The sequence below is a fragment of the Phytophthora cinnamomi genome, assembly GCF_018691715.1.
Source record: "Phytophthora cinnamomi strain GKB4 chromosome Unknown Contig17, whole genome shotgun sequence".
NCBI classification, from domain to species: Eukaryota; Oomycota; class Peronosporomycetes; order Peronosporales; family Peronosporaceae; genus Phytophthora; species Phytophthora cinnamomi.
In genome coordinates this window covers 882,923-951,058 of record NW_027150950.1, presented here as the reverse complement: position 1 = coordinate 951,058, position 68,136 = coordinate 882,923, and the positions used below count along the sequence as shown (strand labels likewise).

The 68,136-nt window shown below is 54.8% G+C and overlaps 14 protein-coding genes across 14 annotated transcripts in view; 6 read left to right on the top strand and 8 right to left on the bottom strand.

Annotated features, from left to right (window-relative positions):
• IUM83_04732 (Integrase catalytic core protein) overlaps positions 1 to 2,381 on the bottom strand; it is a gene marked incomplete at both ends in the record, with an annotated part of 4,011 nt that extends 1,630 nt beyond the window's left edge. The window contains 2 exons of the mRNA XM_067928829.1: positions 1 to 1,862; positions 1,941 to 2,381. The exon at positions 1 to 1,862 is cut by the window's left edge and continues 351 nt beyond it. Of these exons, the coding sequence (XP_067796183.1) occupies positions 1 to 1,862; positions 1,941 to 2,381 (2,303 nt within the window). The remainder of the gene's footprint in view (positions 1,863 to 1,940) is intronic.
• Positions 2,382 to 2,710: 329 nt separating this feature from the next.
• On the bottom strand, positions 2,711 to 4,354 carry IUM83_04731 (helitron helicase-like protein; the record flags this gene model as incomplete). The annotated part of the gene is made up of 1 exon (XM_067928828.1): positions 2,711 to 4,354. The coding sequence occupies one exon, from the start codon at positions 4,352 to 4,354 to the stop codon at positions 2,711 to 2,713; it is 1,644 nt and encodes a 547-aa protein (XP_067796182.1).
• Positions 4,355 to 6,902: 2,548 nt separating this feature from the next.
• On the bottom strand, positions 6,903 to 9,635 carry IUM83_04730 (helitron helicase-like protein; the record flags this gene model as incomplete). The annotated part of the gene is made up of 3 exons (XM_067928827.1): positions 6,903 to 7,943; positions 8,032 to 8,886; positions 8,988 to 9,635. The coding sequence occupies 3 exons, from the start codon at positions 9,633 to 9,635 to the stop codon at positions 6,903 to 6,905; spliced, it is 2,544 nt and encodes an 847-aa protein (XP_067796181.1).
• A 161-nt stretch (positions 9,636 to 9,796) lies between these two features.
• IUM83_04729 (helitron helicase-like protein) lies at positions 9,797 to 10,933 on the bottom strand (the record flags this gene model as incomplete). Its single annotated transcript, XM_067928826.1, has 1 exon — positions 9,797 to 10,933. One exon carries the CDS (start codon positions 10,931 to 10,933, stop codon positions 9,797 to 9,799), a length of 1,137 nt encoding a protein of 378 aa, XP_067795980.1.
• Positions 10,934 to 18,615: 7,682 nt separating this feature from the next.
• Positions 18,616 to 19,196, top strand: IUM83_04728 (Catalase/peroxidase HPI; the record flags this gene model as incomplete). The annotated part of the gene is made up of 2 exons (XM_067928825.1): positions 18,616 to 19,014; positions 19,080 to 19,196. 2 exons carry the CDS (start codon positions 18,616 to 18,618, stop codon positions 19,194 to 19,196), a joined length of 516 nt encoding a protein of 171 aa, XP_067795981.1.
• A 569-nt stretch (positions 19,197 to 19,765) lies between these two features.
• IUM83_04727 (Dimodular nonribosomal peptide synthase) lies at positions 19,766 to 20,647 on the bottom strand (the record flags this gene model as incomplete). Its single annotated transcript, XM_067928824.1, has 2 exons — positions 19,766 to 20,008; positions 20,135 to 20,647. 2 exons carry the CDS (start codon positions 20,645 to 20,647, stop codon positions 19,766 to 19,768), a joined length of 756 nt encoding a protein of 251 aa, XP_067795982.1.
• Positions 20,648 to 26,262: 5,615 nt separating this feature from the next.
• On the top strand, positions 26,263 to 28,324 carry IUM83_04726 (DNA repair protein RadA; the record flags this gene model as incomplete). The annotated part of the gene is made up of 4 exons (XM_067928823.1): positions 26,263 to 26,649; positions 26,718 to 26,795; positions 26,868 to 27,794; positions 28,313 to 28,324. The coding sequence occupies 4 exons, from the start codon at positions 26,263 to 26,265 to the stop codon at positions 28,322 to 28,324; spliced, it is 1,404 nt and encodes a 467-aa protein (XP_067795983.1).
• A 2,163-nt stretch (positions 28,325 to 30,487) lies between these two features.
• Positions 30,488 to 31,104, bottom strand: IUM83_04725 (uncharacterized protein; the record flags this gene model as incomplete). Its single annotated transcript, XM_067928822.1, has 2 exons — positions 30,488 to 30,816; positions 30,903 to 31,104. The coding sequence occupies 2 exons, from the start codon at positions 31,102 to 31,104 to the stop codon at positions 30,488 to 30,490; spliced, it is 531 nt and encodes a 176-aa protein (XP_067795984.1).
• Positions 31,105 to 31,293: 189 nt separating this feature from the next.
• Positions 31,294 to 33,431, top strand: IUM83_04724 (A/G-specific adenine glycosylase; the record flags this gene model as incomplete). Its single annotated transcript, XM_067928821.1, has 6 exons — positions 31,294 to 31,869; positions 31,941 to 32,094; positions 32,163 to 32,383; positions 32,454 to 32,609; positions 32,684 to 32,923; positions 32,997 to 33,431. 6 exons carry the CDS (start codon positions 31,294 to 31,296, stop codon positions 33,429 to 33,431), a joined length of 1,782 nt encoding a protein of 593 aa, XP_067795985.1.
• A 197-nt stretch (positions 33,432 to 33,628) lies between these two features.
• Positions 33,629 to 34,635, top strand: IUM83_04723 (n-alpha-acetyltransferase 60-like; the record flags this gene model as incomplete). The annotated part of the gene is made up of 3 exons (XM_067928820.1): positions 33,629 to 34,235; positions 34,306 to 34,405; positions 34,479 to 34,635. The coding sequence occupies 3 exons, from the start codon at positions 33,629 to 33,631 to the stop codon at positions 34,633 to 34,635; spliced, it is 864 nt and encodes a 287-aa protein (XP_067795986.1).
• A 215-nt stretch (positions 34,636 to 34,850) lies between these two features.
• Positions 34,851 to 35,830, top strand: IUM83_04722 (n-alpha-acetyltransferase 60-like; the record flags this gene model as incomplete). The annotated part of the gene is made up of 6 exons (XM_067928819.1): positions 34,851 to 34,997; positions 35,071 to 35,231; positions 35,309 to 35,374; positions 35,452 to 35,511; positions 35,578 to 35,666; positions 35,733 to 35,830. 6 exons carry the CDS (start codon positions 34,851 to 34,853, stop codon positions 35,828 to 35,830), a joined length of 621 nt encoding a protein of 206 aa, XP_067796006.1.
• A 104-nt stretch (positions 35,831 to 35,934) lies between these two features.
• IUM83_04721 (uncharacterized protein) lies at positions 35,935 to 38,672 on the bottom strand (the record flags this gene model as incomplete). The annotated part of the gene is made up of 6 exons (XM_067928818.1): positions 35,935 to 36,153; positions 36,227 to 36,476; positions 36,549 to 36,736; positions 36,809 to 36,883; positions 37,397 to 38,413; positions 38,493 to 38,672. 6 exons carry the CDS (start codon positions 38,670 to 38,672, stop codon positions 35,935 to 35,937), a joined length of 1,929 nt encoding a protein of 642 aa, XP_067795987.1.
• Positions 38,673 to 38,830: 158 nt separating this feature from the next.
• Positions 38,831 to 39,835, top strand: IUM83_04720 (GNAT domain; the record flags this gene model as incomplete). The annotated part of the gene is made up of 5 exons (XM_067928817.1): positions 38,831 to 38,893; positions 38,993 to 39,052; positions 39,134 to 39,335; positions 39,421 to 39,566; positions 39,644 to 39,835. 5 exons carry the CDS (start codon positions 38,831 to 38,833, stop codon positions 39,833 to 39,835), a joined length of 663 nt encoding a protein of 220 aa, XP_067795988.1.
• A 1,285-nt stretch (positions 39,836 to 41,120) lies between these two features.
• On the bottom strand, positions 41,121 to 42,509 carry IUM83_04719 (putative crinkler (CRN) family protein; the record flags this gene model as incomplete). Its single annotated transcript, XM_067928816.1, has 5 exons — positions 41,121 to 41,527; positions 41,611 to 41,860; positions 41,939 to 42,035; positions 42,109 to 42,267; positions 42,382 to 42,509. 5 exons carry the CDS (start codon positions 42,507 to 42,509, stop codon positions 41,121 to 41,123), a joined length of 1,041 nt encoding a protein of 346 aa, XP_067796198.1.
• Between the last annotated feature and the right edge of the window lie 25,627 nt (positions 42,510 to 68,136).

Here is a 68,136-nt window from a genome sequence, read left to right as displayed (position 1 = left end):
TCCGATTTTTCTTCTTGCGCCGCCGTAGATTCACGTTGGTCTTCGTCTTCCGAACGTCCAGGCGCACTTGCTTCTTCGAGTCCAGCACTGCGACGAGGACGCCGAACATTGTCGCGATCTTGGTTGTCTGGACGCGATTTGCGCTTCCCCGCCTGCGTGAACACCCTTGTGCCGGAGTCGTCGGAGACTTGCATGTCGTCGAAAACGTCGGTAAGTCGGTTGACTTCTTCACCATCGGCAGCCTTGGAGTCATCGAAGCTGGACTCATCGAATGTGACATCGCGAGAGATGACCACCTGCCCCGCCTCGATGTCATAAACTCGATACGCCTTGGAACGCTCCTCGTAACCCATGAAAATTCCTTCACGAGCTTTGGGGTCCCACTTGAGTCGCTTCTCCTTCGGCGTCAAAACGTAGGCCTTGCACCCGAAGATCCGCATGTGCTTCACGTTGGGCTTGGACTTGTAGACGATCTCGAACGGGGTTTTGTCGGGCGACTTGGGTGACGGCAGACGATTCTTGATGTAGATCGCCGTCATCGCTGCTTCCGCCCAGAACGTCTTGTCCAACCCAGCGTAGTGAAGCATGCTGCGGCCGATGGTCACGATGGTTCGGTTGGCTCGTTCAGCCGTCGCGTTCGTTTGATGCGCATACCGAACCGTGGGCTGCACTTCGATGCCGTGGTCTTCGTAGTACGCCAAGAGCGAATTGGTCGCGAACTCCTTGGCTCCGTCATGGCGCACGAACTTCACCCTGGCATCGAATTGCTTCTCCACCTTGGTGATGAATCGGCGCAAGCAGCCTTCGCTCTCCGACCTGGCTCGCAGACAGAATCCCGACATGCAGCCGCTGGCTTCGTCCGTGATGAGCAGCAGGTAGCGGCTGCCACCCAGCGACTCTTCTTCCATGGGCCCGCAGATGTCGAAGTGGAGGAACTCGAACGGCTTGTACTTGCGCTTGTTCGAGTTGCTTGGGAAGGGCTTTTGCACCATTTTCCCTTGTTGGCACCCACGACACTGGCTTGACTTCTTGGATGATGTCGGCATATTCGCACCCGTCACCATGCCACTTGAGACCATCTTCCGAAGAACGTCATTCGGCGCGTGACCCAAACGCGCATGAAGATCCACCGCGTTGACCGACGCCTTGGACACCGAATTCGCAGCGCAGCTTGGGACTCGGAGCCAGTAGAGGCCGTCGATCAGGTCCGCGGAAGCCACGATTTTCTTCGACTTCTTCTGTGCGATGTGCATTTCAGCACCATCAAACACCACCTTGAACTGTCCGCTTCGGTTGATCTGCGGCACCGAAAGTAGGTTCTTGTTCATGCTTGGCACGTAAAGTGCATCTTGAATGCGGATGTCGCGCTCCTTGCCGTTGGGCAAAGTGACCCGCTGCATGACCGTCCCGACTCCCATGATCTTGGCCGTGTTGCCGTTGGCGACCGTGAGTTCACCTTCGTCGCACACCTTGATGTCGACGAACTTGGCCTTGTCGTTGCAGATGTGGTGCGTGGCACCACTGTCGATCGCCCATGAGTCTTGAAATTTGTTGGTCCTGGAGACTCCACACTCCATAGAGACCGCGAACGCGACGCAGTCGTCATCGCTGTCGTCACGCCACTGGACGTTGTTCGCACCGCGACCAGACCGGCCACGTCGTGCACCTCGATTCTCTTCCTTCTGCTTGGTCCAGCACTTTTCCATGACGTGCCCCGATTTTCCGCAGTACGTGCAGTGGCGACTTTCACGCTCGGCATTGAAGGCCCTCGCAGCATCTTCAATCTTCACCTGAGCCGTCTTCTCGCCCTGCCGCTTGATGTGCTCATTCGTGAGCACCTTGATCACATCTTGAGTGCGCAGCTATGCGTTGCTCATCTCCAAGTTGAGAACGACGTTCTCGAAACTCTTGGGCAGACTCCTGAGCAAGCAGATCGCCACGTCTTCATCCTCCATCTTGGCGCCGATGTTGCTGAGCTTGGCGCTGATGTTGAGGACTTCATTGCAATGATGAAGCACATTGCCGCCTTCTGCCATCTCCATGCTGAAGAGCTGGCGCTTCAGGTAGATGCGTCCAGCCTTCTGCGACCCCCCGTAGAGCGAACGCAGTCGCGTCCAGGCCACCCACGCTTCCTCGTAGTCGTCGACCACATGATGGTAGTCAGCATCCATGTGGAGCAACATCAGGCCGAACGCGATGTTGCTCGACTTGACGTAGTCGTCCTTGGCCCTCGTGTCCGCGAAGCTTGGTTTCGTCTCGCGGTTCACGACGCTCCACACCGACTTGGTCAGGAACACGCCACGCATGTAGCGGTTCCACGTGGCGTAGTTGTCGCCGTTGAACTTGTCGATGGAGATCTTGGTGTCTTGGACAGAGGACATGGTGCTTGGGCTCATAACCTGAAGAAGGTCGTAGTTGGGTCTTGCACTTGCAGACTTGGTCGTTGACACCGCCGAGGCTTGGGGCGAGGCGAGGAAGGTCACTTGGGGGGGTTGAATCGAAATTCAGAAGTGATTGGATTGTTGGAGCTTACACCCTAGGCTAGTGCTAAAGACACGCGGCCGTGCGTCCTATCAACTAGTGCGTCTAATCAACCATCATTCTACACTGCTCGTCCAATCAACCTACTCGTCTAATCAACGTGTGGTCGTATTGGACCGGTTCGGTTAACCGGTTCGGGTACCTCGGAACTGGTACAGTGTACCAAGGTTCAGTACCCTGCAACAGACCCCTTGTAGACGTACTTGTACAGATATTTGACCGCCGTGAGGGCCGTACAAACCTCCACGTTGATATGGCAGTTGTACTTCTGCGAAAGGTAGGGATTGTACGGGACCACCCATTGGTTAATGGTGGCGTTGTCGTACTCCCTTCCCTTGAACTTGAGTACTCCCGGTGGCCGGCGGCGACGTCTGCAGACAGGAAACCCGTTCACGTTTCCTTGGGTAACCTCTACCAACGGCTTCGGGTATCCCTTCGTGCACTTTCCGTCCTTCATGCAGGGGCTGGAGAGGTTCGCCGCGCCACATGGACCATGCATCATGCAAGTGAGGATGGTCTCGTACAGCTGGGGGTTGATCTCGGCGTCCGGGAGCTCCGAAGAGCACAACTTGTCGATGATTTGTCTTGTACGCGGCTTGTCTTCGTCTGCAAGAATAATCAGAATGTGTGCGTGTGGGAGGCCCCGCTTCTGGAACTCCACTACGTAGATCCTCGCCAGAACACGTCCCAGTACGCCTTCATCCAAGTCTTTCAGCATCGCCGCGAGTTTCTGCTGCCAAACGCGGGCTACAATGTCCGGGCGGTCTTGTGCGCTTTGGTTTGGCTCCGGTATCTTTTCCTGGATCTCGTCCCACGTAGGGTTGCACGTCATAGTAACGAAGACGTCCGGTTTCCCGTACTCCCGCACGATAGCCATGGAATCTTGGTAAGACTTGTACATGGCCCGCGGACTCCCCGAATGCGTAGCTGGTAGAACGATGCGCTTGCCGATTTGGTCCAGGAAGTGTCCCGAGCGACGCTGCGGTTCATCGGGGTGCTGGAGCGCCCCAGTTTCGCGGTTGTACTCCGTCAATAGGGCTTCGCCCTCGCGCAGAACCGCCGTGTTTTCACTTAGAAGCGCGTCTCGAACCCCGCTGTACTGATCGGCGCGAAGTTCAGCTTGATGGGATGCCACCCAACGCAGTTGCTCTTGCTCGCACTTGGCTCGTTGATCTACGCAGTACTGCTGGAATAATCGCCCACCTTGGTGCAGTACCGACTCGTCACCGACTTTCTGGAATAACCGGTAGGCTACATGCTCGCGGAGGGACATTTCACGCTTCTTTCTGCGCACCACGTTGTTCGCATACACGTCTGTGTAGGTCCAGCCCAGTTCTCCATGCGGAAGAAGTAGTGGGTACTGCAACGGGTCATACACAGAGTGTGTTTCGAAGAGGCGCAGCAGTGAGTGATCTTTAGTACGCAGAAGGATGTCCCGCGGACTGTCCAAGTTGCCGTCCTCGATAAGAGTCGCTCCAACTTCCGAAACCGTGGGGAGGTTGTGAGTTCGCGGGTTCGACCTCTTTTCGTGTAGCCGGAACACCATATCAACCACCTCCTTTCCTGCTGCCTGGTCGGCGCGCAGCTTCTCCGCGAAGTTGAGAAATTGTTGCGCGAACGGATTGGACTCTTCCATCATTTGCTCGATCTCCAGCAGCGTTCCAGGGTGGAGGTCAGCGAAGATACCTCGGCGTCGCTCCGCACGTTGTTGCATGTCTGGATCGACGATGTAGATCTGGGCAAACTTGGGGGACATGGGCTCGTTCGTGAACGTATCGATACGCGGAAGTAGAGATCCCAAGTAGTGCCCCATGGCTCCTTGAATACGATACGTGTATACACCACGTTGTCCAGCAACGCTCTCGTCTTGGTTCACGTCCCTGAAGTTGGACCGGTTGCTACAGGAAGCCCCAATCGACGTGAAGGCAAACACTTGGTTGTAGGCTCGGATGCGGCGCCGAAACTCGGCGTCCGTGTACAACTGGTGCAATCGCGGAGGCGCAGCTCGTAGTGGGGGTAGTTGCACCGCTCCCTCTAAACAGCAGCCTTTCTTGGACTCTGCAGGCCATTTCCATGCGTTGCAATGAGGGCAGACCGTAGTCGGAGGCAGTCTGTGGCGCCCATCGACGATATTGGCGCCACTGAGCATGGAGACTCTGAAATCCTCCTGGTTCGCGAGTGCATGGCCTCTGCGAAGGGTGCTGCGCCGTATACGCTCCTGTTGTCGCCGCTCCTCTCTCTCCTCCTCCTCTTGAGCATCGCGAACCGTTGCTTGATGCTCCCGGCGGGCGGCCCTCTCCGCTTCGACCACTTCCTGGCTGAGCGCAGACCGACGATCTTCGTGGCGAACACGGTCACGTTCCTGGCGTTCTTGACGTTCATCAGACGTTTCCTGCTGTCGCTGTTGTGCATGTAGCAGGCGGTCGGTCTCCTGCATGATCTCCCGTTGTTGCTCGGTTTGGTTAGCTCTTCTACTGGCCTGTAGTAAACGGCTTTGTTCGCGCGCTGTGCTTCGTTCGGCCTCGGTTAGTAGAGCCCTACGTGTCCGTTGGCGTTCTGCATCTCTACGTCTTTGACGCTCGCGTTGGGATCCCGTCATGTTCGCCCTTCTGGCCCGGGCCCTCTCTCTATCTCGCGCGCGGCGTCGTTCTGTTTGAGACGCCGTCATTGCTGCGCGCCTCCTACGCGCTGCCTCCGCCGGGGTCGGGCCGGGAACTTGCTCCGTTGCGCAGACATCGGCCGCTACAACTGTAGGAACAACAGGCGCTGCTGCTGGGGCCGCAGGCTGTTCTCTGCGGACTGGTGGAGGCTCAGCAGACGTGATCGCGACCGTGGTGTGACTCTGGACTGCCGTGACCGTTGCAGCTGTGTCTGCCACGTTAAGCGCTTGAAATTCCTTGTTCAAGTTGTATCGTTTAGCCCTCCGACGCGCTTGGCGGCGCTTTTTCGCGGCAGGCTCCTCTGGGGCAGCCGGGGTTGCGTTGATACGCTCGTTGTCCCGCAAGGCCTGCTCGATCTCCTCGCGCGTCCATTTCCTTTTCGTTCGAGCCATTCTGGCCTGTGTACACGCAACAGAGTCACATGACGCGTTAGACATAAAGTCTAAGAACACCGTCGCCATTTCCAGGGTCCTATACACGCGCCCCGCCGCGGACACAGAAGCGCAAATAGGTGCGTCCACCTAAAGCGCCGGTCCCATACACGACCACTGGCCCGGAGATGAGGCAGGTCACCCAGCTTCGCCGAGATCTGCCCCATTTACCCCGGATTGGTATGAGATTTCCCACGCCGCTGGCCGGCGGACGTGGGCACCTCAGGGTCGCGGCTCCCAAGAGCGGTCGCTGCGGCAAGGGCACGCGCAATCCTACGTCGGCGGCGGGTGCCAGCTGCAGTCTTTCTTATCATCTTAAAATGGGTATTGCTACCCACTTTAGAGAAAGTAACGGTCAGTATAGTGGAGAGCTGCAGTACCCAAATGCCATTCCCCAAGGTAATTAAACCCGGGGTGCAGGTAAGTGAGCAATGTTGCAGGTTCGGGACGACCTGCCTGGCATCTGTGCGCCAACGGGGGAGTCTCGACTACATGGCCGTGTCGTGGAACCCACTGCAACTCCCCCGTGGCCCCACCGGAGTAGGCACCAGGCCGCCCTTAATCCCACACTATAATACCTCGACTGCCCTGAAGGTACCAGTTATCCCAACAGGCGGAACTCCCGAAACCGACACTTCTATTACAGTTAGGAAACTATGTAGCTAAGCGTACCTTAGTCCCTGTGCGGCGCTCGCGTCCTGTGGGGCTCGCTGCAGCGCCCGACGTCCGAGCGCTTCCTCGCTCCGCGGCCCGCGAAATCCAAAAAAGGAAATGTGAGCGCTGAGGCAAAATCGGCCAATCACAGCGCGTTATAATTATCACGCATGGCTATGTTGTAATATCGGGCAAACATAAGCCAGTCCGGAAGATGGTGAGATGCCATAGGGCAGGTTACTAATGCGCTAATGCAGGGCGGTAGGACGATGCGCTACGGCAGGCTGATGCCCCAAGGGCGGAATACGACGGACTTACAGACAGACACACCGGATACTCTGTTAGTTGTAGTAGACTAGCCGAGCGCCGCCGCTTCGCGGCGGTGGGTGTGGGTTTGGCCACAGTAGTGTGGGCCGCCCGCCTCCGCTTCGCTCCGGCGGGCTGGTTGGTTTGCTTATACAACGCTTGACGTTGGGGTATGGGTATGCCCGCCTCCGCTTCGCTCCGGCGGGCGATGGTTTCGTCAAAGGGATGCATTGCTAATGTGAAACGCACTTCCAAAAAAGACATGTATTTATGTAATTATGAAGTGTGTACTGCTGAATGCCTACTCCGCCTAAGCATCTTCGAATATCTGCCTGTACACAATGTTGTCAGTGTATGCACCGTCGTCTTCCTCCAGCTCCGGATACTCGATCAAAGCCTTGAACTTGGACCTGGATGTAACTCTCGACAGCGCCACGTAGAGCTGTCCGTGGGAGAAGCAGGGTGTCGCCAGATACAAACCTAGGTTCTGGACGGTTTGGCCTTGGGCTTTGTTGATGGTCATGGCGAAAGCTGGTACAACTGGAAACTGCTTGCGTCGCAAGCGGAAGGGGAACTCGCGCGCGTCCCCATCGCTGACGAAGACGATCCTTGGAATTAGAACGTTTTGGCCTATGCGCTCGCCAGTCATGATGGTAGCATGAATAACGTGGGGCTTGAGCTGGACAACCCGTAGTCGCGTTCCGTTGCAGAGGCCCAAGTCGGGGTTCAGGTTTCTCATCATCATAATTGGGGCGCCTTCCTTCAATGTAAGTTTGTGTGGAGGAATACCGTTGATAGTCACCGAATGCAACACCTCCGGCTCGAAGAAGTTTCCTTCGTTGTCGTCATCCACTGAATCCACCGATAGATACTCGCGGGCCTCCCCGGAGAGTCGTTCAGAGACAGCTTGGTTGATGCGGTGCACCACGGCGTTGGTAGTCGTCAAGATGGTCCTGTTGGCGAAGTACTCGTCCGTAGCAACCTCGGGATCGTTGATGTCGGCGTACATCTTATCAATAATGTTCTTCAAACCCCGTGGAACAGCTCCAGGTGTGATTTCTTCGTCTTCAATGTCGTCTCCTTCTTCGTAGATGTTGTCGATCAGCATATCGCGCGGAATCTTCACAAAGTCCCTGCCCAGGGACCTGTTGACCTCGTGTCTACCCTCTCCCACTTGTAGGAGAAACTCCGAGAAAGCTGCGAGCTCTGCGGCGGTGCTTTCGTTACTTGCCGATTGTACACGCATGTTTTCCGTGAGATGCAGCTGCTTGAAGTGTCGCCATAGCGTAGATGACTTCAGACACGCGCCGATGGTCTCCGCTGGTGTGCCGCGCACTACCACCGGCAAAATCTGGCGGAAGTCACCCGGAAAGTACAAATACTTTCCCTCCAAAAGGCTCCTGGTCGTTACCCATGATGTCACGCAAAGACCTGTCCACCGCTTCGAAGGCGTGCCTGTGAGTCATTGGAGCTTCGTCCCAGATAACCAAACTGGCTCGCTCGATCAACATCTTGAGGCGCGATTGTTTGTAAATCGCACACGTCGACTTGTCGTTCAGCTTGAGAGGTATCTTGAACGTCGAATGCGCTGTGCGCCCACCCATGAGCAACAGCGAAGCAATTCCACTCGAAGCCACAGCAATCGCGATCTTCCCGGACAGTCGCACCTTCGCCAGGATATGCCGCAGCAGAGTTGACTTTCCTGTACCTCCCGGGCCGTCAATAAAGAACAGCTTGTTGCCTTGAACTGGTGCTTCGGCCGCCTGGATGATTTCGTCGTAAATAGCTCGTTGGCCGTCGTTCAGCTGGCTTTCTTGGTCCACAATGGCTTGAAGGGTAGAGTGCTGGTACCCCTCCAGTTCGCGTCGAATGAGGTTGTTCCGCAGCAGCGAATCCAGCACCAGCCGCGGGTAGTCATCCAGCTGAGGGAGGTCAAAGTCCGCCACTACGTAGCCATTGATTTGGAGCAGGTCGTTAAGGTCCTTGAGTGTGTGGAACCTGATCATGTCTTCCTTCTCCTGTCCTTCCAAGCCCCGGTATGTGTGCGCGAAGTCTTCAGAAAGAACGTCGTAGAATCGATTCCACAGTACGCGAACCTCCGAAACTTGAGAATAAACAATGATCGTCGCGAAGAGCTGGCGGAGTTGGTACGGCATCTTGAAGGCAGCGGCTTCTTCCATACACGCAATCCATTCTGCGTCGTCTTCAAGGTAGCCCAGTTTGAGTGCGGCCTGGCGGTACGACGCATACGTAACACCATCCACTGTCCGAAGCTTGGCAAAGGACTGAGGTCCCTGCGGTGACACAGCAGTACACGCATGTAGAACCTCTCCATGTCCCGAGGGGTCACATGAACCATCCGCCCAAGCGCCGCTTGGTATTGTTTGCGACGAACCCATCTCTTTGCCTTGTCATCCCATCGGAATAGCTTCGGAATGTCTTGGTACACCATGGTCTTTGCAACTTGGTTCTCCGGGGCCTCACTCGCGCACAGTTCGAAGAAGCGGGTCAACATCGAGTGGCGACCACGCGTGAGAACTCGATCCGGGTTGTCGCTCGAACGGAAGGTCACAAATTGCTCGTTCTCCAGGTGGATCGTCAGCTGTACGATGGAGTGCGTCTTGCCTTGAACGGAGAAGTCGAGAAGCCGCATACATGCCTCTATCGGAGATATATACCTTGCGTTCAGGTACCGAAGAATCTCGTTGGGATCCATCCTTGCACCGTTCGACTCCCCGCCAACCGTTTCCACAGTTATTACAGCCTTGTCGGACCCCTTGTAGACGTACTTGTACAGATATTTGACCGCCGTGAGGGCCGTACAAACCTCCACGTTGATATGGCAGTTGTACTTCTGCGAAAGGTAGGGATTGTACGGGACCACCCATTGGTTAATGGTGGCGTTGTCGTACTCCCTTCCCTTGAACTTGAGTACTCCCGGTGGCCGGCGGCGACGTCTGCAGACAGGAAACCCGTTCACGTTTCCTTGGGTAACCTCTACCAACGGCTTCGGGTATCCCTTCGTGCACTTTCCGTCCTTCATGCAGGGGCTGGAGGGGTTCGCCGCGCCACATGGACCATGCATCATGCAAGTGAGGATGGTCTCGTACAGCTGGGGGTTGATCTCGGCGTCCGGGAGCTCCGAAGAGCACAACTTGTCGATGATTTGTCTTGTACGCGGCTTGTCTTCGTCTGCGAGAATAATCAGAATGTGTGCGTGTGGGAGGCCCTCTTCTGGAACTCCACCACGTAGATCCTCGCCAGAACACGTCCCAGTACGCCTTCATCCAAGTCTTTCAGCATCGCCGCCAATTTCTGCTGCCAAACGCGGGCTACAATGTCCGGGCGGTCTTGTGCGCTTTGGTTTGGCTCCGGTATCTTTTCCTGGATCTCGTCCCACGTAGGGTTGCACGTCATAGTAACGAAGACGTCCGGTTTCCCGTACTCCCGCACGATAGCCATGGAATCTTGGTAAGACTTGTACATGGCCCGCGGACTCCCCGAATGCGTAGCTGGTAGAACGATGCGCTTGCCGATTTGGTCCAGGAAGTGTCCCGAGCGACGCTGCGGTTCATCGGGGTGCTGGAGCGCCCCAGTTTCGCGGTTGTACTCCGTCAATAGGGCTTCGCCCTCGCGCAGAACCGCCGTGTTTTCACTTAGAAGCGCGTCTCGAACCCCGCTGTACTGATCGGCGCGAAGTTCAGCTTGATGGGATGCCACCCAACGCAGTTGCTCTTGCTCGCACTTGGCTCGTTGATCTACGCAGTACTGCTGGAATAATCGCCCACCTTGGTGCAGTACCGACTCGTCACCGACTTTCTGGAATAACCGGTAGGCTACATGCTCTCGGAGGGACATTTCACGCTTCTTTCTGCGCACCACGTTGTTCGCATACACGTCTGTGTAGGTCCAACCCAGTTCTCCATGCGGAAGAAGTAGTGGGTACTGCAACGGGTCATACACAGAGTGCGTCTCGAAGAGCCGAAGCAGCGAGTGATCTTTAGTACGCAGAAGGATGTCGCGCGGGCTGTCCAAGTTGCCATCCTCGATAAGAGTCGCCCCAACTTCCGAGACCGTTGGTAGGTTGTGGGTTCGTGGGTTTGACCTCTTCTCGTGCAGCCGGAACACCATATCAACCACCTCCTTTCCCGCCGCCTGGTCGGCGCGCAGCTTCTCCGCGAAGTTGAGATATTGTTGCGCGAACGGATTGCACTCCTCCATCATCTGCTCCATCTCCAGCAGCGTCCCGGCGTGGAGGTCAGCGAAAATACCTCGGCGACGCTCCGCTCGCTGTTGCATGTCTGGATCGACGATGTAGATCTGGGCAAACTTGGGGGGCATGGGCTCGTTTGTGAACGTATCGATACGCGGAAGTAGAGAGCCCAAGTAGTGCCCCATGGCTCCTTGAATACGATACGTGTATACACCACGTTGTCCAGCAACGCTCTCGTCTTGGTTCACGTCCCTGAAGTTGGACCGGTTGCTACAGGAAGCCCCAATCGACGTGAAGGCAAAAACTTGGTTGTAGGCACGAATGCGGCGCCGAAACTCGGCATCCGTGTACAACTGGTGCAGTCGCGGAGGCGCAGCTCGTAGTGAAGGTAGCTGCACCGCTCCCTCCAAACAACAGCCTTTTTTGGACTCTGCAGGCCATTTCCACGCGTTGCAATGAGGGCAGATCGTAGTTGGAGGCAGTCTGTGGCGCCCATTAACGATGTTGTCGCCGCTGAGCATGGAGACTCTGAAATCCTCCTGGTTTGCGAGTGCATGACCTCTGCGAAGAGTGCTGCGCCGTATACGCTCCTGTTGTCGTCGTTCCTCTCTCACCTCCTCCTCTTGAGCGTCTCGAACCGTGGCTTGATACTCCCGAAGAGCCACTCGCTCTGCTTCCGCTTCTTCTTGCGTCAGATTAGCCCGACGTTCTTCCTGGCGAACGCGTTCGCGTTCCTGGCGTTCTTCACGTTCATCTGGCGTTTCTTGCTGGCGTTGTTGGGCGTGTTGTAGACGATCGGTCTCCTGCATGATCTCCCGTTGTTGCTCGGTTTGGTTAGCTCTTCTAGCGGCCTGTAGTAAACGGCTTTGCTCGCGCGCTGTGCTTCGTTCGGCCTCTGTTAATAGAGCCCTACGTGTCCTTTGGCGTTCTGCATCTCTACGTCTTTGACGCTCGCGTTGGGATCCCGTCATGTTCGCCCTTCTAATTCGGGCTCTCTCTCTGTCTCGCGCGCGGCGTCGTTCTGTTTGAGACGCCGTCATTGCAGCGCGCCTCCTACGCGCTGCCTCCGCCGGGGTCGAGCCAGGAACTTGCTCCGTTGTGCTGACATCAGTTGCTACAACTGTAGAATCAACAGGCGCCGCTGCCTGGACCGGAGGTTCTTCTCTGCGGATTGGTGGAGGCCCAACAGACGTGTTTCCGGCCGCAACATGACTCTCGACAGCCGTGACAGTAGCGGCCGTGTCTGTCACGATAAGCGATTGAAATTCCTTGTTTAAGTTGTATCGTTTAGCCCTCCGACGCGCTTGGCGGCGCCTTTTAGCGGCAGGCTCCTCTGGAGCAGCCGGGGTTGCGTTGATACGCTCGTTGTCCCGCAAGGCCTGCTCGATCTCCTCGCGCGTCCATTTCCTTTTCGTTCGAGCCATTCTGGGCTGCGTACACGCAACAGAGTCACATGACGCGTTAGACATAAAGTCTAAGAACACCGTCGCCATTTCCAGGGTCCTATACACGCGCCCCGCCGCGGACACAGAAGCGCAAATAGGTGCGTCCACCTAAAGCGCCGGTCCCATACACGACCACTGGCCCGGAGATGAGGCAGGTCACCCGGCTTCGCCGAGATCTGCCCCATTTACCCCGGATTGGTATGAGATTTCCCACGCCGCTGGCGGGCGGACGTGGGCACCTCAGGGTCGCGGCTCCCAAGAGCGGTCGCTGCGGCAAGGGCACGCGCAATCCTACGTCGGCGGCGGGTGCCAGCTGCAGTCTTTCTTATCATCTTAAAATGGGTATTGCTACCCACTTTAGAGAAAGTAACGGTCAGTATAGTGGAGAGCTGCAGTACCCAAATGCCATTCTCCAAGGTAATTAAACCCGGGATGCAAGCAAGAGAGCAATGTTGCAGATTCGGGACGGCCTGCCTGGCATCTGTGCGCCAACGGGGAGTCTCGACTACATGGCCGTGTCGTGGAACCCACTGCAACTCCCCGTGGCCCCACCGGAGTAGGCACCAGGCCGCCCTTAATCCCACACTATAATACCTCGACTGCCCTGAAGGTACCAGTTATCCCAACAGGCGGAACTCCCGAAACCGACACTTCTATTACAGTTAGGAAACTATGTAGCTAAGCGTACCTTAGTCCCTGTGCGGCGCTCGCGTCCTGTGGGGCTCGCTGCAGCGCCCGACGTCCGAGCGCTTCCTCGCTCCGCCGCGCGCGGAATTCAAAAAAGGAAATGTGAGCGCTGAGGCAAAATCGGCCAATCACAGCGCGTTATAATTATCACGCATGGCTATGTTGTAATATCGGGCAAACATAAGCCAGTCCGGAAGATGGTGAGATGCCATAGGGCAGGTTACTAATGCGCTAATGCAGGGCGGTAGGACAATGCGCTACGGCAGGCTGATGCCCCAAGGGCGGAACACGACGAACTTACAGACAAACTTACAGGATACTCGGTTAGTTGTGGTAGATGAGGTCGGGGTTCGATTCCCCGACGGCGCATCTCTTGCCATCTCTTGCCGCGCATACGCCGTCTTTTACGCCAACAGAAGCCTCTGTATGTCTTGCAGCACGAGGGCAAGCTTCATTGGCATCGGACCGCCATCAGCCTTGGCGATTACCGAACAGCAGCGCGCTAACGCACGGAGAAACAGCGAGTGGTTCACGCCACAAGGCACTTCCACAGCTAGGGTTGAGGACCGGGGGCAATCTGCAAGAGCTGCTGGATGCTTCGAGGGTGCTGCTCGTAGCGTGCGGCGTGGCATGGTGGCATTCGAGAGTATTGTATTTTGGTTAGGGTTGTGGTTCTGGTGGGTTCGTTTGGCGTGAACATGGCATTTGTCTGGCGCGCCGTTGGTCTAATGGTTAGGATTCATCCCTCCCACGGATGAGGTCGGGGTTCGATTCCCCGGCGGCGCACGCCTTACTTATAAATGCCTTGTGCATGCATACCACCCGCAGGACTCTGTGACTGGTTGTTCGGTGCACCTTTTGTCATTTTTCCTTGCTGGTCTTTTCGTTCGTTCCAGGGCCCTCCGGACGCATGCTAGCGCTACACAGACTCACCCGGTCTTCCTTGGTCTCTATAGCGCTGCGCCAGTCGCCCAACAGGGGCCGTTGCGACCAAGAGGGAGTCTACATCCGAGTGCAATATCGGGCGGTCGACCGTCTTACCGCGCACGACGTAGGCGTCCCAAAGAAGGTCAGCGCGGGTCTTGTCTTGTCTTGTCTTGTCTTGTCTTGTCATGGACGCTGGTGACGCCACGGGCGAATAGCTCCGAGACCCGGAGCCGCGGATCGTCCGTCCGTCCGAGGCGGTCGTTTCCCGGAGTGATGTGCTTGTGGTTTGGTGGTGGATGTGTGCGTTCGGGCTACTGGTGTATCGGGGTAGGCAGACACTCGTGTGTCCTTGTTTGTATTCTTGTGGGCAAGCCTTGCTTGATTTTTGTCGTAGGCGATTTCGGTGTTGGTGTGATGATAGCGACGGGGAGTACGATGTAATGTGCGCACGTTGTCAGTGTGAGAGGGTGTCGGCAATGGTGGAGAGCGGTTGGAGTGGTTTGTTTTGTGGTGACAGTGTGGTTGTATGTGCGTGTTGTTTTGTTTTGTGTTTTTTGTTTTCTAAGTGTGCACCGTTGGTCTAATGGTTAGGATTCATCCCTTCCAAGGATGAGGTCGGGGTTCGATTCCCCGACGGCGCATCTCTTGCCATCTCTTGCCGCGCATACGCCGTCTTTTACGCCAACAGAAGCCTCTGTATGTCTTGCAGCACGAGGGCAAGCTTCATCGGCATCGGACCGCCATCAGCCTTGGCGATTACCGAACAGCAGCGCGCTAACGCACGGAGAAACAGCGAGTGGTTCACGCCACAAGGCACTTCCACAGCTAGGGTTGAGGACCGGGGGCAATCTGCAAGAGCTGCTGGATGCTTCGAGGGTGCTGCTCGTAGCATGCGGCGTGGCATGGTGGCATTCGAGAGTATTGTATTTTGGTTAGGGTTGTGGTTCTGGTGGGTTCGTTTGGCGTGAACATGGCATTTGTCTGGCGCGCCGTTGGTCTAATGGTTAGGATTCATCCCTCCCACGGATGAGGTCGGGGTTCGATTCCCCGGCGGCGCACGCCTTACTTATAAATGCCTTGTGCATGCATACCACCCGCAGGACTCTGTGACTGGTTGTTCGGTGCACCTTTTGTCATTTTTCCTTGCTGGTCTTTTCGTTCGTTCCAGGGCCCTCCGGACGCATGCTAGCGCTACACAGACCCACCCAGTCTTCCTTGGTCTCTATAGCGCTGCACCAGTCGCCCAACAGGGGCCGTTGCGACCAAGAGGGAGTCTACATCCGAGTGCAATATCGGGCGGTCGACCGTCTTACCGCGCACGACGTAGGCGTCCCAAAGAAGGTCAGCGCGGGTCTTGTCTTGTCTTGTCATGGACGCTGGTGACGCCACAGGTGGACGGACGATCCGCGGCTCCGGGTCTCGGAGCTATTCGCCCGTGGCGTCACCAGCGTCCATGACAAGACAAGACAAGACAAGACAAGACAAGACAAGACCCGCGCTGACCTTCTTTGGGACGCCTACGTCGTGCGCGGTAAGACGGTCGACCGCCCGATATTGCACTCGGATGTAGACTCCCTCTTGGTCGCAACGGCCCCTGTTAGGCGACTGGCGCAGCGCTATAGAGACCAAGGAAGACTGGGTGGGTCTGTGTAGCGCTAGCATGCGTCCGGAGGGCCCTGGAACGAACGAAAAGACCAGCAAGGAAAAATGACAAAAGGTGCACCGAACAACCAGTCACAGAGTCCTGCGGGTGGTATGCATGCACAAGGCATTTATAAGTAAGGCGTGCGCCGCCGGGGAATCGAACCCCGACCTCATCCTTGGAAGGGATGAATCCTAACCATTAGACCAACGGTGCACACTTAGAAAACAAAAAACACAAAACAAAACAACACACACATACAACCACACTGTCACCACAAAACAAACCGCTCCAACCGCTTTCCACCATTGCTGACACCCTCTCACACTGACAACGTGCGCACATTACATCGTACTCCCCGTCGCTATCATCACACCAACACCGAAATCGCCTACGACAAAAATCAAGCAAGGCTTGCCCACAAGAATATAGCGTCGGACAGAATGTAACTGCCACCTATAGTCGCAAAGTCATTGGTAAAAAAAATCTCATTAATCTTATGGCTACCTAAATATTAGAGCAATTTTAGTTGCAAATAAAGAGGCAGCTGTATTTTGCTAGAAATTAGTTAAAAGCGCTTTGTTGAACACTTTTGTGACTGTTTGTGGCTTGAAGGATTCCCTGGCCTTGATGGTTCGGGAATTGTCTCCAGCCGCTTTTGCTTTGCTGTCACTTTCGGTCGTTTCTGGCCATGTGGAAGAGGCGGCGGCCTTTCTTTCATCCACAACTCCTTCAGTTTAGCCTTGAGGGGGGCCCATTATTCCTACATCTAAAGGTTGACAGACAGAATTAGCGTTTTTAGGTAGCGCTTGCAGCGTGCAGTCGAGATCACTGCGCACAATAGCCTCAGCAGCCACCGAAACATGACAGTCGAGATTGTCTACAAGCAGGACAGAGCTTTGCGTTATGTGATGGGCAAGCAGGGAGCGTAGGTAGAACTCCCACACACGTGAATCCATCCAAGCTTTAGTCTGTACAGTATAAACATGACCTACATACAATTTTTTCGTTAGTTCTCTGGATTTTATCCAGAGTAGTTGGGGCGATACAAGTGCGTGTACTAGTCCCTATATAATCGCAGATCCCTGAATCACTTATAAGATGGCAAAACAATAATGTATCGGGACGAATCTGCTAGATTTTATACATGGGCGGACAGCATATTATCCAGTGCGTGTTGCTTGAGTCTTTTACGGGCGACATTCGCGTGACAAGATAATCTGGATGTTACTTGTAGCGCATAACATTAGGAAAGGGGGGGGGAGATCCGCACGGCTAAATGTATTGTGGTTTGCAGATATTTTGTCGCTCGGATTTAGGGCTTAGATCGATCTCTGAGATAAAATAATTCGTAGACATAAACATGCGACATGGTAGTAAATCGACCTCCAGGTGTAGGTAAGTCGCACCACCTCTTCCTACTTAACATAACGGGCGCATCGTTGGTTCTCAGGACACCGAGGTAACGTCGCCGGTCACTGCTACTCCGATACGGCTCTGTTGGACGTGTTTAACGGCTCGTTAGCTTCGTCTGTGAGTGCTCTAGCGGCTCCTGTATCGCTGGGCTTTTCGCTTGTCTGTCGCGCGAGCTGCACTCCGCCATGTAAGACCGCATGTCGATACTACGCTACCATACAGAAACTTAGTGTGTCTCCGGCCCTTGCGACTCTAATACTAATCTGTTGAACGTGTTTGATGGCTCGTTAGCTTCGTCTGTGAGTGCACTAGCGGCTCCTGTATCGCTGGGCTTTCCGCTTGTCTGTCGCGCGAGCAGCTCCCCGCCATGTAAGACCACATGTTGATACTACGCTACCATTTTACTTTAGGAAAAGCGTTTCGTATGAACTGCTGTAGCTCCTCTAAATAAAATGTAGGGTGGGCTTTCACGTACTTTCGAACACGGGTTACCACGTCATTCGGCCAACGCGACGAGCGATTAGTTCGACCTCCTTCATCAACCACACCATCGGTCAAAAACAACTTGTACCAACGTTGCAGTGTTCGCACGTTAGGCTCAAATATATCACTAACATACTGCATACATATTCCATACACATGCATAAGAAAAACGGCTCGCCAACGGTAGTCGAGAGAGTACATGCTGCACTTGTGCAAGGTGAAGGTTTTCGGAAACTGCGGTGCTTCGACAGATCAGCAGCGCGATCTGCCGACCACTCGTCAAGTGTCCAGATGTAAGTGTCCAATTGCATATTTTATATATATAAAGCGCGGCATTATCATCCGTACACAGACATCGCGATTTAAATTAAATCGGCCCGAATTTCGTTTTTGGATCGGCAATTCGACCACAGATAGCGTAAATCGATATCGATATCGAGGCTGGCGATTGTAACTTGGAGGATTTAATGGCCATCTGTTTTATATCGAGCGCCAGATATTATAACTCGGGCAAAACACTAGGTGGAAACGACAAACGCATTGCAAAGCATAATAATACATGTAAAACAAACGTACTACAAAAAGATCAATGTCATTCTCGGTTGGTACAATCCTTCGATTCCATACTCCATACTCCCTCCCTAACCGAGGCTGCGTTGTTCGATCATATTATGATCTCCCGGAATATTGCGATGTCGTGCAGTTTAGCGACATCGACTTGGCGCTGATGCAGCTGGTCTATCTTCCCCGCTTTAAACTCCTGCGGATAACGTACACAGTGGCCGCTAACCACCCACCTTCCTTCTGCAGCTGTGGTGGAGGTAGCCACGTACAACGAGACGCTGTCCGTGGTCCCAAACTTGGGGGGAGGGAGGGAGGCAGAGAGGGGGGGGGGGGGGGGGGGGGTTTGTGTTGCGTCTGTAATACTGGGTGGTATTGAGTTTCGTGTATTACGGTAGCTATCTGACACCAACAAATTTGTGAGAACTCTGGATTGTCGCTCAGAATAACAGTGGTTGTATCGAAAAGTCGCCAGGGGTAAAACGAATTCGTGTGCGCACAAACGCACAAGAAACGCAAAAATTTTCATACAAAAATGAAGTCAGACGCCAACGAATTCAAGATAATCATGCTTTTTTGCCAAGTCCCGGTAACGCCAGAATTGCGTGGCTATTAGCAGCCATCTCAGGACCCAGCTAGCCAGGTTCTCTTGCCAGGTCCCAACAACGCCACCTCGCTTCTCACCTGGCCTGTGAACACCGGTGTGGACAAGATCATCTCCGCGCTGGAGCCCGTGCAGGCGTCGTACCCGACGCTGTCGACGGCGGACCGGATCGAGCTGGCGGGCCACGTGGCCCTTGACGACGCCAGCAACGTGACCATCGACTTCGTGGGCGTAACCAACGGGAACGGCACGGAGATCCTGACCCCGCGCGAGTACTACAACTCGACACTGATCTCCGTGCTCGACAACATCAAGATTCTGGGTATGTCTCCGTACGAGGCGGTGACTCTGGCTGGCCGTTCGCGCAACGTGGCGCAGCAGAAGGCGCCGGGCTATAGCGGCTCGTACAGCAGCGACTCGCTCACGCTGTCGAACGAATTTCAGGTGCTCCTGAACGAGACATGGACCGAGGTACCCGTCGGAGAAGGAGTACAAGACGGGAGAGCAAGGACGTGTACATGATGGACACGGATCTGGCACTGCTGGCGGCGCCTGAGCTGAAGGAGGCGGTGCAGCTGATCACTTCGGAGGAGGGCGTCTTCAAGCACGTATTCTCTTCGGCGTGAGCCAAGGTCATGACAGCCGACCACTTCAACGCGAGCAGCCACTAAGTAGGGCGGCGGCGCGTATAAGGTATCCTAGTCGATAAATACAGTGGACCCTGCACTCCCCAGTACAAGTGCGACAGCATAATTAAAGCTAAGTTTCTATGATCGACTGGTTGCTTGCCTTTCTTTCATTCATCAGCGTGATGGCACTCTTCTCACTCGTAGAGGTTCTGTTCATAGTGGTCTGACATAGGCGCCGTGGCCCAGCGCAATGTGGACCTTATTTACTCTCTTTGGCGCTTGCTGAGCAAGGTAGGCGGCTCTTTTGGGGTCAGCGGTGATGTTCGCGCGACAACCAACAACTTCGGGATCGCCCATTCACGCCAACTCAAGAGGCACTGGCAGAAACAGAGAGGCTGTGTAGCTTAGAAGCAGAACTTACTTCATGATAAAATTCAGAGCTTCTCCGTGCTTTAGCATGGCTTAGTAAAAGTACACTGTGCGTACCACTTTAAGTTACCTTTTGGATAAGTCGGGAGCTCATCCCTCTCGATAGTGCCCCCTTGTTCACCTCGCACAATAAAGAGTCATGGCAGCTTCAAACCGTCGGCTCGAATCGTGCAAACGGCTGTGAGGCGCGCCGAGTGCTTCTGCTCAGCCGTTATTGAGGCGGGCTTTCCCCTCCCAGACAGCATTTTAGAGGGAGGGGTGTCAAAGTAGATGCCGGTTTCATCAGCGTTGTAGATGTGAACCGCATCAAATGACCCATACTTCTCACTCAAAGTTTTAGCGAACTCGTCACGCACTGCAACGAGATCTTCTAGCTTTTCCTACAGCGACATCGCAACATTTACACAGCATAACACCACCACTTACAGTTATAGAACAGTTAAAACACAGAATACGAGCAAAAATGACAGTTTAGGAGTGCTAAAACAGTTAAATAGCGCCAGTACCTTCAGTCCGCTTGGCGTGCGCTGCACGAACCCAGGTTGGTAAGCGAAGCGCCTGAGGAGTCGGAGCAGCGAATCGTGTGCTGTGACTGTGTCCTTTTTGCCCTCAATGTAGCTGGCGAGCCAACGTGGGTGCTGGTCGTGCACGAATGTAGCCATGACCTTCGAAGTCAACACGCCGCCCTCCCTGCGCGTGTCCTTCATGTACGTGGCCAGCTCTGTGGCAAAGGGTACAATTTCGGGGCGGTCAGGCACGCGCGAGAGACGCTTTTCGCTGCCGGAATAGCTAGCAATACTCTCCTGCGCTCGTCGCCAATCGACGAGCGTCCAGCGCGGAACCCCTTGCTGCCGAGAAGCATCGCACTGGCTGAGGCCCTGAGTTGCACGCAGCACTTCACGCTTGACCTTAATTGAGTAGTGCTTTCTCCTTTTCTTCTGTTGGCGATCCCCAGCAACCGCTGCAGAAGTGTCCTGCTGACGCGCGCTTGACTGGTCGTCGTCTACGGCTGCCTCCATTTTACCGACTGTCAGTCTCAGAATTATGGTCCTAATATATGTATTTGATTGGCTAAAAACGACAAAATACCATTCGGTGATTGGCTCAATTTTGATCTGGCTTGGGACCTGCGGTGCTTTGCACTGGCAGTTGCATTCTGTCCGACGTTGTACCAACAAGGACACACGAGTGCCTGCCTACCCCGATACACCAGTAGCCCGAACGCACACATCCACCACCAAACCGCAAGCACATCACTCCGGGAAACGACCGCCTCGGACGGACGGACGATCCGCGGCTCCGGGTCTCGGAGCTATTCGCCCGTGGCGTCACCAGCGTCCATGACAAGACAAGACAAGACAAGACAAGACCCGCGCTGACCTTCTTTGGGACGCCTACGTCGTGCGCGGTAAGACGGTCGACCGCCCGATATCGCACTTGGGTGTAGACTCCCTCTTGGTCGCAACGGCCCCTGTTGGGCGACTGGCGCAGCGCTATAGAGACCAAGGAAGACTGGGTGGGTCTGTGTAGCGCTAGCATGCGTCCGGAGGGCCCTGGAACGAACGAAAAGACCAGCAAGGAAAAATGACAAAAGGTGCACCGAACAACAAGTCACAGAGTCCTGCGGGTGGTATGCATGCACAAGGCATTTATAAGTAAGGCGTGCGCCGCCGGGGAATCGAACCCCGACCTCATCCTTGGAAGGGATGAATCCTAACCATTAGACCAACGGTGCACACTTAGAAAACAAAATACACAAAACAAAACAACACACACATACAACCACACTGATCCGCGAAGGTCAGGCATTTCTCTTCATCGGATGCTTGATCGCGGAGAAACGCTGACTTCACTTTGCCCACCCAGGCCTTTGCTCGATCCTCGTCTGGATCCTTGCCGGAGAATTCCTTCAGATCCGAGATGGCCGAGATCCTGACTCGCTGGATCAAGGTGGATCCCGTGGATCCAGCGGTGGTTGTGGCCACTGCGGCGCGCGTCGGTGTCGGGAAGTCCAGTTCGTCCGGGTCATACTCACAGTCCGAGTGGTCAGGATCCTGCGACTTGGTCGACTCCATCTCGACATCTTGGGATCCAGGGTTTTGGATCTCCGCCGGCGTCTGGATCTGCGACAGAGCTTGCTGTTCCTTCAAGAAGCGGCTCATGGCGGCTTGGAAGAAAGACTTCAGCTTGCCAGTTGTCTCACAGGAACCAGATCCAAGTCCGGATCCAGATCCAGATCCAATAGCCGTGGCTGTTGGATCCACCGAAGCTGCGAGCTGTCTCTTGGATCTAGGCTGCGGCCTTCTCTCACGTTGGATCTGGGCTCTAGCTTGTATCAACGAGGCACCTGATGGTCCAAGCGGCATGCGCTGCGGCTTGGACGAAGTGTCGGATCCATCTTCGGCTGCGGACACATAAGGTGACGAAGTTCGGCATCCTGTGGATCCCGGCTGAGGTAATGGTAACACTGGATCCAAGGCCGCCGGAGCCTGGATCGCCGGGATCTCGCCCAATCAGGCCTTCAACTTGTCGAAGATCCCTTGGACCGAGGACTGTATCACCTCCAGATCCAGCTTGAAGAGATCCTGAGGGTTGAACTGGCCAGATCCAAGTCCGGCCTCCCGCAGTAGATGCATCAGATCCTTCACCGCGGCCAACTTGTTGCCTGTCGCCGCGGGAGCAGTAACAGGGCCCAGTGGATCTCCGATCTGCTTCAGATCCAGGATCCGCATGACTGGATCTTGGATGATGAAGTCGCGTAGCTCGGCCTGGCGGAACGCATACTCGAGTGTGGCTTCAGACCACCCAGATCCAGGGCCCTTTGGATCTCCGCCGTACCTGGATCCAGGGTCCTTTGGATCCTCATCGTCAAGATCCGGGGCTCGCATCTTCGGTCGCGCCGCCGACTTCTTCATCTGTTCTTGGTCTACCGGCGCGGAAAGCGGCGACTTGTAGGTGTGTGGCTTGGATTTAATCGGTGAATCAGCAAATATATACCGATCCATACCTGCCTTGGTTTGTTTTTTGTTGTTGGTGGATCTAGACATGGGTCTAGATCCACCGGGGTCCCCGAAGGGACCTGGGGAGGAAATTGAGGTTTATCTTCCAGATCCAGATCTGGATCTTCCTCGTTTCCGTCGACAGAGGTCCTCCCAGCCTTCTGTCGATCCGTGGATCTAGCATCATTCAGCGGCGTTGTCGTAGATCCAAACTCCGACGACGCCTGGTCCCCTTGTTCTTTCTTCACTTGAACATCTTCTTGGGACTCATGGTTAAATCCCGAGTCACCAGAAGTTCCGGGCACGCGCACCATTGTGGTGTAGCGGGATCCGCGAAATCTGGGAGATCGCTAGATCCAACTTCCCAACAGCGCCCGGACACCGACTAACGGAGGGGGTTCCCCGATGATCCGTGATCTGTGCTGAACTTCTCACCTTGTGTACCCGTCGGTAGGGCTGGATCTTGCTCCTCTGGCAACTTCCGAAGAGTCCAAGCGGTGGAGAAGGAATGTCTTGGCGAGACGCGGGGATCCGGGTGGAGCAGTGCGGAAATCCTCACTCTGCTCGCGGTATATGCTCCAGATCCAATACCCGTGTACTTGGATCTGGCGGCCTGGATCTGGATCCGGCCGAAGGGTTGCCTTGGGTGTGCTTGTGGCGCCTTTTCTTGCCTTCGCAGGTCTTCCTTTGTCGTACTTGCCGTCTCCTATGACGGGATCTTGGGTTGTGAGAGCTGAGTGGATCTGCCGGCCAAGTAGATAAATCCGGCGGATCTTGGATCTAGGCTTAGGATGGATCTCTAGGAGGTTGGATCTGGCCAATATATTATCCATAATTAATTACCAACACTAGATCTCCTACCGCTAACCTCTCTACGCCGTGTCGGGTCAATGTAGTTCCCAGATCCAGGCGAGGGAGGGAGGTCTTGCGATGTCCAAAGCAAATTCAGATCTGATTACCGTTAAGTTCGGTCCAATCCCAAAGTCCTATCATCCCTATGGATCCTATCTTCCCATCACTGTCTACAGTAAAAGCTCTCACTTCCGGTAACGAGGTCCGACCATTTCCCAAGATTTGCAATTTTATTTTAAAGGGACCGCAATGAAGCACACGTAAAATATATATTATAAGCTCAATTGCGAAGCACGAATTATAATATCTTCTACGTTGACGTCTTCGTCGTAAGTAGTGCCATTGGAATCTCCAGCTCCGCCGAGGTCACCTTCACGGGCTTGCGGCGGTTGCCATCACCGTAGTCCTTGCTCATGATCAACGCGGCCTCTTGAGTATGTCCGAGACGGTCGACTGGGCTGGCGCGCGCTTGAGTTTGTAGTGCGCTTTAACTCATGCTGCGAGCGCCGCTTGTGACATCGTGGGGCAGTCGGTTGCCTTCTCGATGAGACCTCGCTTGTGATGTATTTTCATCCAGGCCCCCATGGCGTGCTTCTGCTTGTGTCGCTCTGTGTTATTTCTGTAATGAAAACCTGCTAAAGGTTGGCTGTGCGGTTGCTCTACGGCAATGGTTGGTGTGCAGTAGTTCGCGCCAAAACGCCCGCCAAAGTTTTGTAACAATAAACCTTTCCAAATAGAGCGCATCTTTTTATCCGGGATATCACTTTATACCAGTACCGGAAGTGGGCGCGCTTACTGTACCGACTCTACATGGCCTGTCTACCTTCCTTGCGTGTCCCTTGATTACTTCCGCCAGGACCCAGCTGTAGATCCACCGCATAATTCAAGACCCAGGTTGGATCCAGGAATCAAACCAGATCCAACTGATTCTGGATCCAGACTGGGCCTGGATCCAAATTCATTCAACCCTTGGATCTAGCCTTCCCATGGCCCGCGCTGCCTTCAGGAGCCCGTGAATGTCATATCCACACACTTCATGTACTTCTTTGCGTTCTCCATAGCCCAGATCCACGCCTTGTAATAATCTACTGTCGCCCCTTGGATCTGGATCCAGCTATGTCAGTCTTCCGGTTTTGTGACGTGGTCCGGATCCCTCATTATCACATTTCCAAATTCTTCGAGAACCACTTCACCACAGATTTTTCATCGCCACATACTCCTTGACAAAATCTGAAACTGCACGTCGCTGATTAATGGCAGCATGTAGGTACATTTGCTTTTCAGCTTGTAGCGCAGTTCGCTCTTCTTCAGGCAACTCAGGATTGAGAAAAGCACAATCAACTTGCACACGAGCGTCGCAGAGGTGTTCCTTGGTTCTAGAGAGCCGAACACCCGGAAATTACAAGTGAGTGTACTGTGTCCATCTACAGTACTTCATTGCTCGTCGCCTATTTCCCGTTGCTATGTCTGCATGTCGCTACCACAGCTTTTTCCAAGTTAGGGATGCTTCTACAAAGTATTGGCAAGGTCGACGATGACTACATGGAAAGCTTCCTCTAGTTCCCACTCTCTGTATGTCGTAAGAAAAAAAAATCTAAACGTCGTCAGTGGGTAATGCGTGTTTTGTGGCAACAGCGTCCCTGTAACGGCGGAAGCTTAATCTCTTGAAAGCAAATTGAAAAGTGTTACTTAGTCCTGGTTTGGCCTCTCTGCTGATGTGATTTTGCAGCCAGTCGTTTAGAAAGTAAGCACGGCGTCATCTACCTAGACTAGAAGTAAACATGCCCGTAATCGTCTGCAACGGAACATGTACTTCGTTACAGTCCCTACGAGTGTGGAAGGTGTCAACGCCATTCTTAATCATATCCTTTAGCTGTGTTATCATAGATCCAATACTGCACGAACTCGAAGATCATGAAGCCTTGGCGGAGCAAGGCCAGAACCATGCCCTTGGCTTGGGCGTTCTCAGTTGGCGTCCAGCGACCTATACGTCGCTTGAAGCTGCAGCACGACATCTTCGCCTAGAGAAACTTTAGCACGGTCGAGAGCACTCACACGTGTACGAGTGGATGGGTGTCTGCTTGGTGTAATCGGTTGCGGTCCTCATGAACCACCAGAGCGCCGTTGTCCAGGCTGCAGGGGTCTGTCATAGTTCTGTTTAATGGAGACACGGTGGTTGCAAGTCTGACCTGGATATGAATAATTAATTCAACTTTTATTCATTTTGTTTGCGGTGACCCGGGTCGTCGCCAAACGCTTCATATGTTCGATTTTGTTTTATTGTTTTTCAGATGTGATGCTCATGTCAAGCAGTGCAGTTGTATTTCCTCCCCTCCTTTGACATGAAGATTACGGTAATAGCTCTGTTTCCGCTAAGTCCAGCGGCATACTACGTACGTGTACCACTATGATTTTGATATCATATCACTAAAATATTGTGTGTAGTACTATTACTAGTGCATTAACCCATTTCAGTATATCGATTCAACTTAACGTCTTATTAACATTTTTCAAAACGCGGTGTGTTCAGGTCGAACATCTATCTTAAAACAGTGTGTAAGGTACAGATAAACACTGTACAGTGCTCTAAAAACTACTGATGTGGATGAGAGTTCTCAAACTGGAGGTTCCGCCAATCCATTCTCAAATCAAGTGAGGCACCAAGCTTTGGTTTAAACTCATGATCATACAGCGTGAACACCACTGCAACGTTGTTTAAACCGATGTTGTTGGCGTTTTATTGCTTTTACAGAGCTCGGATGGCTACACACTTCCAACTAGAGATGCTCGTCCGCCGCCTTCGCCGCCTTGCAGCGGTGCAGCTCCAGCCCAGCTCTCGTCTCGCCCCTCCCTCGCTGCTCCACGCGCGCGGGCTCGCCAGCTCCTCCGACGGCTTCCGATGCCAAGGCTGCGGCCAGAGGTTCGCCAAGTGGCAGGGCCAGTGCTCGTCCTGCTCGCAGTGGGGCTCCGTGGTGGCGGCCAAGCCGGCCGAGCCGCTGTTCCGCCAGTCGAACGCCTCGTCCTTCGCGCAGGCCAAACCGAAGCGCGCCGTGGCCTGGTCCAGGACGGGGGAGGACGCCTTCGAGGAGGACGCCCCACATGCTCTACGCATGAACGAGGTCGAGCTGGACACGTTCGTAGAGCGCATCGAGCTGCCTGAGCGCGAGTTGGTAAGGCGAGGAGCTGCTAACTATTGGACTGTAGAGTGACGCCTCACTGACTGCTGGTTGTGCTGTAGAACTGGGTGCTAGGTGGGGGCTTGGTGGCCGGGTCATTGACGCTGGTGGCAGGCAACCCAGGCGTTGGCAAGAGCACGGTAGGACCCGCGCATTGGATGCTCGTGGATACTTTGTACTAATGAACCATGACACGCTGAACCTCTCTGCAGCTTGCACTTCAGATGGCGAACATGCTGGCGTACGGACCAGCGATGCGCGAGCGAGGGGTGCTCTATGTGTCGGGCGAGGAGAGCGTGCTGCAAGTGCGCATGCGTGCAGAGCGCCTCGGATCTGTGAGCGACAGCCTCTTTGTGGCCAGTGAGACCAACCTGGACGCGGTATTCCAGTTGCTGGAAGGAGGAAACGGACGAGCCAATGGTGAAGACGACTACCATGGGTTCGGCGCTGTAGTTGTGGACTCGATCCAGACTGTCTACGCAGAAGACATACCCTCGCCTGCAGGCACTGTGAATCAAGTCAAAGAATGCACGCTTCGCCTGCTGCGGCTGGCAAAATCGCGCAATGTGCCAGTGATCTTGATCGGACATGTGACCAAAAGTGGAGATATTGCTGGCCCCAAGGTGCTAGAACACATCGTCGACACGGTGGTGCAGCTTGAGGGCGACCCGCAAAGTGCTAGACGGTTCTTACGCTGCCAGAAGAATCGCTTCGGCAACACCAGCGAGGTCGGCGTCTTTAACATGACTGATGAAGGCCTTCAGCCGCTGTCCAACCCTCTCATGGCGTTCGTGTCATCGAGTGAAGAAGATGATGATGATTACTCGGGCGACAGAGAGGAGGCCGATATGGAGCCGCTTGACGGATGTTCCGTTACAATTGCTATGGAAGGCAAGCGCCCGATCCCCCTTGAGATCCAGGCACTCGCCAACCCAACGCAGTACAACACGGATGCTACGCGTGGTGGAGGGCAGCCATACTCACGCGTTCGCGGCGTTGGTGTGGCGTTCGACAAATTGCTTTTGCTGTTCGCCGTACTGGAGAAGCGCGCCAGGGTTTCTTGCCGCAACCAAAGCGTGTTCGTGAATATTGCTGAGGGCTATAGTATCCAGGAACCAGCCGCTGACCTGGCGCTGGCGGTGGCATTAGCCAGCTCTGTTCTTGGCCGTCCTGTGTTGGAGCGCGCCGCGTTCCTAGGAGAAGTGTCGCTGTCTGGCCACGTGCGGCCAGTTAAAATGCTCGAGTCGCGCCTCACCGCAGCGCAGAAGATCGGACTGGAGGTCTGCGTCATTCCTAAGGAGCACGACCAGGCCACGCGCCGCGCGTTGCGCAAGAAGTTCGCCAACACGCTAACAGTGATCGAGGTGTCGACTCTGCTACAGGCGCTGAAGATCGCGTTCCGCACTCCGACGACCGCGTCATTCTTGTCCCGACCCGACGGAGGTTCTATGTCGGAGGAAGGGAGCAGTCTCTAGTCTGCAGTGGCTTCTCGCGAGATGCAACATGTGTAGTATTTATTCCTTCACACACCCACACAGCCGCAGGACGTCAGCGGTCTTCTCTCTTCGTGCGTCGACCCCTGTTCCTCCTGAGCTCCATTGTCTGAATTATCCAAAAGGCTGACCTTCCTCTTCTAATACTTTGGCGTATCCACTAGAGGACGTTCTGACAAGAGAAAAGTTCTCGTTCAACCCACTCAGCTAATTATGTCGCTGGCAGAGATACCTGCTGTGGACACGGACACGGACACCAACTCCACCATCCCGCTCTTCCTCGTCTGCACCTCTTCTCCTCCTCCTTCTTCTTCTCCTCTCCACCTGCAGCTGCTGGACGGTTCTTCTCTCTTCGAGGGCGAGGTCTCCTCCTCCCACAAGCCGCGGGCGCTCGCCTGCTCTCCCCTCGAGTACCTGACAGCGGTGCAGTCGGCGCTGAGCCCCTTGGCTCGAGGCCAGCAGCCGCGCTTCGACTTCCGCTGGTCGCGGGCCGACCGGACGCTGACGCTCATGGAGCGCGCCGGGTTCGCCATGAAGTTCTCGGCCGTCCAGTTCGAGCGCGTGACGGAACGGGACGCGGCTGAAAAGTGGCGCCAGTTGCTGCATCTGGTGGCGGCGCAGCAGGCGCAGAGAAGAGAAGAGAGAGAAGAAAGAGAAGAGAAAGTTTTAAAGTTGGAGAAGCTGCTGCAGCGGAAGGAGACGCTTCTCGAGGCGGCGCTGGCAGCCAAGCAGCAGCAGGAGGACGCGCTGTTCCGCGGCTTCTGCGCCGTGCTGAACGGCAAGAAGGACGAGATCCGGAGGCTGCAGGGCGAGTTGGACAGGGTGCAGCAGATTCAGAGCTACGAGTCGAGCCAGGTGACGAAGAGAAAGGGGAAGGTTGCGCCGCCCAAGAGAGCACGGAAGGCGACGGGGGCCAAGCTGAACAAGAAGAAACAAGAGGAGGAGCAAGATGAAGACATGAGCGAGGAGGACTCGAGTAAGGAGGAGAGCGGGGAAGAGAGTACTGTTACGGAGGAAGAGGCGGAAGATGATGAAGGGAACGAGCGGAAGCGCGCCAAGAGAGACGCGATCAACGCGTACAGCCAGCTGCCAGCGAGTGTGAAGCCGAGCTCGGTGCAGATCAGCTCCGCGGAAGATCTGCTGTCGAGCATGGATGATATTATCAAGAATGAGGAGGAGGCGAACGAGGCAACGCAGAGAGGCGAGATAAGTGGTCGTGGAGTGAAGACTGAACTGGTGGCGAAGCAGTCACATTCGATGGAGTCGTCGAAGCCACGCAGCTGCATTTCACATGCGAAGAAGGCAATCAAAGTGAAATCAACTCCGCCGCCGAAACCTGAGCCGGTGAAACAGATCCGACCGACTCCTCCAGTTGATGAAGCGATGGACTCGGAGGAGGAGGATATCCTAGACATGTTGTCGTAGGAACTTTGGCGCGCACCGACGCCTCTGGATTCAGTGGGCTCTAATAATGAAGTGTTCCGGTGCGCTACTGCGGTTTCTGATAGCTTCCTGCTTTACAGATCTCGCTCATTCAGTATGGATGGCCAGTGACAATGACGCAAGTGGCGGAAGTACACGTCGGTCAATTTACAGATTGAAACTGCTTCATATCCAAGGCAAAGGCAATGCGGCAGCATTATGACGTCGACTTCGATGGCCTGGGCTAAATGTGCTGGAATTTGACGAACCCACATCATCTTAGGTTCCTTGAAAATAGCATGCAGTAGTATTCCTGCTACCCCATGCACGTAGGATACCTCGTTATCCTCTCTGAAAGCGAATTTCATCACGGCATTTGATGCTATACTATCCAGGAACCCGCCACTGACCTGGCGCTGGCGGTGGCATTAGCCAGCTCTGTTCTTGGCCGTCCTGTGTTGGAGCGCGCCACGTTCCTAGGAGAAGTGTCGCTGTCTGGCCACGTGCGGTCAGTTAAAATGCTCGAGTCGCGCCTCACCGCAGCGCAGAAGATCGGACTGGAGGTCTGCGTCATCCCTAAGGAGCACGACCAGGCCACGCGCCGCGCGTTGCGCAAGAAGTTCGCCAACACGCTAACAGTGATCGAGGTGTCGACTCTGCTACAGGCGCTGAAGATCGCGTTCCGCACTCCGACGACCGCGTCATTCTTGTCCCGACCCGACGGAAGTTCTATGGCGGAGGAAGGGAGCAGTCTCTAGTCTGCAATGGCTTCTCGCGAGATGCAACATGTGTAGTATTTATTCCTTCACACACCCACACAGCCGCAGGACGTCAGCGGTCTTCTCTCTTCGTGCGTCGACCCCTGTTCCTCCTGAGCTCCGTGCTTTATGTTCTTCTCCCTCTCCTCATTTGCACATTCACCTCCGCTTCATATTACCACTGCTGCGTTTGTTCTTCCCGCCGACCAGCGCATCAAGTGGGAGTCCGAGTTTATCTTCGAGCGAGATGGACGAGCTGGTCTCCGCCCGCTTCTGCGGCGTCTTGGTGACCGTCTTGGGCTGACGCGCAGCCTGCTGCTTGGCGTTGTTGCCTCCGGCCGCCTTCTTCACCTTCTGCTTCGAGTCGCGCCTGGGGCCCAGCACGCGGCCCGTCTTCAGCACCGTGCGGTTCCCACTGGCCGTCACCTTGGCGTGTGGCCGATGGGTCTCGTGCTGCTTCTTGGGGTTCTTGTCCAGCTTCACGCCCACTGATACAATGCAATAGTGGCAAAATAGTCAGCACACGACAACTCCTTATAACAGCTAAAAGCCAGGGAACCAGCTCGCCACGCACGCGTCGCCTGCATGGCCTCGATCTGCTGCGCCGTGAGGTGGTCGCCCGCGCGCAGCTTGCGCTGGTAGAACTTCTGCAGCGCCTCCTCCTTGTTGGACGAGATCTTGCCGCCCTGCCAGGCGATGCGCCGCTCGCCGCTGCTCGTGAGGCTCGGCGGCACGGAGCTCGCCTTCACGTGGGACAGGAGGGCCACGCGCTGCATGGTCGGAGCTCTTCGAGTCGGGAACTGTTCAGCTGCGACCGTATGGATGGGCTGCCGTCCCCGGACGCGCTCATGAGATTCGACGGTTTCATGACGCTCAACGGTTAGTACGGTGTCTGGAGATGTACGATTTGTACTGCCGTGTCTCCCGCCAAAAATATAATTGTTAAACGATTTCAACAATTCGAGATGCCGCGCACTACCCGCAGGAAGGCGAAGGCTGCGGCCGACGCTGCGAGTGAGCCGGACATCGAGGACCTGATCAAGAGCGAGCTCCCCGACGCAATTGCAACGGGAGCAGCGGTGTTTTGCACGCAACACGACGCGTCCAGGCACGATTTCCGGCCGCGGGAGCTGCTGGCCACCCGAACGGAGCTGCTCGCGTGGTATGACGCGCACCGCCGGAAACTCCCGTGGCGAGGAGACCCACCGCCGTACGTGACGACAGCCACGCACACCATCCAGAAGAAGCAGGTGGCGGCAAAGAGAGGCGCGTTGGCCGCGTTCCTGAAGCAGGAGGGCGAGACGGCGCCGGAACCGGAGCAGGTTGAAGCAGACAGCAGCTGCAAGGAGGAAGAGCCCGCAGTTGCTGGTGATAGTGGAGAACGTGGCGGTGAGTTGAGACCCAGGAAGGTGGCGCCCTACGAGACGTGGGTGTCGGAGATCATGCTGCAGCAGACGCGGGTCGACACGGTGGTGGAGTACTTTTTGCGCTGGATCGACAAGTTCCCGACGGTGGCTGTTCTGGCTGAAGCTAATGAAGAGGTGTGCAATGAGCGCAGTGGGTGCATGTTGGGAGTGCAACTGACATTGGTGAACCGACGGTATGGTTGCAGGACGTAAACGCCCTGTGGGCTGGACTCGGATACTACCGACGGGCGAGGATGCTGCACGCTGGTGCCAAGTACGTGGTGGAGAACTTCGGTGGCGAGCTGCCGTCGACTGTGGATCAGCTGTTGACGATCCCGGGAATCGGACCCTACACTGCAGGTTCGCTTGCGCTGAACGAGTGGGCAACGACTTTCGTGGCTGATGTTGTGACATCGTTTGCACGACAGGAGCCATTGCATCTATTGCCTTCGGAAACCGTGAGCCGCTGGTAGACGGCAACGTGATTCGTGTGATGGCCAGGATGCGTGCTGTGGGAGCCGATCCGAAGAATAAGCAGCTCATTAACTTTTCCTGGAAGGCAGCAAAAGAGCTCGTGGGAGAGTGTGATCGCCCTGGAGCGCTGAACCAGGCGCTGATGGAGCTTGGAGCAACGATGTGCACTGTCCAGGTAGCGGGTTTTGATCCGTCTTCTTTTGTCAAGTCCGAGTGCTGACGCATATCGTGCAATTCTCGTGCAGAACCCTCACTGTTCGGACTGCCCGGTTAGATCGGTGTGCCTTGCATATGAAGAGGCAAACACTGTCAAGCCCAAGCAAGAGAATCCCGACTCAAGTCTCATCTGCTCTATCTGCGACTACACTCGTGTCTTAGATTGGAATGAAGCGCAGACTGAGGTAATTGTGGCTGCCATCGTCTAGGTTATTCCTCTGCTGTACGAATGCCTGATCTATTTGCTGATTCATCGCAGGTTACCAAGTATCCACTGAAAGCGAAGAAGAACGACTCGAAAAATGAGGCCATCGCCGTTGCTGTAGTGACATCACCTTGCGATCTATCCACTGAAGACGATGCTGCACCCACACGAGGAAAGCGCAAAGCTTCCAAGAGCGCCGAAACCGATGCTTCTTTGTCGAACTGGAAATTCTTGATGTCCAAGCGGCCGGAGAGTGGTCTGCTGGCTGGGCAATGGGAATTCCTCCACAGCAAGGTATAGTGCGATTCAAAATCAAGTTACAACGTGTCCGCTATATCTCACAAGCACGTTTTGCGGTGGCGTGCAGATGAGCGACGGCGACAAGATCCCGCCATTCTCCAAGCGGAAGACGTTCATGGACGCCCGTCTCACGGACTTATTCGGCAAGGCCGCACTCATTCGATCAAGCAAGTCGATCCCAGAGCGACGCGACCTCGGCGAGCTTACCCACATCTTCTCGCACGTGAAGCACCACATGGGCATCGAGCACCTGCACTTCAAGTCGCAGCCGGAGCTTTTGCCAGCGGCCGAGTCCGACGAGCTGCGGTGGATGACAGTGGTGGAGATGCAGCAGCTCGGCATCACGACGGGCGTCAAGAAGATCCTGCAGCTCGTGCTGCACCCGGACAAAGGCACCAAGTCGAAGCCCAAGGCCAAGTCAAGTGCGACTGGCGCAGTCTCACACGTCGCAGGTGGCGGTGGTAAGCGGCTGAAGACCATCGCGTCCTTCTTCAAGAAATAATTTTTAAAAATAGAGTACATGTATGCATTCTCTCAGGCTCGGCACCATGCAAACTGCTCTCCCCACCGAAATTGATGTGACACGAACACACGAAACAAGCATTCTCAAAGTCAAAAATTGCGACAGAACAGCGAGGGAAAATATATCACCCACAATTTAGCTTGAGCTCTCCAGCTCACGTAGCTCTTCGGACCGGCATGAGCGTCGACGGCGCCGTGGAGGAGCTGATCCCGCGCGTCGTGGCCCTGGAGATCGACCGCGACAACGACGTGCTGGATACCGCCAAGCTGCAGGCGGCGACGGCGACGCCCGAGCGCGTCATCTACTTCCGGGACTTGGGCTCGCCGGACATCCCGCAGGTGCGGGTGCTGCACGAGCAGTGGTTCCCCATCCGCTACAACCAGGCCTTCTACGACGGCGCGGCCCAGGGCCTGTGGATGGAGACGGGCGGGCCGCTGTTCGCGCGCCTGGCGGTGGAGATGCAGCCCGCGCCCGAGCAGCGGCGCGACGAGCACATCCTCGGCGCCGTGACGGCCAGCACGCTGCCGCTCAGCAAGGTGGACGACCCGGACCTGATCGCCCCCGACGACTGGGAGCACACGCACATCATGTACATCCTGACGCTGGGCACCAAGGCGTCCGTGCGGCGGATGGGCATCGCCTCGGCGCTGCTGCAGGAGTGCATCGCGCAGGCCTGTCGCCAGCCGCAGTGCGGCGCCGTCTACCTGCACGTCAAGGCGGACAACCTCAGCGCCAGGCATTTCTACGAGAAGAACGGCTTCCAGAACTTGCGGTATCTGCAAGGTGAGGAGGCTTCACTGCTGAATGGCCGAATGAGGTGGTGTTGACGCCGGTTGATGTTGTTTTGCTGCAGATTACTACATGATTGACGGCGTACGACATGATGCCTTCCTGTACATTCGCTATGTGAACGGCGCTGCCCCGCAGAGCGGCTGGTTCGATCTCATCACAAGGTATGGGCTGAAGTGCTTAAGAGCGGGAAGGCCATTTGCTCATTTTGGTTGCTGCGTGGTGGCCTGTGTACAGACCGCTGTTGGCATTATTTTCGATTGCTTCCTTCGGCTGGAAAAAGCTCATCGAGGGGTTCTCCGTGGACGACTTTCAGGACAACACCACAACAGAGAAGCTCGCCCGGCCCCCACCTTCAGCTCCGATGGAATCGGCAAACCTAGTTCCGGTATGATTAAGACGCTAATTCAATCCTGTAACCTTGTACTTTAGTTCGGCATGCGCTGGAGCAGATTGTGTTCGCGGTTGAACTCTTGCTACTAAGGATAGACTTGGTGGGTGAGCTCATGCGAAACGACAGACAACGAAACGGAGCCAGCAGATTCACTTCATACCAGAATTTGCGTCTGCTTTGCTCACACCTTCTCTGTCGGCGAGTTCGAAGAGAGCATGAATTTCCAGGATCTTCTTGACGAGGTGGAGGATGCGATGAAGAGCCCTCGATCTGGTGCCAGCAACAGCCAAACCACAGGGGCAAAATACGCGGACGACGTGGACACTTCCAACAGAATAACAAAACCTGTTAGCCAGGGCCGAGTGCGTGGCGCACCTAGAGTACACTTTCGTCGGTTGCGAATGAGGAATTGACACTTTGCTGGCTGTTGAAAAGGGCAAGAATGAGCTAGACGATCTGCTGGACATGCTCGGAGACGAAGACAGTAAGCCTGCGGCAGTTCACCCACGACCGATGTCTTCGTCGAGAGCTGGAGCGTACAACTCGTCAGAGACCAAGACTGCGCGCACAGAGTTCCAAGCGGGCGGGACCAAAAAGTAAGTCTGGCGATAGAACCACGTTGTCTCGAGCAATATGCTTACTTTTGCCCTGCATTTTGTTCACGTACATGTAGGTGTCCACAAGTGCTGATGGATGGAGGACGTGCCAATCGAGGACTAAGCACCGCGTTCTCGCGGAAGTACGTTGCCGCACTCGTCTGGATGATCCAGCTAAAAGTGAACACCTTGTAACTTCGTACGTGAATTCTTTGAGCAGTGTCTGCTCCAATCTTCGCTGCAATGAGTGTGACTTCACAGTGGTGCAGTTCCCGGGAAAGTAAGTTTGCGTCTACTATTTCATTATCTTCTTACTTGTGCCTAAGACGATCCGGGTGTACTGCAGAAAATGGGACTCAAGTGCCGACTACATGTTCTTCCGAGAAAATGTTCCCAGCGAAGTCAAGCTTCGTGCGAAAATGGAAATCGCACCGGGTGGGTACAATGCCCCGCCCGAGGATTTATGACTGGGGCTAACATAGGCGCTCTGTGGACTTGCAGAATTCGCTGCCTACGCGTGTCAGTGCAAGTGGCTCTCGATCAATTCGCAAACCCGCATCGACCACTGCCAGGTAAAATGGTCTTGTGCAGGACATTGATGGCGAAAAGTTAAAACTGAAAAATGTCCCGAGCGACCAGATTCCCACAGCATATTATTCGTGATAGCTAATAAATAATCGCACATGCATAGCTTTTTCCTCGATCACGGATGCAGCTGCAGTTTCGGTTGCGACGCGAGCTCCCTCTCTAGAAGAAGCTGAAATTCACGAAGACCTTCCAGGTTCGGGGCACTACCCCTGGTAGCGTCAGTGGAGCTGTTGTCATTCGCTCCCAGTCGGAATAGCTGCTTCCATACGATAAACACCGCGTCTGGAGAATTATTTGAGCCCAGAGCACATTGTGACATCAGCGACTCGATTGTCTGCAAATAACAGTAAGCAACAACACGTCAGACAAACCACCAGTCTCCGCCACCCTATCGACTTTTTGCATACCGCAATGGCTGCTCGACTTGACACACTCCAGGTTAGCACACGATATGCCCAATACACCATCAAGAGCGGGTGCAGGTACTGCTGCTCAACGAGAAATTTCTGGATTTCGTTCCAGTACAGATCCTTCGTCCGTGCGCTTTCCAGCTCGTACGGATCGTATAGAGCTGCCCCTGGCACCTGAGTATTCCTGCTCTCCCCTAGTCTGGCAGAACTATAAGCCCAACTAGGCAGCACATTCTGATACGTTTCCCTAGACAGTAGAAACCTTGCGTTAGCAGATTTTAGCAAATTTATACTGCAGGAGAAGACACGTAAAACTCACAAAGATGATGTGCGCGGTGCGGACATCGTCAAGCTCGAAAGTATGTCGCTGGTCGAAAGCAATGCGATATCTGGTTGGGTCAGTCCATTTGGCTCACTAGGTTCGCCGTTAACAGCAGACCAGAGCGCTAAATACAAAGCGTAGTCGCGTTCTTTGCCCAAGTGGTTCACAGCTCGCGATCTCATAACCTGACATACAACCACATTCGCGACATCAGATAAAAAGGTTACAGAGTTCACAGTAGTGAATTCGAAAATTACCTTTCGCATTGCCATTGCCTTCCGCTCTTGTGGGGTCGTCGGTGGTGGACTCGAGGCAATAGCTCCATTTATTCGCTGCAAAATATATCCAGCGAATAGTGTACCGTGGCGAATGAAAGGCATCAAACTCAAAACTCCACCGCCCCGTAACTCGGTCTGAATAGCCGGTTGGCTGTCGGACCCTGATAAAAGCTGACTTAGCCTCTGAAGCCCTTCTCCTTCACTAAATCGCCGCATCTGAGAACTCGACTGCGTATTTTCTGCCTTCACTACTTCCCAGTTCACATTCTCCAGCTGCAGCTTTTCCAAGACAGTAGACAGTATATCCCACCGTCGCTGATTCTGCGCAAGTTCTTGCGCGACAACTCGAGGCAGAGGGCTGAAGACGTAAGTTCCATTGCGAGGTTGTGCAAATGATGTGTACTCGGCCCCAAATTGCTCTTCACTCGCAAAAGCAACACCAGGCTCTAGTGTGCTCTGTAGCTTCATCGACAGTTGATAAGTGGGGCAACTCGTGGTGGAATCCATAGAAAGGAGAGCCCACGAACAAGATGAACGATTCAGCTCTAAGTAACGAGCCAAACGCACCATATCGCTTCTGCTGGGGGAATCAAACATGGCATCGGTCACTACGGCGTGTGGTGCAAGTGCATCCAGCAGTTGGTACAACGGGTTGGGCTTCATAGCTAGAGATAGTTGCTCATTTGTAGCCGAAGTCCCGTCCTCCTTGGCCGTGATCCCGAAGAACGGCACTCCTGCTTGAGCAAACTGTTGGTACAACTCGACGAACGAAAATCGGGCGTACGCATCGCTCGCTGTTGTTGAGTGACAAACCGGGTATAGGACAGAAGACGGCACAAGACAAACGACCACCAACGGCGCAGCTAGTCTTCGTGAGAGCAAAATCGCTGCCTCCAGCCCAAAATTCCCCTGCATCACGCGCAACGTGCTATGCATCCAGTATACGACAGGCCGTTTCACCCCCATTCCAGCAGCAGGGAGCCTTCTATCCGAGTTACGCGGAACAAACCACATCTTCCTCCGTTCTTCCAGCTGAGGCGGCCACTGCTCATACAAGCTCGGATGATCCACAGGCTTTTCCACCTCCTGACCAACCTCACCTACAGCAACTGAATGGTCACCGCCCTTCTCCTCCTGAAAAGGTGTTGTCTGGTTCTCCACTGCATTCTGCGTCGAGCTCGCACTCAACCAGTCACTCGCCTTCTCGTTCTTAGCCAGCAGCTTTTGCGGGGTCTTCGCGACAGTCCCCGCTTCCCACGGTGGCGCCATCGCCACACCTGCCGAAGTAGAAGAAGGTTGGGTCTCTTCTACATCGTCGTCCTCAACCCCAGCCGCTGCACTGGGGGCTGCCACCAGGGCGTCGTCACTACCAGAAGCAGCCTCCTCCTCCTCCTCCTCCACCTCCTCTTGCTGCTGTTTTGACTTGCTCTGCTCTTCATCTCCAGCTCTCAATGGCGCTGCGTCGTGCTCTATCCCCTGCGTCTGGTGCTTCTCCTCCTCCGTCTGCTCCTCAGCCGGAGCCTTCATCTCCACCGACTCGTCGTCGCCGTCACGTCTCCTGATGAACGCGTCGATCGCCTCCAGCTGACGCAATTGCAGCACGAAATTTCGGTTAATTGGCGGCGGAACAGGCGAACTATTGGCTTGGAAACGCGCCTCGTACCATGCTCTGCGAAATGGGCTCCGGGTGCTCGTCCAGCACGCGCACGAAGCCGCCGCCGCCCACGCGGTACAGACGCAGCGGCGTGTCCTCGTGCGGCAGGCGGCCCTGCGCGCGCTGCTGCTCCAGCGTCTCCAGCTGCGCCGAGATCCGCCGCGCCTCGGCCGCGTCCGGCAGCGACATGGTGCTCATTCGACTGTGTACCGCTTTCGCGGTACTTCGCTGTACTATACTTCTAGCATCCGACACACAAGAACCAGCCAATCAATGACGAGAACTGGATTGATGTGATTGGCCATCTTTCTGTGCTGAATTGACGATTGCAGGCTAGAAGTATCCTGATGGAGGCCAAGGACGACGCCAAGGCGCATCGCTGCGGCGTCTGCGGACACGACCACGAGCAAGTACGTCGCGTCCTCTGCGTGCAGCAGCAAGCAGACGTCTCCACCCGCAGCTGTAGCCGCTAAACAGCTCTGACTCGTGGCTTTATCGCGTTGCCGCAGGGCGTCAAGTGCCCCATTTGCGGCCACACGGGCAAAAGCCGCTCGTACAAGTGCTTCAAGGTCTGCAGTCGTCTCTGCTTCTCTGTGTTTGTAGCCCCCGATTGACGGCTAACAGGGAGCTTCTACTCTGCAATGGCTCAGATGACGTTCACGGCCTTCGAGTTCACGGTGCAGAGTTTCGACTGCCAGGCACAGGACGCGGCCGTCGCGGGCACTGTGACGGCGCTGGAGAGGGCCAACCTGGCCCTGTGGACGTTCACCAAGATCCTCCGGGGTCGCATCTTCCCCAACATGGCCAAGGCGCTGCCGGACGACCCCATGTCGCGGCATTTGGTCGCCTTCGGTGAGGAAGCCTAGCTTGTCGCAGTGGCTGCCGCAGCGGCAGAGCTTGCTAACGAGGTATGACTGCGTCGGACTGGCAATTGTAGTCGGCGACGGACCGATGGGTGTCGCACGCTGGCGGCCCGCGTCCGAGGAGAGCGGCAGCCAGGTGGTCATCATCGACCACTTCGGCGTCGTGGAGGGCAAACGGCGGCAGGGCTACGCCCGGCGGTTCCTCCGCGCTGTGGTCGAGGTGAGAGCTGTTGTCATCTAAGAGCACGGCGCTGATATCCCTGGCAAGCAGGCTGATGTGTTGCGTTGCGTGTGCAGGACATCGAGGCGATCTACGCGCAGCAGCCGGCGCATCCGCAGGCTCTGGTCGCATACGTGCCGCAGACCGACTCGTTTGCGGCGATGAAGCTGTTCCAGTGCGTGGGCTTCCAGCCGGCGGCGCAGGTCGAGGTGGTGGAGGACAGCGCGTTCCTGCGGATGCGGATGGCCTGGGGCTGCAGTCGCTCCTAGCACCTGTGAACACATTCGAAGCTCGAGGCGCAGCGCAGCAAGTGAGAGGCATCTGTCTTGCACTTGGGCGATCAGATTTTGCCGCGACGAGCAAACAGGGCCGTCGATTTGAAGGCAGCCAAAACGCAGTCAGGCGTAGGAAGTTGTTGCTGTAAGTCAAGCAGCGTCGCAGGATTGGCGTGTTATGCCAGTCCGAATAATGTATCACGCGTTGAAACGCATCCTCTTCGCCTCCTCAAGTGGACCCAAGTCGTTGCTCACTCTGCCGGCCGCGTGGTTCGCCAAGTGAGACTCCCCCCCCGAGATACCCACATCGATGAGCACCACCCGATACTAAGAGAAAAGAAATATGTTGACTTCAATCTAAAGCTGAGAAAGGGATGCTATAGTTGTCGATGCTGCAAACAACTCGGACGTGAAGGAAAAAAAAGATTGACTGCGGGGTTCTGGTGCTCCGGTTATATGACGACAGCCACGGCCGTGCCAGGCTCGTTCAGCGCGACGGAGTGAAGCGAATACAACGAGTTGATTGCGAGCCGACCGCTGAGAAGTTTGTATTGTTAACAGTCATTTCTCTACGACATTGCAAGACGCTTAGAGGATACTGCATGACCACCATGCTGACAGTAGATACCTCCTTTGTCACGGCAAAAAACTGTGCCAGGGCAACCAGCAACCCTTTACAGCACTGGTGTTCCAGCCAAGTCGAACACGACCTAGTACATGGTCAGTGACAGGTTTGAGCTCATCTGAGGCACTACATGTAGACTGGACGGTTTCAAAAGCGCGCACTCGAACATGATTTTCTTCTTTAGAGGTCCAGCTCTCATCGAACTCCGACAAAGCGCCGCGATCCTCAATGTGACCCATCTTGAAGTTAATATACTGAGCCGGCTTGATGACAAAATAGACCACCATTTGTTTTATCTCCATCCTTGCCATCTTCAATTTGAGTAACACTTCGTAAAAGAAGCGCATCTTGAAATCGTGTTTGTCTGATCGCATGACCTGGACAAAGATGAGCTTGCCTTTATCCTTGTCAAAATGCACCGCATCGTAGCCTCCTTGGTTCCACGCGATCGGCTGCAACCGACTCCGGTCTCCTTTGATTTTCCCATCTGGTAGCACTCTAAATCGTTTCTTCGGGTCGAAACGAAAAACGTTTGCTTGGGGCAGAACATCTTCAACTTCGTGGTCGCCGAATAATTTCACTGCACGCTTTGGCACAGATGCCAAAATCAACCACTCAAAGAGGTGGCCATCCATCGAAGGGTTGTTCGACGCATCAAGTCGCCAACTGCGTAATGGTTTCCCCGTCACATTCTTTCACAAAGAGGGAGGCCACATACGAGCTCACGGGGAACCGTCCATTACCGTCGCCGTCACGTTGCATCCCATAGAGCCTGTTGACTGCATCGGTGTGCAAACTTCCACCGCAATATTTGACCAGATCTGACTTGTTAGCGACAGATTCAAGCGCGGTTTTCAGACTGTCCACCACTTGGTTCGCGTGGTATTGAAACATGAACCGACATGAGCCACCAGCATAGTAGAACTTCAAATCAACGGCACGTTTCTTCTTGTCCTCCTCACTCCGTTCTCCTTCGAAACCGTCGTCCTCATTCACTTCAGTGGCACTCGTAGCGTCCAACTTTGACACGATCTTGTCATAAAAAGCTTGGTCGGCGATGGCTGCCAAATAATCATCTTGCGTCCACGAATACACATAGAACACTTGGATATTCACAAGACGATCATCCTCCAGTTTCTCTTACCAAGTGAGGCCATCGAGGAGCAAACCACAAGTCTTTCATTTTCCTCGTCGAGAAGCGTCAAGACGTTTTTGAAAAAATTCGCGTGCGCAGTCGTTGCCTTGTAGCCATCCAAACAAATGAAGAGCTTTTTGCCGGCGACTCGAGGCAACTCAAAACTTGATAAAGCGGCAATGCGCCAGTATTCCTTCGTCCCCAACGCCAGACACGAGTCCAAACGATCACTCAAATGAATCCAGACGACGTTCCATTCCTGGTGATCCAAAGAAGCCACAACACTTAGCGTAGACATAGATTTGCCTGTGCCAGGTCCCAAAACGAATCCTCTTACATTCTGAGCAACGACTTCATTTTGCATAAAGCCCCACAGATCGTGCACTTCACGACGACAATACAGCATCAAGCCATCCGGGACTGGGAAAACCACACTTCTTGAGAAATGCAGCTGGCAGCGACACATATTGCACCCCTTGGGTTTTAATCCGAGGCACATCCTCGAACCTCTCAATTCGGGGCACAATTCCCACACGTAATCGCTTGTTTGGCAGATACGGGAGTTCCATCAGCACGTGAATCTGTTTCGGTCGAGGCTGAAAGTTTGCTCCGAAGTACGCCTCGTCATCCAGAGTCCACGACGGATGCATCTCCTCGTACTCAGTGCTGATGCGACCCCGCAAAAGAGCATCCACATAGCGGTCGTCCTTCAACCTCTTCATTTCCCCCTTCCTCCTTCCGCGTCAAGTAGAGCGAGCGTCAACGTGCTCGAGGGTGTACCGATCATTGTATCTTTGCTTGTAGAAGATAGTCTCCTGCAACACGCTCACTTCCGCATCACTTGGGATCTTCACAGGAAACACAGTCCCTTCGCCGTATCCCGCGCACTCCAGCTTGACCTCCGTCATGTTCTTCTCGTGGAAAGTTCGCGACTGAGAAGCAGCCCACATTCTCGCACATTTGTAGCCAATATCATTTCACACCACTGGACTTTTATTTTATGTTTCTGACAAATACATGTATATTCCTCAATATATTGAAACAATACATAGAATATAAATGGAAAGATTAGTGTCCAATGGACGCCGCCCCAAAACCGCCATAGATGGCTTGAATATGACCTGTCATAAGCCACTACTATGCTACTGTTTAGTACCTGTCGTATGACACTGGACGCCTACCAAAAATAGGGAAATCACCCAACATAGATGCAGCAGATATGACAGGACATATCACCAAGTATGTCAACATAGCCCAAATTCTGTCCACCACAAATATCTTAATGACCAATCTCTGGTCGATTCAAACGGTCTCATATTAGAAAGATATCGATTCAGTTTGCACTACATAGGACAGTTCGAACGGGACACTTGTACAGCCAAATCTATCCAGTTCTGCTTGAAGTTTGGCTTGAAGGTCGCCATTTCCCTTCGAGATCCCTCCTGCGAGCTTCCTGCGAGCGCGATGTTCGAGGACGACGACAGCATGCTCCTGCTCCTGTGTGAGGCGTTTAGGACGCACAACGAGCGCGTGTGCGACGCTCGACGCGACGTCCACCAGCTGATGCTGGAGGAGGAATGGCGCATCGCCATGCGCGCGCGCCACTACCTGACTACTAGGTGTCTCGATGCACCGTACGAGTCCGCATGGATGACTCTTTACAAGCATGGCTCCGACCTGAATTTTCTGAATGCAACGAGTCTAACCAGGTAAGCTGCAACTAACATATATGACTCTATTCCTACGCTAACACCTCCTCCATGTACATGTATATAGGGGTGCATTTCATCAGTTGCTGGGTAGGTTCGCTAGCTTCTACGACCTCCCGCCCCCGTCGTCACGAGGCCGTCCCCCAAAGCTGCGCTACCTACACCAAGTGCTGTGGCTCGTACTAAGTTTCTACGTGGGATCTATGGAACAGAGCTCGCTGTGCATCACGTTCGGGGTGCCGCCAAGCACTCTATCACGAACGCTGCGCAAGGCCGAAGAAGCGCTGTCGCTAGCGCTGACTGGTTACGCACCTGCACGCATCTCCTGGCCCTCGCCCTCACGTCAGGTGGAGCTTGCACGCATGGTCAACAAACGCGAACCCTTGCTGACCCACACGTTCGGATTTATCGACGGTAAAAACTTACGCGTGCGTGTACTGTACATGTGAATGATATTAGCTGCTTTTAGTTTATATCTACTAACTTTAGACGGATGTGGCGTGGGTAATGTACAGGTCCAGCAGCCCTCTAACGCCGACCTTCAAAACGCCATGTACAATGGCTGGCTGCACTCGGTCTTCGTGACCGGCACGATTTGTTTTGCGACCGACGGCTGCATTATTAGGTCGAAGCACAACTGTCCGGGGTCGTGGAACGACTCGGACACGTCCTTGGAGTTCCGCAACAAGCTGACGGACCCGCAGTTGTGCCCCAATGAGCTCATGAATGTAGTGTCTGACTCTGCATTTCCTTGTTCTACGGCCATGACGGGGAGGATCCTGACTGTAGTGGGTCTAACTTGACTCACTACTTTAGCTTACACGTTGCGCAACGTGTATGAGGAAGCGTAAGTACTTAGTAATTACTTATGTTAATTATATTTGAATACACAAATATAAGTTAAGTAACAAAAGGATTCCAAGTGACTTAGATTAGGTAAAATGAGAACTGTATTGTTTGTAAATTGATCTTCCTCTAAAATCTGCTAAAAACTGTTTATCATCTATGAAAGGGTTGGCAGCGGCTGGCTGTCAGAGCCCCGCTAATATGCATGTCTCTGATTGGTAGAAAGACGCTGCTTTCTACCAATAGGATCTTTTGGGTGTGTGTGGACCACTCACTGTGGTGGTCCACTTCAATGTATCCATCGGTGTGTCTTACACCAATGTGAGGAAGTATCCAAAACGTTTAACAGATAACCTATCTGTTAAATTCACAAGTGGCTTGCAGCCACTTGTACGTGTAACCCCGTTACACCATCCCCCCCTTAAGGTTAGACGCGCGGGGTCCCCGCACGTCAATCTTTGGAATTGACCATTCGTCAATTCTCCGCGTTTGGAGAAGAAATCCGCGCTCATTCAACGATGAGCGCGCCTCAGAAGAAGTCCGCAAAGTCGATGGGGAGTCATCTCTCCATCGACGACTACTTCGAACGCCAGAAGGCGAAGTACGGTGACGTCGTCGACTTCGACGACGACGATGAAGACATGGAGGGCGAGGAGGACTCGCCCTCAAAGCGTAAAGACTCAGTGTCGAGCGAATCGCTCGACCCTCACGCCAAGAACGTTCGTCCGCGTGAAGGGGACGAATCGGACGCTTCGAGTTCGAAGCGTTCGCGAACTGAGAGTGATACCTCACTCGCTTCCGCTGGGGCTCTCAGTTCTCCGCGCGCTGTAACTGCAGCGCGTGATGTTAAAGCTCAAGGCTCTCCGCGCGCTGCGCCTGCAGCGCGCGATCCATGGATGCCGTCCGCGTCCGAGATCGCGGACCGGTTTGGGAACTCGGTACCTCCGAATGAGGTGCCGCTGTACGTATGCAGCGCCATCAAAGATGACGCTGTGGCTGCCGAGCTGCACTTTGATGCGGAAACGCATCAAAGGCGCGATTACTACATCGGACTCTTTCATGAGCTCCGATGGTTTCAAAGCAAGAAGACCTCTTCTCGCAGCAAAGTGCCCGAGTGGCAGGCACTTTGTCAAAGTTGGAACGCCTTTGTTGATAACTTCAACAAGAGGCCGAGTGCTTACCGTGATCGGATTAAGCAAGCGCGTGATCGCTTCGAGACGTACTCGAAGCGTGGAAAGCTGGAGCAACTTCATGTTGCTGCTGAGGAGGCGAATGTGCCGTGCGCTGTGCCCGAGGGCTTTCAGTGCACGAAGTGCTTTCCGGTCCGCTTGAGCGACCGCGACCTGAACGGGTACACGTCGTTCCGTGTGCCCGAGAGTCTCAAAGAGCTCCGTGCTAAGTTCTTAGCACGTGAGGGTTCGGGCGCTAGCGATGATCGCAGCGCTCGTGTTACTTCCGCTGCGCCAGCGCGTACTGCTCTTCGTACGCCCTCACCATTTCCGGAACGTCCTCCAGCAAGACGTTCCGCGGCTCTATGTATCTCGATGGGGAGGAAATCCTCTCCAACGAATACGAAAACGAGCCCCTTGAGGGTTCGTTTTCGGGATACTATGGTCAACAATCCGCTCAACAATCCAGCGGGTTGAGCCGCGGGCGTCACGGATCGGCGGTGGCGGGGTGGGAACACGCCCGGGTATGATCAGCCCCGGGCTGATCAGTATGCGCCTCTCCACGACCGGGTGACCGTCGTGGAGCGTCTGCAGGGCGCTGAGTTCGCCGCCCTAAAACAGGAGCTGGCGAACCAGAAGGCCCAAGTCGCGGCGGTCTCGCAGACCGCCTCGAATATCCAGGTCGAGCTGGGGACCCAGATGAAGGGGTTGCTCCAGCGCGTCCGTGCGCTGGAGGAGAGGTTGCTCGTCGCCGAGGCCAAGTCCTCCGCTGCTGCCTCGGCTCCTGCCGAGGCTTCGGGTCAGCCGAGCTAGATGGCTCGTGCTGCCGGTATGGCTTCAGCCGTCCGACGTAAAAGGTCGGATGGAGGCGCATGCTAGACGGTATGTCTAGCGTGTATGCGTTGCCGTGCCGTGCCAACACAGTGAACGGCCCGATGAAGCGCGGAGCAAGCTTGCTTGCTCCGAAATCCGAAACTGCATGTCTAGGCAGGTTTTGTGTAGCTAACAAAACTAATGAACCAACTTTAAATTCATTTTTGTTGCCTCTGCCCGCATTGTCTGCGTTCAGCTTCTGTTGATCAACAGAAGCTGCTATATGTCTTGGACAAACCGAATCACGGCTTGTCTTTTGGTGATGAAACTGATTGCATCCGAGCTGAAGTCATTCAGCTCGCTCTCCGCTAGAGGCCCGGCCTCTGCGTGGTTCTTGCGGTGTCTGCGCCCTGCGCAGACCCGTGGTCGTTAAGCCTTGTTGTTGGGGAGTCTGCGCCCTGCGCAGACTCATGTGGTTTGTCCATTGTTGCAGCTGACACTGTGCAAGTGTCAGCGGTTTTCTGCGGCTGCTGTATCGCAGTCGTAGATCCTCCCCCACTTAAAGTGGGAGCCATCACTCCGAGTAAACTCGGGAGGCGTGGATGCCGCATGGCATTCACGTAGAACGGTGTATGCCCGGTCGAGGCATGCACTGAGTTATTGATGGCAAACTCTGCCATCGATAAACACTCGCTCCAGTATTGGAACGAGTGAGCGTAGCTCTTTAACATATCGACGAGCACGCGATTCACGCGCTCGGTTTGACCGTCCGTCTGCGGATGATCCGCAGTCGACATGGAAAGCTGGCTCCCAAGAAGTGTAAACACTTCTTGCCACAGATGCGCTGTGAAGCGCGGGTCTCTGTCCGACACGATGTCGGACGGCATGCCATGGTGTTTGAACACCATGTCGACGAGCAGACGGGCTGTCTGCTTCGCGGTCACCTCTGCTGGCACCGCAGCAAGATGTACCATCTTGCTGAAACGGTCTACAAAGACCACAACACCGGTGTTCCCTCCGCTGTCCGGGGGAAGACCAAAGATGAAGTCCAAAGACATGGACTTCCAACACTCCGACGGAGTCGGTAGTGATTGCAGTGGAGCCTGCGCGAATGGCGCAGGCTTTACGCGTTGGCATACCTCGCAAGCACGGATGTACTTGCGCACCCACTTGTACTGGTGGTGCCAGTAGAAGTCGCGCGTGAGAAGGACGTATGTCTTCTCACGTCCAAGATGTCCCGCAGTCGGGGCATCGTGATACTCGTACATGATCCGGAGTCGCAGGTCATGGTCATTTGGCACGACAACGCGATCCGCGTTGTCGTCGACTGCGTTGTAAAGTAGCAGTCCTTCGTGCACACGAAAGCGGTGTGCACGCGCTCGAAGGTGCTTGGGCAGCTTCTGACGGGACTTGTCAGAAGGCGCTGTGCCATAGGCCAGCAAGAGTTTCGCGTCCGCGTCGTGCGCGTACGCGGCCTTCACATCATCCAACAGAGATGATGTGGGTTTGCTCGATCGTATGGCGTCAATGGCATTGACGTCAACAGCTTCTGCATAGTCCGGCCGACGTGATAACGCGTCGGCCACCACGTTCAATCTTCCGGGTTTGTATTCGACCCGGAAGTTATACTCCGCAAAGAATGAGAGCCATCTCGCCATTCTTTGTGAAATGTAATGGCGACTTCACTGCGGTGCGCAGTGAAGCATGGTCGGTGTAGACCACAAATGGTCTACTTCCAAGCAAGTACACTCGGAACTTTGCGAGTGCATACTTCATGGCAAGGAGTTCCTTGTCATGCACCGGATAGTTGCGCTCAGCTGGCTTCAGCTGACGCGATTGGTAGTAGACGACACGATCACGGCCCTCGTGATCATGCTGCGATAACGCGCATCCGATCGCGAAATCGGATGCGTCACACACTACGTGAAATGGGCGATCTTGGTCAGCCACTGCCAAGATCGGCGCCTCAGTCAAGCCCCGCTTGACTGTATCGAATGCCTTTGGCAATCGGGTGTCCAATTCCACACAGCTTCTTTCTTAAGAAGCTGTGACAGCGGGCGGATCTTGCCCGCGTAGTCCTCCACGTACTTGCACAAGTACGTGGCCAAGGAACTGCCTCAGTTCCTTGACACTTGAAGGCGTTGGCCATTCATTGATCACTCTGACCTTTTCCGGGTCAGGGCGAACACCATTCTTCCCTACGAGACACCCGAGGACGGGTATCTCGCTCGCCCCGAAGATACACTTCTTCAGGTTCGCGTAGAGCTTATGCTTTCGCATAAGCTCAAGTAGCTCGGAGATGCACCCTATGCATCTCTACGTCGTCTTCCCGTCCACAGCCCGGCTGTGGATGAATACATCATCGAAGTAGCTCGGTGCGAAGTCGCGCACCGAGCGCAACAAGTGCGTCACGCACCTGTTGAAAGTCGCAGGGGCATTCTTAAGCCCCTGTGGCATTACTAGCCATTCCCAGAGCATGCCGCTTGGCGTGCTCACTGCCGTGAGAGGGATATCGCTCTCACGCATTAGGATTTGATAAAATCCATCTCGCAAGTCGAGAGCACTGTAAACGGTGCTCCCGGCCATCGAATCGATGATAACATCTTTTCGCGGTATCGGCGTCTGCGCCGGTACCGTCGCATCGTTCAGCTTGTTGTAAGCATGAACGATGCGCCATCCGCCCTGTGGCTTTTTGACACAGAACGTCGGAGCACTGTGCGGGGACTTTGATTCCCGCACTTGCCCTGCTTTGCGACGACTTTCAAAGAAGTCGTCGATTGCTTTTACTTGTTCTCGCGGCAGTGGCCACTGCCGCGTGACACAGTACTTCGTGCCCGGCACGAGATCAATCTCGTGCTGAATACCCTTATTCTGCGGAAGCTCCGCAGGAATCTCTTCCGGGAGTACGTCTTTGTACTCCCCCAACAATTCGTAATAGGGACTCGACGTCAGCGAGTCCCAACCTTGTTCCTCGAAGCGCTCTCGCTTCGTCTTCGCAGTGAGAGTGTCTTCACTCTCAGTGGTACTTCCAATGAAGAGCTGCCTCAGCTCTTCGCTCTCGCTCTCCGTTCTTTCGCTGTCCGAAAGAACGCAGACTTGCTCGATGCGTCCATCGTGCAAGTCGCGCGTGAAGCGCTTCCTGCTCATGGCTGGAAGTGAAGTCAGCTCCGACGCCATCGTCGGAGGACTAGCGAGTCCCATCTCATGATACTGGAATCCAGTATCGGTGCGCGTCAAGACGCTTAGCGTCTTGACATTCGGCGTCACCGCCGCAGTCTGCCCAGCAGACTGCTCTTGTTGCGTCTAGGTCCCGGACCAAGACTTGCGCAGCGTTTTCCGCTTGCGCCGTCTTCTTGTCGTGCGGAGCCGGGCTCCGCACAGTTGTTCTTCTGGTCCAGGCCCGGCCGTGGACAGTTGTTCGCCGGCGGACCCTGTCCGCGGGCGCGCGGTATCAAGCCCGGCTTGACCGCATTTTCCTTCGTGCAGCCCTGCTGCACGGTAATGTGTTCCTTCGCCGACAGACCCTGTCTGCGGGCGCGCGATATCAAGCCCGGCTTGATCGCATGGCGCTTCGTCGTGCAGCCCGACTGCACAACAGCATGCAAATTGCGTCAGTGCGGTACGTTTGCAACCGCCCGCACTGTTTGCAGCGTCAACTCCCGGAGTTGACACGCCTTCGTCACCTCGACGCCATGCATTGGCGGAGCCCCTCATGACCGAGGGTGCGTCGGCTCCCGGAGCCGACGCGTCGTTGTCGACCTGACCGCTTCGGGTCAGGGACTGTCCCTTACACGCTTGAACGTGGGTGTTGGTTCCCGGAACCAGCACATCTTTTTCTTCCGACGTCGGCAGCATTGCCGACGTTAGTCTCACTTGTGCGCATCCTCGCGCACTTCCTGGGCACTCCGGGACAGCAGCATTACGCGCTGTCTCGACTGGCGAGTCACGCGCACCCGCTGGTGCGTGCGCTGCGGTAACAGGGCCATCGCTCTCTGTTCCGCAGTCGCGATCGAAGTGCACGAGCGTGAGCTTCTTCCAGTCTATTACCGGATCATGCCGTGCAAGCCACGGCATGCCCATTACCACGTCGAACTTATCGTCCAGGTCCAGGACGATAAAGTGTTCGACAAACACTCGTTGTTTGTACGAGAAGCGCACGTTCACGACGCGCTTCTCGGTCTTCACGATGGCACCTGTTGCCAGTCGTACCTCCAGAAGACTTCGAGGTGTATCTACCTCCTCGAAGTCAAGTCTCGACAGGCTTCGTAGTCGAACAAAGTTGTTCGACGCGCCTGAGTCTACCAAAGCTCGAAGAGAGTCACTCGCTCTCTTCGAGTAAACCTTCAAGATGACTAGGTTCGGCCTGTCATCTTGTTTCTTACAGTGAGAGCTGGTCTCACTGGGGGCTGCAGTCCTCAGTGTCGCGTGCCCGATGTCGGCACGCGCGACTGCATTACCAGTAGGGCGCCCCGCGCCTACTGGATGTTCGCGTTTTTTGTTGGTCCGCGGCGATGCCTAGCATCGCCACGACGGCCACCTCCAGGGGGCATGGGAGCTGTGCACTCCCGTGCAAAGTGACCGATCCTTCCGCAACGGAAGCATCGCACGTTACCTCCCTGCTGCTGGTAACCAGCAGTTGTTGCGCTCGAGAGGTCCATTGGTTCCGGACCTCCCGTCCTCGCTACCGGGCGTGGTTGCGGCCTCGGCACGTTCACATGCAGTTTAGCCTGCCGCAGGCTAAACTCTTCTTGCATGGCAAGAGTGATCGCAGCTTCGAGAGTACTCGGGTACTCTCGGAAGAGATAGGTCTTCACAGGCCCATCTCTAAGTCCTTTCATGAACGTGACGACCTTGGTCGCCTCGTCAATCGGGTTAGTCACGATATTTGATACTAAATATCGTGCGCGCTGCGCGTAAGCATGGACATCATGCTTACCCTGCTGAAGGTCGAGGAACTCCGCCCTCGACCGGAACTCGTTTTGCGGGGGCTCAAACGCTTGTTTGAGCTCCTCCTTGAATACTTCGTACGTGCTGAAGCACGTAGGATCGGAGAGTCGGCGTCCATACGCCCAACTCCTGCGCGTCCGCCAAGGCAGGACATGGCGAACGCGACCTTCGACAGCGGGTCGACGATGCGTCGAGCCGCTATGGCTGTGTCGAGTTCGACAAGCCATCGGAGGAGAGGCTCGCCCTCTCTTCCCACGTAATTGCTTACGCTCAACTTTAATGGTTGAGCACGCGGTGTCGTCCCTGACGACGCCGTCACTGAGAAGCAGCATCACGCTGCTCCTTCATGATGAAGCCCAGAGCAACACCATGTTGCTCCGTCGGCGATAGCGTACGCAGCATTGTAGCTATCGCCGCTTCTCCAATGACTGTTGACAGTCGTTGGAGGGCCTACCACTCTGGGTCAGACAGGTGGGGCAGTCAGCGCGTGCAACATGCGTTGCAGGCGTGTTGGAGTTTCCATGGGCACCTCCGTGCTCATGTGGTTCTCGGCTCCGCGTTCGTACGCCGCGTACGAACGTCAAGCAGTCGGTCGTTGGACGAACTACAAAGTGCTACCAGGTGTAGTGGGTCTAACTTGACTCACTACTTTAGCTTACACGTTGCGCAACGTGTATGAGGAAGCGTAAGTACTTAGTAATTACTTAGGTTAATTATATTTGAATACACAAATATAAGTTAAGTAACAAAAGGATTCCAAGTGACTTAGATTAGGTAAAATGAGAACTGTATTGTTTGTAAATTGATCTTCCTCTAAAAAGCTGCTGAAACTGTTTATCATCTATGAAAGGGTTGGCAGCGGCTGGCTGTCAGAGCCCCGCTAATATGCATGTCTCTGATTGGTAGAAAGATGCTGCTTTCTACCAATAGGATCTTTTGGGTATGTGTGGACCACTCACTGTGGTGGTCCACTTCAATGTATCCATCGGTGTGTCTTACACCAATGTGAGGAAGTATCCAAAACGTTTAACAGATAACCTATCTGTTAAATTCACAAGTGGCTTGCAGCCACTTGTACGTGTAACCCCGTTACACTGACCCCCTTGAAGGACGGAGACATCGAACGAATTGAGCCTTGTCTTCGCAGTGCCGCACGCACACTGCACAATGCGATCACCTCCATTCGGCAGGCTGCCGAGTGGGGAATGGGCAGTGTCCAGAAAGTTTACAGCCGCCTGAATCCGCCGCTGCCCTACGACCCGATCCTACGAGGCATGCGCCTCAACAACCTATTTCGGATGGCGAACTACAGAGTTCGCACGGTCGGCATCTCCGAGATCAAGACCACGTTCGCGGGCGTGATGGATTTGCCGAAGCAGGGCGTGTTTGAAGCTCTATGATTGCGTTGGTGTAAAGATGGTTGAATTCAAAGTTTCGTAGTTGATTTCCTTAGTTTTCGTACAGCAGCGCTACCGCTGGATGCATCGGCACAGCTACTAACCAATACAGAACAGGGTTCGCACTCGAAGCTATGTAAATGGACTGTGTTGCTGTGATCGTCATTACTAAGGGCTGTTTGAGATGTTACGCTACTAAATGCACTTCCTCCCTCTTTGTATCTTCCGCGCTGTTATCTTCACCACACTAGAGCATTCACAGCTCATTCTTTCTTTGTTAGAGCTCCCAGGATGAGCAAGAGTTCTTGAGTGCGTGCACGAGCGTCTTCCTTGTCACGACGGGCGCGCTCCTCCGCCTCCTGCTTTTCCTGACGGCGCCGCTCCTCCGCCTCCTGTTTCTCGTGACGGCATCGCTCTTCTGCCTCCGCCTTGTCCGCTAGATAGCGTGCCTCGCGTGCCGTTTGTTCGTCACGACGACGCTGATCTTCGTCAGCGCGGCGAAGTTCCGCCTTGCGCTCGTTTTCCTCGCGCATCACGAGCAGCATTTCGAACATGGTGCCCACCATGTTGCTGGAGCTGCTCTCCAGGTCAGACAAGCGCTTCTTGAGCTCTGCGGTCGCCCTCATAGCCTTCACGCGCTTTGTTTTAGCATAGCTTGCCTCAGCCAGTTCTTCGTCTTCGTCCGCAGCACGCTTGCGTCCCACGGTATCGCGGAACTCAGCCAAGTTGATGCCTCCAAGCCTGTTGGAGGAAGTCGCGTAGCGCTTCTCCGTCGGTGGTTTCTTGTCTTGCGGACGTCCAGCCGGGGCTGGTTGGGGGCAACTCATTGCACTAGCAGCGTCGGCGGTTGCTGTGATCGCAGCAGAGACCGCCGGTCCCGCCGCACTCGGGCCTTGACCCGTCTTCTTTGTTGTAGAAGATCGCAACTTTCTCTGCGTCAACTGCGCAGCCAGCGGAGACGGTCGCGGCGTAGCGAAAGCCTCCAACCCCTCGCACACACCGGACGTGTGCAGCAAGTCCGAGAAGACGCCGCTGGCCATGTTGGTGTTGTCCCCGACCGATGTCTGCGTCTCGCCAGAATGCACGGAGTCGCTGGTGGAGACTCTCTCGCTCGTGTCCGCATCGCCGCCCACGCGCGGGTTGTCACTGAGCCCCTCGTCGCCCTCGAAGTCGAAGAACAAATCGGCTTGATACTCCTCCTCCTCGCCCTCCTCCTCGACTTCATTGTCGACGTCGGCGCCGTCGTCCATGTCGACCACACTGGCCTTGGCGTCGATGGACTGCTTTAGCAGCTTCGCTTGCTTCACGTGCGGCGGCATGTCGGCCACACTGGTGGGTTTGCGTGCTCCGAAGAGCATCTTGAACTTTCGGCGGAGGCTCTCATGGTCTCGCTCTGCGACGCCACGCCCTCGGTTGGAGTTGTAAGCGATTGCCAGCCGCTCCCATTCGTCCTTACCGAGGGGCAGGTAGTGCTCGACGAGCGTCAGGAGGCGGCGCACTTCAGACAGCTTGTAGTTAGTACTTCCGGTCAGCTTCGCCATCTGAACAAAAAGCATGAACACGTAAGTTGCAGTGATCGGTGACGGTAGCACTAGCTAGCAAAACGGCGTACCAGGGATGATGAAGGAGGAGAGCCGTCTTGGTGGTACGGAGGAGGTGACTTGTGACGGCTTGGTAAAAGCAAGAATGAAGGTTAGTAGAGCTTGGCATCCGCTCGGTCGGGCGAGGTTTGAACGAGGCCGGCACAACTCAGCTAGCTTGAAGTTTTCGCCTCGGAACTGATAGTCGTGAGGTCTAATCTGCAGGCCGAGTTCGCGCGCAAACCGAGTGCGCTTGCAGTAGATTCGAATAGAGTGTGCAGAGGCTTGTTCATTTTGGCGCCAACGTAGCGGCAATCTCTGCTGACACGTCAACATAGCTGGCAAAGCTCTAACACTCGAGGCAACTTCAACGCAGTTAGCTTCAACAGCAGGATCAAATTAACGTGAATACAGCATACAAATTCCATGCTTACCAATTCAGCAAAGCTCCCACTATCTTCCTCATGACTGCAACCTGTCCTCCACGTGCGCGTCACGCCTACCGGTCTTGTTGATCTTGGATGTCGCGATGGCGGCAATTGGGGTAACCGCAGCGACACACGAACCAAAGGTCGGGCCCGTAGTCGACGGTGATCTCGTCGCCCTCGTACACGGCGTGCGTCGTGGCAATCACGACAGTCGTCCGGCGTCCATTCGCCACTTCCAGAAACTGAGCCACCGGTGCGCACGAGTGGTTGACGAAGCGCATCAAGCCACCCATCTGCCGAGCGTTGATGGCAACGCGGACTGGGTGGCTGGGCCTCTCGGGGCGTTGTGTCATGATCAGGCAGTAGCCCTCGTTGCGCGGCCGAGTCGCGTGAGAGACGCTCACGTGTTCGACCTCGCCCAAGTACTCACCCAGTACCTCACCCGCATCAATGAACTCCTGCGCCACCACGGCCAATTCGCGGGTCGCCGCGTTCCTCGCCAACGCGACCTTCGACGACTCGACCAGGCCGTTGCCACAGTTGCCGCCGTACGGGCAGCAATTAATATTGCAGTATAGCTGCATCAGCGAGTTGCGGCAGCGCCCAACTCGGCACGGGTCCACACAGTCGCACCAACCAAAATGAGGAACCGCAGGAAAGATTATCCCTGTTGGGTTAAACTGCTCGCGAAGGTGCGCCACCGCAAATGGCCACCGCGCAGGAACGAAGCGACCTTGCTGCTGGCGGTGAAGAGCATGAGGTTGGGCAGCACGTAGCCTGACACGAACACGCGACCCACGGGTTGCACGCATGACAGCCTGGGGGGACACCGTCGGCAACGTGGCCTCTTGATGCTGGCCAGAACGACGTTGATATGGATCGACGGCCGCTCGACGCTCCCTCCGCGAACTCTGGCGCTCGCGAAGCGGCCGCCGAGATGGTGGAGACGGAGTTCGTGAACGTCGAGCAGCCGCTGCTTCAGGCAGGACCGGCGACGGAGATCGTGGGCGTGAAGCAGGCGGGTCTTCGAGCAGGTCGGGAGACGACGTAGTCGGACTGCGTGGGTTCCAAGTGGTCGGCGGGGTTTCAGGCGGGAGAGGATCCGTCGTGGTCAGCGTGGGCGCTGCCGCACCAGCCTTCGAAGGCTTCGTCGGCGGAGGGTTCGACATCTCCCTCGGCACGCGAAGACCGTGCTGTGGCGACATCCACGGCGGCGTCGTGGTCCCCGTGGAGTTGGCGCTGGCGTAGAAGTCTTGGCGCTCTTAGCCGGCGCTTGGACGCCGCCTCGTTGCAAGTTGGGCGACACGTTCTCGTCGCCGCTCGACGTGTCCACGATACAGCGCGAGCTCCAGTGCACGACGGAGTGGACGAGATGAACCATGGTTGCTGTGCACGTTAGAGAAGTTAGAATAGACTCGACTTGCTCGCTAGTCAAGGTATTGCGTACGCCTTCTTTGTTGCTGCACGCAGCGCTTCCAAGCACTTGCCACTTGGCCGCGAATTTTCGAAAGTGAGAGGTTGAAGCTGGTGCGCACGAAATGAGTTATGTCCATGATATATGGCAGCGACATCTGCAGAGTGATGGTCTGCATATTCTATACAAATTTCAACAATAACTTTTAAGATGGCTACACGAAATAAACATAGGGGTAGGGCTGTTTATTGAGACGATTTTTACGTCTCACGAGGTTTATGTCTCGTTATGTCCTGTCATATCTGCTGCATCTATGTTGGGTGATTTCCCTATTTTTGGTAGGCGTCCACTGCCCAGTGACTTTGCCAAAATGTAGCTCCAAAACTGGCAAATAATCGGGGATTGCGTCCTGTTCAAAGAGCCCAGGTCACGACACAGGAAAGTACAAACGGTCATTTGACACAGGACACAGTTTAGGCGCGAAAACCTGCTGCATATATCTTTAATAATCTTCCTAAGGTCACTTTGCAATCTTCTCCAGAAGCCAGCAGATCCCCCCTCACGCAATCCTGCAACAATGCTACCTCTCTCGCTTGTACTGGCGCTGGTCACCATGCTGGAGAACCAAGGGGACGTCTTGAAATGTGTGCGTCGTGACGTGAATGAGCTCCTCATTGCGGCGGAGCTCAAGCGCCAGATGCGAGTCCGCCACCGGCTTTCGCCGGGGTGTCTTGGAGCGCCGCATCTCTCACCGTGGGTCCTCCTGTACGAGTGCGGCACGGATGAGAACTTGCTAAACGGCACGACACTGACACGGTAAGTAGATCTGGGTGAGAATGGGCTCGTTGTTTCTCACTGCTATCTGATTATGCTGTGATTTCTAGCGCTGCCTTCGACTTGCTCGGTTTGTGCCCTACTACAGTATTCACCGTCCTGGTCGTAAAGGCGGAAGACCTCCTAAACTACAGCATCACCATCAAGTCCTCGGGCTCCTCATGCATTATGTGGCGAGGTTAGCAGGAAAATTCTGAACCCGCCAGTCGGCTACCCGAACCCGCTCGGCCCGACTCAACATTGACTACTGCGAACTTCAAGTGGACTGGCTCACTCCTGGTGAAATGGCCTGGCTAGTCTGCGACTTGGGTGTATTCCGCCCAGACTCTGGGCCAAGCTGGCATGCAGCCGAGACCCGGGGTTCTTGACTTTGACCACCCGGGGTCTGAGCTGAGAGTCCAAAGTCTGAGCGCAGCCTTTTCTGTGAATATGGAGTCTCAGCTGAGAGTCCTGAGTCTGAGCTGAGATCTAGGAATCTGGGCTCAGCCTTCGCTGTGATTATGGAGTCTCAGCTGAGAGTCCCAAGTCTGGGCTGGAAGTATGGAGTCTGAGCTTAGATCGTGGAGTCCGGGCCCAGCTCCCGCAGTGGCCATGGAGGTTCCGCCCAGAGTATGGAGTCTCAGCCGAGAGTCTGGGATCTGGGCGAATTCCGGGGTTTGAGCGAGTTGGCTCAGGGCGGTCTGGGAGAAGTCGACCTGACATTCAGTCAGTCACTTCATATCAGCCGTACCCCCTTTGTGGGTATAAGTGCCTCACCTACAGTGACCAATTGGCATCGCTGGGGACCTCTACGTGGCTGGTCAGACCTCGGTCATAGTGGATACAATGATCTGCCCAGCACGAAGAGTCGCCCAAGTCAGTATTTGACGGATTTCATCTCACCATTGTTCAAGGTGTACCCAGAGGGAAATTGCGCCATCACTTGATAAGTCTTAGTATTGTGCATGTGTTAAATTCAATCAGGGTTCGATTTGCCCCCAAAAACGCAGTCCGCGCTTCCGCAGGGTCTAAGGAGATCATTCGACTAAATTCAGCTCCACATACCAACTCAGTTGCTATTCCTACGGAGTGGTAGCGGTGGGGGTATTTCGTATTGTTACGCGCTGGGATACTAGCATACCCAGTATCGTATTTCGTGTTTTCGGGCGGAAGGTGATTCGCCCTGAGGTTTCAAGGCAGAGCAGCATCTGGGATAGTGGTTTCCAGGGCTGCTGGTGAATCCGTGTGGCGCGATTGATCTGGGATAGTGGTTTCCAGCGTCGCTGTTTCGCCTACATCAAGGCGTCGTGCGCGGAAGTCCCAGGGCGCAGAGCGAGAACCCTGGACAAAGACAGGCTCAAGCCGAGCCAATTCCCGGGGCCACCCTCAGGTCGGGGGGGGGCTAGTGAAGACCTGTTACGCGGCTTACAATATGAGCCGCAGGAGAAAGTGTCGTGACTGGAAGCGACTCGAAGCCGGAGTCGATGAGCAAGGAGGAGGCTGTTAAAGCCCACAGTCCAAGAGCCTGTGAAGAGAAGTGGACTACGTGTGTGTGGTGTCGTGCCTGCATATTAAAGGAGAGTGAATCGGGCGAAGACACATGCTGACTGAGACTTGCCAAGCGAGGTACAAGTTTCGTCTGGGAACACTTGGAGACTTTCGGGATCGGGGGTAGCTGGTGTCGCTGACGCAAGTCTGGGCCCGCAGCGTAGCCCTCGGAAGGACCGCGCAAGGGATCACAAGAGTGAAGTAGCAACACACGCCTCGCCCACCTCGAACTGGGCTGAGCGAAGCCGTGCTGAGCTGAGAAGAGCTGAGCTTTGCTGAAGTGGCGCTGAGCTGACCAAGCAGAGCGGTGCAGACGAATAGCTGAGCGGAGCTGAACTGAGCTGTGTCGAGCTGAGCCAAGTCCGTGGTTTTGCGATCTGAGTGTCTTACCTGTTTCGTTGAGAGGCGCTTCGCCACAATTACTACGAGGGCTCGATGGATTTGAAGACCCTATGCCAAGTATTTTCAGTTTCACCAACGCCGCTGCAGAGAACCCTCGCTCGCGGTGAGCTGGCACTACAAGCAGCACTAAGGGGTTTTATCCTGCGAGAATGGGCTGGCCATCACTCGAGCATCAGCAACGGATGGCTACATGGGTGGAAACTAGGGAACCGTTGCTTAAGAATGTTTTTGGCTTCGTTGACGGCAAGAACTGCAGGGTAGGCGGTTCATTACTGTTTGTAATCCTAAATGTATTTTGACGGTGCTTTTGCTTTGAATGCACTTCTAGGTCATGCAACCAAGCTGCTCGGATCTTCAACATGCGTACTACAATGGATGGCTACACCGTGTATTCGTCACTGGCACGATTTGCTTCGGGGCAGATGGGTGCATTCTATGGGCGAAGCACAACTGCCCCGGATCGTGGAACGATGCTGACATCAGTGTAGAATTCCGAGCCAAGCTGCTTGACACGAAGTTGTGTCCGGACCAGACATTGGAGGTGGTTAGAGACTCGGAATTTCCGTGCTCATCCGCAATGAGAGGGCGCATTCTGACACCGTTGAAGGACGGCGATATATACCAACTGCTGCCTTCCGTCCGTCGACCAGCCCGCATGCTTCACAATGCCATCACCTCTGTCCGACAGGCAGTGGAGTGGGGCATGGGCAGCGTCGTGAAAGTCTACCACCGCTTGCTCTTGCCGTTGCCGTACGACCCTGCGATAAGACGAGTGCTACTGTGGAACGTGTTCAAGATCTCAAACTGCAGGGTCCGTGCTACCGGCATCAGCCAGATTCGAACCACCTTTGCTCGTTAGCTGCTGATTTAGTTTCAAGTTCGTTTATGTGTTGGGAATGTATTAAGTTTTCTGTCTCAAACACTCAACTACGAATATGATGGTGGGCTTTCTTCGTGCGCTCATAGTTCGAGATAATGTTAAAGTGTGTTGTGACTACAAGCATGACTGTCAACACAGAACATGAGAACTTCTATCAGTAGCTCCTTTTCCACGACCTTGGTTCTTTCGATCTTGTGTAAAGCGTGGCAATACAAAAGTGACCAAAACGCACTTCAAGAAAGTATCATTAAGTGAAAGCGATTAGCAACTAGCAATGACAACATAAACGATGACGTTGTGTCATAGACTACCTACAAATGAATATAAATGCTCGCATCGTCGGTATCTACTACAGCAACTCACTGGACTTGCTTGCAGACCATGATGAAGCAAAATGACAACTGCTAGTTTCATGTGGTATCGCTTCCGCCGTTCAAAGAGTGACGCCCGGCATCGATCCGTTCTTGAGGGCAGACAGCATGATCATCATGGCTTGCATGTGCTGACGGGCCTCTCTGTCGTGGCGCGTCCGAACCGTGTGCTCGCGATCTTTTGCCGAGGACATCGCTTGGCGGTGCAGTTTCTTCGCCGCAAGTGTCAGCGATGCCTATGGGACCCGGCGGTGTTGAACACCCCGCGCGATCTGCAGTAGAAAGGGATTACAATGCGTTCAATACAGCGTCAATACACATAGCTCATTCACCTTCCAACTTCATGTCGCTCCGGAGACCCCTCTGCGTACGCGCCGCCCTAGTCTTCCGCGCGTAAGTTCGGAAATGAAGCTCCCCCTGCGCGGCCCCCCGCGCGCTGCCCGCTTGTACGCCGACATCGTATATCTTGACGGGTGAGCGGCTTAGTCTGGTGAGACGACTTTTTGATCTCACCAGACTAAGTGGTTCTTTATGTAAGGAACTATGCCAGATCATATGTCAAATCTATGTCGCCCATCGACAGACTGTTACTGAGGTGTTGGGTGGCGTCCAATATCAAAGTGCCCAAATACACTGGCAAATGTATCGTAGCAGTCAATCATCGGACGATCTCAATCGGACACAACAGTTGCCTGAATGCAGGAGGAAATTTGGGGTAAGTCAGCAGACTCGGCATATCTGCTGCAGTTGCGTGAGTTGATCTCTCCATTTTTAGTCGCCGTCCACTATATCCTCAAATGGAACAGCTCCAATTCGCCATTTGGCATGGGGCACTCTCCCGCGCAAGATGAGGGAAGACGAGGATGACAGCAGCCTGTTGATCCTGTGCGAGGCCTACACGAAGCACACCAACATGCTACGCGATGCTATCCGCGAAGTTCACGTGCTACAGGTGAAGGAGGCTTGGCGCGTCGCGATGCACACACGGCACTACCTGACTTCTCAGTGGCTCAACGTGCCTTATGAGGCCGGGTGAATAACCTTGTACAACCACGGAAACGACACTACTAACTTCTCGACAGGGGGCACATGTCTCTCGGGACAGGGTGGATCCACCGAAGACTGGCGGAATTGAGCCGATTGCAGGTCGGAAGTCAATGCTGCCGGCTCCTTTTGATGTCGGCAGCAGGGTCTGGTTGTACATGGAGAGAGGCAAGCCCGGCCTCACCAAGAAACTGGCACACCGGTGGCATGGACCCTTCCGGATCAAAAAGAGGGTCGAATACTACGCCTTCGAACTCGAGTTACCGGACCGCAGTGGATACCGATTTTATCCAGTCGTCCATATCTCCCGACTGAAGCTGGTTGATGAGTTTGGAGATCGACCGAAGACTCGCCTCGCGCCCGGACTCGTCGACGACACGCGGCTAGACTTTGACGAAGAGCTGCTCCCTGAAGACAGCTGGGTGCCGGACCACGTGGGAGGAGAATATGAAGTTGAAGCCATCCTCGACGACCGTGTGCCGCTGTCCACGGGAACCGAGAGAGCAGTGCGCGAGTTCAGAGTCAAATGGGTCGGCTACAATGAACCAACGTGGGAGCCAGCCGCTAACCTTTCTTGCGGCGGGCTCCTCTATGATTACCTGCGGCGAAAGAGAAGTGAACAGCGCCTGCAGATGGTTCAAGTCGCTGACGAAGACTAGGTGGCTATGAGTCACCGCTATGATTACCTGTACTTGGGGCAGCGCAGCCCAAGACCACAGACGAAAACAGCTACTGCGGCATTATCTTTTGTATTAAAAAATTAAAACGCTATCAAGACGGACAGCTAAATCAACGACAACTCAGCAGCGAGATTGGAAATGAAAGCCAAATGGATAGAAGACGCTGCCGACGACTCGCTTGAATTCGACTTCAACTAAACCAGGATCGGAGACAACAGCTGCCCAAGCCAAGACACCAAGCAGACTCGAGTCGTCGGAGCCACCACCAGCATCCGGAGCTTGTCCTCCCGGAAGAGACGCAGCATTCGGCGAAGCCTCGGACGCAGCAGGAACGCGAGCATCACCAAACTCGGCCACCCATTCTGAGCTCAATTCACCCTTTGCAGCGACGAACTTGGGACGACTCGACGACCAACATCGGCGCGCGAAGAACCAGCCGGGACGAAGAGCGGAGCGACGGGTTGCACGGGACGAACGTGGTGTTGTAAGGGTGCTGCTCCGGCACATCGATCCAGCCGTTCCACCAAGGCTCCGAAGCGTCCAGGGCCGCGACCTCGCTCAACCAGTCGACAGTCTTGGGCTCCCAAGGCAAGTACGCCAGAGAATACCCGGGCATGGTCGGCTCGAGCATGAACTCGGGCTTCACCTCCGAGAAGCCAGGATCCTGACTGCTGCCCCACTTCCAGATGTACGGGACCACCTTGGCGCGGAGACGGTCCCTACGTTTGTTGCGCTCGATCACGTACCTCGATCAGGCAGCCTTCAAAGTATCCAAGTCCTTCCTCGTCCGAGTCTTCCGCGCGGCAGTCCAGTCCATCATATCCAAGTCAGCAGCAATTGCGGAGAACGTAGTCTCCACAGCCTTCGGAAGGCTCCAGTGGTCGCGCTCCCAAATCGAGAAACCAAGGTCGGCGTTGTCCGAGTCGCCACTCCCACGGAAATTGCTCCAATATCCCATCACCCGAGTCATCGGCGAAGCCCGCTGGGACACCTTGGAAAGCGGATCAAACTCTGAAGTGTCAAAAAGACACGCTCGAGACGGGAGTCGCCGGCGAAGCTTCTGCCCTGCGTGATCGGGGTTCTTGTAATCCGCGAATGCCGCGATGCCTTCGGGACCGGAAAGAATTCGGAGATCCCGAGGCACCGGTGCAGGCAACCGAGCATTCAGCATCTGGGTCCAGGACTTGAGAGCCCCAGGACGCGTAAAAGGCAGCTCGATGTAAGGCATAGCCCACTTGCTTGGGGAATCGGACGAGAGGCTGCTGACAACGCACCGGCGAAGGCACCGCAAGCGGACGCTGGGAACTCGGATCCGACCCAGGGGTAGACGACAAAATGGCGACGACTCGACTTCTTCCGGAAGACGCAGGCTGGCGTGGAACGGAAGGACGACGACGTTGTCGACGGTGACTCGTTTGAGGCTTCGGTGGAGCAGGAGGCGCCTCCTTAGGCTCTGCATCAACACCCTGAACTGCTTCCGACGACTCAGAATCCGGAAGCCACAAGAGAGGAGAGGATTCGGGAACTACTTCCGGCAACTCAATAACAGATCCAACAACCAAGTTTTCAGCCTCCGAACCAGTGTCTGGAAACCACTCGAGAGAAGCGCCAGAGTCGACGTGAACTTGCTCGGAAGGAAGAGAAAGAGTGCTTGACGAGACGACATCTTCATCCGACGACTCCACCACATGAGAAGACTTGCGCGAAGGAATAACAGGCGAGCTGTCCGACGAAGACTTGGCAGCGCTTCCGGAGAAAACGGCGCGAGCTGGCGGACCGGCAGAAAGCTGAGAACGGGCCCATCGCCCCTTGGGTTTCCGTTTCGACTTGCCCTTGGACGATGAAGCTCCAGAAGCACTTGAAGCCGGCACCGTCGACTTGGACGGGAATCCTGTAGCGGCAGGAACACTTCCGGAAGACTCGACAACATCCGCCTCCGCTTCCAAGTGCTCACCATCTTGAGCAGAAGTCCGAACGTCGCCAAGAGCTGCCACCGAAGACTCACAGCTACCACCTCAACGAAAAGAAGATGAACGGGATCCACGAGTGGCAAAAGCTGAGTCTTCGCGGGGCGGCGAGGTCTCTTGCCCGGATGACTGGCGGAAGGACTGCGACGGCTTGACGACGAGCGAAGACGCTTCTGTGACACCGAACGAGAAACGGAGCTTGATCGACCACGCGGATGTCGGGAATCGGCCTCCTCTTGCGAGGAGCGCTTGCGAGAACGACCAACTTGCGCGGCGCGCTAAACACGGTCTGCCTCGACGTCAGCAGCGCGAGTTCCAGGCGTTGTCGTGTTCGCCTCAGCCGACCGCTCCTCCGACGACAACTCAACGTGAGTATCCGATTCCAGGAAGGCAGCATGAGCCAAGTCAACAGCAATGGCGTCCTCGGTGCGTGACGGATCGGCATTAGCCAGCATGTCCTTGAGGACTCGCCGAGTCTCTTGGCTGATGTCCAGCAGGTTACAATTCAACTCGCCAGTCGACAAACCTGTACGACATGAGTCATCGCCCAGAGTCAGAACACAAGCCAGCACATGCAGCAACTCAACAACCGGTACGAACCTTCGGAGATCAGCACAAGGATGTCTGGGTCCATGTCTTCAAACTTGACGTGCGCCCGAAGAGTCCGGTTGGCGCGCGTTAGCCGCTTCACCTGCTCTTGAAGGTCTTCATTTCGGCGCTAGCGGCGAGTCGACGACGAGTCATCGCCGGCATTCAAGCGAGCCAGAAGATCATGAAGACGCTTGCACTGTACGCCACGGCAGCCTTGAACGTCGTCTGCTCGTGAGTGATCTGGAGAGACAGACGCTTGTACTCGTCGTCAGCAGCTCTCACGCGGTTTTCCAAGCGGGCGGCCGTCTCGGTGTGCGCATCCACGACTCCACGAAGACCCTCCATCTCCTGGAGGTAGTGAGCCTCCAAGCTTGACCTCCTTCTTGGAGTGCCCCAGCCCCGTGCTTGCTTGCTTGAGGAACACCATGGTGTTCTCGTGCCTGAACGATTCCTTCATCGCCAAGTTTTCGGCGGCAGCACGCGCAGCTTCAGCAGAATGCAACTGGCCTCGCATCACAGCCAAGTCCAAGTTGATGTCATCGTGGGCTCCCATGTTGGGTGAGCCGCCGCCACCACGTCTTCTAGCGAGCGAGCGGCAGCCAAGCGAGAGCCCACGTGGCGGTCTCCACGGATGTTGAGAGGGTGACATTAAGACGGCCGATGAGATCCAGTCGAGGACCCAACACCGCGATCACGCGTTCCGACACCTCAGCACTGGCCTCCATGACGATTTGTTCGAGGTCTTCACGCGACACCGTGATCAGCCAGCTTCAGCACTCGAAGTAGAACGCCGAGCAACTAGCTGCGACAACTGGATCGCAACCGAGTTGCCGGCAGCATTACCAACGGGCACATCAACCAGAGATGTGTCCTGCAAAACAAGAGACGAAGATGATAACCTCGAAGGTAAGCGACAGCAGCTCACGATCAAGGTGCAAGTCAACGGGACGTACCGAAGGAGCAGCAGGAGAGGTGGCCAGTGACGCGGACGACTCAGCAGAAGCTTTCAGCGAAGCTTGGTTCGGCGTATCGCCAGCGAGTGAACTCAACCCCGGAGAAGACAGGACAACCTGTGAAGCAGACATACAAAGCCGTCAAGCATCAGCACCTCGCGTGAAGCAGACAGAGCGCGAGAAGATGGCAAGAAACTCACCGTGGACAAGCTGCCCGTCGACTAAGCAACGCTCTCATCCTCGGACACCGCCGACTGCGAGGTAGCAGGAACAGCAGGCAGACTGCCAGCACCAAACGTTGTTCCTCGACCAGGCGAAGACTGACCAAGATACTACGATCCTGGTTAGCAGTGAAGACGTTGTCCCCCTCATCCGGTGGAGCATCGGGCGACTTGCGAGACGCATGTTCGCCGTGCGACTCCTACGGAAAACTGCTCGGAGAGCGCACCTCCTTGGAGGCCGCGCCCATGGCCTCCTTCAGCGCGGCCGACGCGTTCTTGGCTTACCTTCTTGGCTTTCGGCCTCTCGACTGGGGTTTCGAAGGTGCTTTCGCACCGCGCGAGCTGCGCTTGGGAGGCATGCTTCCGGTCGACGTGGAGACCGTGGGTCTTGCAAGAGCTCGCGTCGTTGTCGATGGAATTCGACTGTGCGAGTGAAATGTGGGCCGTCACCGTACCCTCGCTCTGATTGGTCGATATGGTCGGATCTAAGTGAGGGAGGATGCAACGGGGTTACATGGAATAGTGACCCTATCACTATTCAGGGATGGCTACATAAGGTCACTCCCCTGAGTAGTGACACAATAGGCTTGAGAGCCAACCGATACATTTTATATAGGATAAACTATAGGGAACTTCGGGTTTGTATGCAGGCCAAATCTGTACTAACCTATAAATACACTCAGTCTTAGATCTACCGTACTTCTGATCATTCCGTCCCCTTAGGCCAGGGACACGTGAATTGCCATTCACTGAGAGTTCGTATACTCTCGTTAGCACACTTCCTCTGTGCAAGGTGCTTGTGTGGACCCGTCACAAACCCTATGCAAACATGGAAATCTCCATGATTTGAGTCACCTATTTGAAAACATGCACTGTAGCACCACCCTAGTGAAACCTTCCAAGAGATCACTTGGATTGCAAGAGAGTTTTCACCAATGAAATTATCGAGCCTACTTGGATTCGCGACTTGTATCCAACTCTGACAACCAAACTATTCATGCAATCTAGTAAACGTTAGTGAAACCACGGATATGGCAAATTTTCGTTGTTGTTACTGGGGATGCTTCATGTCCTTGGGCATGGCGCGCAGAGAATAGAGGGGCTATGGGCGAGTCGGTGCTTGCGCTTGACGGCCTGATGCCGATGGGTCCTTAGCTGCTCTACGTCACAGGCAGGGTTTGGTAGTAGACCCCACATTAGTGACGTTAGAAGTGCTATACTATAGTACTTGTGGTTTGGCCGACTAGTAGTGCTATTTGAATAGTAGAGAGAAAAAAATGCCATTAGTAGTGCTAGTTAGCACTACTATAGATCCCCAAACTTCAACCCATGTGAGATCTTTGAAGGGCGCGAAAATTGGCCTCCCCTCTCGCTCCATCGCTCATTTCTCGGTTTGCGGCGCAAGCAACACACCATGAAGCGCGCTAAGATCGACTGCCATTGGCGAGACATAGCGAAGACATCTCCTTGCTGTGTTTGCGGCGGTCAGGTGCAGCAATGAGCTCTGCAGGAAGCAAGATATCGATCTCTCAAAACGGTAACAATGCTGTGGTAATATCTTTGCGTATGATCTGTTTCCCCTTAACACTATCTGAATGCAGGTTCTGCAGTCGCTTGTGTATGAACAGATTCTTCAATATTGATAGTGATTCCCAGGAGCTCACACCAAATCACATCGTTCACGATACGCCTAAGAAAGGAACTGATTCGGTTTGGAATGTGATACACCGATTAGAGAATCTACAACCTATGGAGGCAAGACGTTCACACATATTTACCTGCTTTGTGCGAGGACGAAGACTTGACAAGAGTCGTTATGGCGTGCTAGCAACATGTCTAATGCCAAGACTCACGTGGTATTCAAGCACAAAGAGCACGAGTTGGTGATCCAAGTTCAGCAACATCGCCTGAGTCTCGCCGATCGCTTCATGGTACAAGTGTCTCCCAAAGCAGAAGAGAAGCATCAAGCCCCTCCCAAGTTAAGCGAACCGGTGGCGTAGCCTATCAAGTGGCAAAAAATCGTGGAGGAAAGCTCCGGTGACTCAAGAACAAATTTCGGGTCACATTGCGCGATGGCTGATCCGCGACGGTGCGTGTGCGAATAACTGATATGCTAAGCGATTGTGGATCTCATCAATATGCATTGTCTATCAAGGGCTGGCTCACAACTTGGTAAGGACTTCGGCCTTTCATGATTTCCCAGTGGGTGTCACGGGAGACCCGAACGTCTAATCCCTTCCGGCAAGACCTACACCAGGACCCTTCGTGATGAGCCGGCTAAGGGCCAGGACTGACAACGAGCGAGCGCGACGGCAGCTAATATCGCGCCACAATCGTCAGGAACTGAGGCGCATGGAGGAAATCAAGCGAAAGCTATGGTAGACGTCAATATGGGTACACAGTGCTAATTAGTAGTGCTACTTAGTAGTGGTACTACTAACGCCAAAGTTGTTCTACTATAGTAGTAGTAGTGATATTGGTTCAGAATCGGTTAGTAGTAGTAGATCACTACTAACCCAAAATTCTGACTACTACCAAACCGCCAATCAACGAAATCCCTGTAAAGGAAGCATTTCGATGGGTATAAGAACAATCGTCGGACAGCGATTTCAGCCAATTAAATGCGAGCGAGATGACACCTTCAACTTGGAGTGATGATCATTTTACATCTTCCTGCCAATAGTGCTGCCGGCCGACCTCAAGTCGCGGTCTCCTGCGGCCCTTATTGTCTCAAGACTGCCGCGGTGGCAGAGGTTGCTATC